At 44.3% G+C, this 72,089-nt stretch overlaps 1 protein-coding gene and 2 long non-coding RNA genes across 4 annotated transcripts in view; all 3 read right to left on the bottom strand.

The window, feature by feature from the left end:
* Positions 1-13,475: 13,475 nt before the first annotated feature.
* Iyd (iodotyrosine deiodinase) lies at positions 13,476-28,082 on the bottom strand. The gene is made up of 5 exons (NM_027391.4): positions 27,895-28,082; positions 22,655-22,846; positions 21,192-21,351; positions 16,326-16,482; positions 13,476-14,326 (listed from the first exon to the last, which is right to left on the bottom strand). The coding sequence occupies exons 1-5, from the start codon at positions 28,058-28,060 to the stop codon at positions 14,144-14,146; spliced, it is 858 nt and encodes a 285-aa protein (NP_081667.1). The 5' UTR covers positions 28,061-28,082; the 3' UTR covers positions 13,476-14,143.
* Positions 28,083-28,728: 646 nt separating this feature from the next.
* On the bottom strand, positions 28,729-58,530 carry Gm30033. 2 transcript variants are annotated; one of them, XR_380041.2, is made up of 3 exons: positions 58,016-58,530; positions 42,185-42,297; positions 28,729-28,892 (listed from the first exon to the last, which is right to left on the bottom strand). It is a non-coding gene; the product is annotated as a predicted gene, 30033 (long non-coding RNA). The 2 variants fall into 2 exon arrangements; XR_871413.2 differs by lacking the exon at positions 58,016-58,530 and adding an exon at positions 53,386-53,634.
* Positions 58,531-70,965: 12,435 nt separating this feature from the next.
* The window catches only part of Gm29987, a 14,737-nt gene continuing 13,613 nt past the window's right edge, over positions 70,966-72,089 (bottom strand). Inside the window, exons 2-3 of the long non-coding RNA XR_380040.2 lie at positions 71,871-71,911; positions 70,966-71,282 (exon numbers count right to left, since the gene is read on the bottom strand). This is a non-coding gene — a long non-coding RNA (predicted gene, 29987). The remainder of the gene's footprint in view (positions 71,283-71,870; positions 71,912-72,089) is intronic.

Below are 72,089 nucleotides of genomic sequence, written 5' to 3'. Positions count from 1 at the left end.
TCTATGGTACCATATAGGGAAGAATTTTCCCTCCATGATTTTTATAGAAGCTTCAATTTTCCCTCAAAACATAAAAATAAATAATACTTTCTTACACCCTTCCTTGTCTTTCAACAGTTCATTCACCTAGAAACATAAAAAACGATTAAATTTGCAAGTTCCTTAGTGAATAAAAACTGTCTCAAATTTGCAAAATTCATTTCTGCAAATGTCTCTGCCTCTTGACCAGCTGCCTTCAATTTTGAGGGTCTTTCTTTTGTTTTTAAATTTTGTTTCTAATTACATGTGTGGGCAGCGCAGGTTGGTCACTTGAGTGCAGTACTCATAGGGGCCAGAAGAGGGCGATGGAGCTGGAGTATCAGACGATTGTGAGCTGCAGGGTGCTGTGGGTACTGTGAATGCTGAGAACCAAACTCTGGTCCTCTGGAAGAGCAGCAAGCTCTCTTATCCTCAGCCGTCCTCCCAGCCCAGGTCGGGCCATTCTTCAAGTTGTTCCTTTGTTTCTTTTTGCACCTTAACCCCTTTTCTTGCCTTCTAAATCCGTATTTCAATTTACTACTTACTATTAGTAGTATTGAAATATAGACAGCTATGCCATTTACAACTGTTTGTGAAATAGACACTCAGCATGTCTGAACACCTTTACTGTGGAGCGCTGATCTTAATGTCTAGAATGGGTTTGCAGTGAGTTATTTAATGCCCCGAGTTAAGAAAAAAAAAAAAAAAAATCACTCATGGGCCAGGGCTTATGAGCTACAAGATCCAGACATCTACCAGTGAGTCAACCGTGCATTTCCTAGGAGTTTTATTCAAAACTCATTTTCACCTCTACAGAACGTCCGTGTGCAAGGCAGACATGACACATGAACCACTGTCATACTCCGTTAGATAAGAAGGCTTTTTTTGGTTTGGTTTTTGCATATGTGCATGTGTGCATATGTGCGTGTGTGTGTGTGTGTGTGTGTGGTTGTTAGTTGGTTGCTTTTGTTTTTTTTTTTTTTTTTATTTGTGTGTTTTCCCCTTTTCTTTTGTTGTTGTTGGTTTGTGTTGTTTTGTTTGACACAGGGTTTTATTATGTAGCCCTGGCTGATCGGGAGCTTTTCATGTCAACGGCCTCTGACATGACTGATTCTGCCTCTGAGATTATATCTGGGTCCCTTTAATTTTTTTACATCTACAAAGTTTGTGTGTGTGTGTGTGTGTGTGTGTGTGTGTGTGTGTGTGTGTTATGTTGAGGCCAGATGTTGACATCTGGAGCCTGTTTTGTTTTGTTTTGTTTTGTTTCGAGACAGGGTTGCTCTGTATACCTGGCTGTCCTGGAATTCACTCTGTAGACCAGGCTGGCCTCGAACTCAGAAATTCACCTGCCTCTGCCTCCCGAGTGCTGGGATTAAAGGCATGCACCACCACGCCCGGCTCATCTGGAGCCTCTTACTCTCATCCCTCCACCTCATCTTTAATGAGGTCTCACTGAACCAGGAGCTTATCAGTCGGCTGCACTGACTGGCCAGAGAAAGGCAGGCCTCCACTCTTCTCCACCTCCTAGTATGAGGGTTACCAACCATGCTCAGCTCATGTGATTGCTGGGGATTCAAACTCAGGTCCCCATGTTTGTACAGCAGACATGTAACCGACTTTGCTATCTTCCTGGTCGATCAATGAGGCAAATTCACTTAATTTGTATCCCATGGCTACGTGAGTGGGATCAAGCCTTATCTGGCTGATAGGCTCTGCTTCAGAGAGTATGCTTAGCATATTATCATTGTAGTTGTTGCAGCTTTAAGTGTATAGTTGCTGCAACTTTTAAGATATCTTTCACACAATTGTGTGCTCTCCCAAGAAGTTATGAATCTAATCTATTGTGTCCTGTGGCTGTAGCTCATTAGAATAAACTGTGTTTCAAAAGTCCCAATTGGTTACTGAATTATTTTGACTTCATCTTGGCACAGCTATTTATTTCCTTGCTCCTTACAATTAGGGGTGAATAGGAACAGACCTGGGGTAACTGTATAGAGTAAGCATTATTGGTAGTATCTCCAGTATTTCTGTCCCCACCATTATGGTCACATCTAAATACAAGTGGTGCTGCAGAGTGATGCATATATGTGTGCATGTGCATGTACATGTGTGTGCTTGTGGAAGCCAGAGATCAACATCAAGTGTCTTCCTTAGTTGTTCCCAGTTTATTTTTTGTGACAGGCTTTCCCCCTGAACCCGGAGCTACTCAGCTAGGCTAGCCAGTGAACTACGGGGACCCACCTGTCCATCCATCTATCACCCAACATCCCAACATTAGGGTGATAGACAAGTACCTCTGTGCCTGGCTTGTATGTGGTCCATGCGGCTTGTATGTGGGTGTTGTGAATCTGAACTGAGGGCACCTTGAATAGTCATCTTCCTGAGACTTTCCTAAGTGAACAGTGAAGGCAAAGCAAAATGTTGTTACCCAAGCCAAGACTAGCTTTCGTCTTCTGAGATGGAAGGGACTGGAAGCTTGGTAAAGAACCAACATGAAAGTGGTGGCCAGCATCTACCCTTGAGATGAGCTGGGTTTCTGTAATGAACAGGATCCTGGCCCATGCTGGCCTAATAATCTCTAACCTGCATTTTCTGTCTAATTTTCAAATGTAATAGAGTCCTCACTTCAGGCCTTCATCAGATAAACTGTTTGAAAGGATATCACACTAGAGAATAACGCCAGCAAGCCTCAGAATCCTCACTTCCCTGTGGGCAAAGATAGATCTGGGAGTTGTCTGGCATGGATCCCGATTGGCTTGTCCATAATGAATTGTAGAAATTCGGTTTAGCAGGGAAAATGGAATTTTAAATTCTGTTCGTATGAAAGGCTTAGAGTTATTTTAGCACTGTGATATAATTTATCATTTTGAAGTGAGCCATTTATCTCAATGGCTATGATCTATAGCCCATTCTGGGACTCGAATGTCATGTGTCATGTTAAGATTGGCTCTGGCTTCAGGCTTATGTCCTGGAGAGTAAACACTGAAGCACTCTTGCGAAAAGCCTCTGCACACTTAGGACTACATTCGAGAGATCTTCTGTTTGGATAGCTCAGTGCAGTGTGACCATTTGTAATTAAGTTCTATGGATTTGTACTGAAGTGTTAAAGGTGTGTACCTCAACACAAGCTGTCTTCCTTAATGGTCTTTTCTGGAGTCTGGTTTTTGATTTTTTTAAAAATTAAGTTTCAGTTGTGTCAACTGCTTTAAACCTTTAAAAAATAGATATTTAAAACAGATATTAAAAATAGATATTAAAAATTGAAGAGAACTGCAGATTTGGGTCAATGGTGAAGACATTCCCAACCATACATGATTAAAGCTGTGCATTCCATCTCTATTGTGAACACACACACACACACACACACACACACACACACACACACTGGGATAACCTATAATCCTAGTTCTAGGGAGGCTGAAGAAAGAGGATTGTCTTAAGTTTGATGCTACATAGTAAATTTCAGGCCAGTTTGAATTGCAGAGTAAAAGTTTGTTCTTTCAGCAAGTATGAAAGAAAAAAGAAAAAAGAATGAGGGAAAGGAAGGGGGAGGGAAGAAGGGAGAAAGGGAGGGAGTCAGAGAGAGAAGGAGGAAGGGAGGGAGAGAGGGAAGGAGGGAGGGCAAGAGAGGGGGAAGGAGGAAGGAAGAAGGAAGTCAATGAGAGATTTCATGTATTTAACAAATACCAGATTACAGCCAGTATGGGCTTGTGGCCATTAGACAAGTCTTTGGCTGTGAAGGAATGAAAGCTATTGTACGTCCGCTTTGACTTTATGCCCTGTATTAGCTTTAATTAGTGGACATCCTAACTCTTTTAAGCTGGATTTTCTCCCCGGCTTCTTTCCCCCTGACAATTTTCCCTTCATAGGTCACCGCCAGAGTTCACACTGGCTCCAGTTTAGTTTCTGCCTCTAAGCTAGGAAACTCTAAGAGCTGCCTTCAATGTGGAAAAAAATCAGACACAGACGAAAATTTGGCAGCAATCAAATCACTTCATTCCCTTGGCCTTAATTAAGGGAATTGCAGAAGTGTTCATTTAATTACATTGAAACACCTCGTGGAAATTGAGAAGTCCATTAGCTTCAGGCACACCACATATCTGTGATATGAGTCCAAAGACCTCGTTTCGAATTTATAAAACAAATGCTTGATCTGTCTGGAGTCTTACATTAAAATCTAGTCCTGGTTTATTTCACTGGGTTCCCTATATAGTATCTGACACCATAAATACTTAAGAACTTTGGTCCATAATTTTATTACTTAACAAATTAGTACTATACTTAGTAAATGCATTATTTATTCAGTTGCCAGCCACAGAGATGAGGTACTTCCATGGTGCATGTATATACATGTCGGAAAACACCAGTATACACAAAACAAATAACTCTTAAAGCAAGCAAACAAAACAGCCTGTTTGGTAGAGGGCTGGCTGTGAGGCTCAGTCAGTAAAGTATGTGCCTCAAAAGCATGGGGAACTGAGTTCAGATCCCCAGCAGCCATGTAAAAAGCCAGATGTGGCACTAGGGATGCTATCTCCCCAGCCTAGGGAAGCACAAAGATAGGCAGGTCCCCAGAGGTCATTGGCTGGTCAACCTATCTGAATCAATGTGCTCCAAGGTCAGTGAGGGGCCCTGTCTCAAAGTAAGGGGGAGGGGTGATGGAAAAAAGCGTCAGATACTGGCCTTTAGCCTCCATATGTGTGCACACTTGTGCACACGCACCCTCACGCACACACACAGGAGTGCACGTAAATGTTCCTAAGTACACACTTTCTGAAAGAAAAGAAAAGGAAGGAAAGGGGCAAGGGACGAAGGATGGACCATTCAGGAGCTAGTCGAGAGCTCATAAACCCATTTTCAGACAGACATGTGCACCTGGGTAACACCCAGGCACCATCCATCGCCAGCGGGGCCTCAGGACTCATCTGGCCCTGTGGTGTGGCATCAGGTACCCACTTCACCAGCTGACTGCAGGCGCTCACTCCATTGGTGAAGCAGGTGAACCCGATTCGTGCTGGGGCAGGAAGGGAGCTTGGCAGTCACTAAAATACCATCTGGATACAAAAGAGCCTTACTTTGTGTTTCTGTCTTTCTGCTTCTTATTTAATGGCATGTGAGCCAGGTGACATTTGGATGTCAAGGCAACACTTGATTTACACTGGTGGAGGTATGTTTGATTAAAGGCCAAAATGTATGGTATTTGAACTCTAAGTCCAAATACTCTCACAGGAAAGGTTTTTGTTTGTTCGTTTGTTTCCTTGCTTTGTTTTTGTTTTTGTTTTAACTAGAAAAGGCTTTATTTGAGGACTGGTGAGTCCCGTGTACCACAGCAGAGTTTTCTCAGGACCCAACTCACATTGTTCAAGTGGTGGGTTCAAGTCTACAACCCTACCTCAACCCTAGGAGGCAGGGACCACTATTAGTCCCTTCCTCCACCAGTTTCCATAAAGAGAATCAGAGATGCTGAAATACTCACCTACAATCACTGTTAGGACTAGGGCTCGGTCCCCAGTAGCGCAGTGGAATATGTCAAATGGAGAACATGCTTTGCAGTTCACATGGATGCGTTGAGAGTTCGTTGAAAACGGGGCAGTTCCCCACAGCTGCTGTGGAGTCTAAAAGCTTTATACGTTTTATTTTCTCAAGTGCAATTTCCTGTGTCTGTATTACTAGTATATATGCTTTCCCTTTCTCCTTAGTTGTTTTTGTCATAAAAATATATGAAGAAGAAAAAGAAGAGGAAGAAAGGGGGGAATAAAGGTGAATAAAGGTTAGTTCAGCCAATCAGTGGTTGGGGAAAGAGCCAAGTCAGTCCCTGAACCCTTCTCTCTGCCTCAAGCTGCTTCCCTAGCTATGGTTGCACTGTCTTGGTGTCAACCCCCTACCTAGAAGACCATCTGTGCATTTGGCCACTTACAGGAAGTCCCAGAGGCTGATGAACCCTTACTGTTCCATTTTGTTTCCAGAAACCCCTACACCTCCACAAACATTTCTAGTTTTAAGGCCCCCTACTGGAAGTAGTTAGAATTGCATCTGCCTACCTGTCTGGCTCTGATCTGTAATCTCTTTGTCAGAGAATAACAATGAGGGTGAATATGAATTAGAAATAAACCTTTGGGTCCATCTTAAGGCCAAAAATCTTACAGAAATAATTTTTTGTCAGCCCCATACTTCAGTTTGTGACTGGAAATTAAAGTCTAGAGCCTGAGTGCCCAGAGTGGAGAGGTTGCACATTATCCCCTCTCCACCACAGCAGTTCCCAAATAACTTACAGCTGTTGGATCTAGCTAAATCTTTGTGTATGTATACATGTAGACATTTTGAGATGTATAAGTGTGCAAGTGTGTATATGTGGAGGTCAGAGCTCAAACTCAGGTGTTTGCCGCAGTGCTGGGACTGTAAGCAGGCACTAGCGTGCCCAGGATTTTAAAACATGGTTTCTGGTGGTTAAACTAGGGTCTTTATGCTCCCAAGATAAGCATTTCACCGACTAAACTATCTCCACAGCTCCTAGCTGCTAATTCTTACATTCAAACATCTTTCCTCACAAGTTTGCCACCAAATATTCAGAAAAGGTTTTGATAAAGTCTTACTGTGATGCCCTTTGAAGTATAGGGTTTATTCGTCCATTAAACCTACTCTTATCAATGGTGGACCATAGGTCAGACCTGTGCTAGGTGCTTAGAGAGCACATAGCTGGTAGACTTGGCTCTTCTCCACCACGAGTGATGGGGAAGTTTCAGAATGACTAGCAGAGCCAAACCTTGGTCTTTCCTTTACTCTTGGTCTTGGTCACTCCAACATGGTTGGAATGTCTTGGATTGTTTTTCAAAAACATGACATAAAATTGGACTTTAAAGGATGGGACCATAAAACTGAGAGGGTATTCTGGGTTTGCACAGGGAGGCAAACAAGACTTCAAGAGTACAGCCAGTTGATGATCTAATTTGACTCACAAGCCCTCCCGAGAAGCTGAATGTTGAAATGATGGCCAAACTTCCCAAAGCTTGATATCTGGTCTTCCTCTCTTTTACATCTTTGTACACAGGCTTAGTTTCCACTCTATCTTTGTCCTTGTCTTTCTCTAGCTGAAAATATATAAATGAGGAAAAAGAGAGAAGAAAGGGAAGAAAAGAGGTTAGTTCAGTCAACCATTAGGCCGGGCTAAGATTGGTTCTTGGGAGATAAGGCAGTACTATTACAGTCCCTGGGAGAGCATGTTCTCAAATTCTTTCTGCCCATCCTCACCATGCCTTTTCCAAGTTGCTCTTCTCTGACCCCTCTTTGGGGGGAGTTTATTTTTCATCTCTTTGGTGGCCTTGCTGTTTGTTTGCTCACTAAGTGATTTATTCCAAGGCTGCTTCCAAGACAATGTGGGATGAAAACCAAATGCAAAGGACTAGAGAGGAGCCAGGATAAACACAAGCTGACAGTCTCCAAAGCCTATGCATACATCTGGGCTGTGCGGGGAGCCCCATCTTAGCTCAAAGCAGTGTCCAGGAGGCCCCCCAAGGACATGTGGTAAACTGGGGGCAAAGCCTCTTGATGCTACCTCCTTTGCCTTTTAAATGAAAAGATCAATGTGAACTCATGTTTTAGAAGGGATTTAGTTCTTGTAGTGGCTCTCTCCCAACTAGGTTACTACTACCTCAGATCCATGGAGTCCACCCCCACCATCCACCCTTACCTCCCAGGTCTGTTCTGGTACATAAGGGTTAAGGTCATTTGCTAAAGAAACTTCTGGAGCTGAAATTCTTCTTGGCACTGGGAGCATGTGTTTGGATTTTGCCAGTTCAGGCATGGTGTGGGAAAGGCCCCTGGTTAGCAGTGTGAGTTCATGTTCAGCTTTCTTCCTTGGGACAGAACATGTGGAAACATAGCTCAGAAGATGGTTTTGACAATAGCTGGTTCCTTGGTCAGGTTTTATATGTGCCGTAGCAGGACAAATCCTGGTGGGTGGGTGACCTTAGAGAAGTCACAACCCTTTCTAGTAACAACCCATCATCCTAAACATTAAAGACGCAGAGATGAATGCTATCAAAGGCTTGCATTTTAAAGTCTTGATCCCCACAGAGATACTAAAGTGCAGCAGAACCTTTAGTTGATGACAGGGAGGTCTTCCAGTCATTGAGGATGTCCCCTTGAAGGGCACAGAGGGACCTCTTTTCTTTTCTTTTACTTCCTACCCATGAGAAAGGAACTTCACTGTGATGTGTTCATCTGCCCAGTACTAGCAGAAACTTGCAAACAATGGTTCTACACATCATGAGCTGAACACCGGAAGTAGGACCCAAACTAATTCTTTGGTGGAGTCAATTACCACAGGTATTCAGTTGAGTGAGAGAAAGCTGACTTAACAGGGAAGGACCAAGTTGTCACCAGAGGCGTCTCAGAAACGAGGTCTCAACTGAGATAAAAACATAGCCAACAGGAAGCAGCCAGCTACAACAAAATCTAGACCAGCAGCAGTTGGGTTAAGAGAGTGTAGAGTTCTGTCATAGGTCTGAGAGTTACACACACACACACACACACACACACACACACACACACACGTTTACAAGGGAGCCTCCCTTGATACTGGACAATGTGAATGCTAGAAATAGAGGCACGATTCCTGTATCACCAGAGCAAAGTTTTTATTTATTCACAGCCCCGTGTGACCTGAACCCTTCATTCATGTTACTTCCTCATGCCTCTTTTGCCATGGACAATATTTGGAGATATAATCAGTAATGTTTACTAATGGGTTTGGATGTTGGGGGTGAGAGAATGACTGGCATTTAAAATGCTTTCTGAACTGGTACTCCATAAATTGAGTGTGAATTGATATTTCAGGTAAGGCCTGATGACTTAAAAGTCCTACTTTGAACAGGGAAAGTTGATGACTGAAAGAGATCTATGGGAAGGGGCCTGGAAAGCAGTCAGGTGTGAGAGTCTGGGGCTTAGGAGCCAGGTCCAAAGCTGGAGGTACACCTGGTATGGTGGCTTGAATATGCTTGGTCCAGGGAGTGGCAATATTAGAAGGTGTGGCCCTACTGGAGTAGGTGTATCCTTGTTGGAGTAGGTGTGTCACTGTGGGTGTGGGCTTTAAGACTTTCATCCTAGCTGCCTGGAAGCCAGTATTCTGCTAGCATCCTTCAGATAAAATTAGAACTCTCAGCTCCGGCATCATGCCTGCCTGAATGCTGCTATGTTCCCACCTTGATGATAATGGACTGAACCTCAGCACCTGTAAGCCAGCCCCAATTAAATGCTGTTATTATAAGAGTTGCCTTGGCCATGGTGTCTATTCATAGCAGTAAAACCCTAACTAAGACACCTGGTAGCCATTCCCTTGTCAATCGCAAGGTCTCGACTATCCTAAGACTGATGTGTCTGCTAGAGATTGCTGTCTAGGCTTCCCTCCTCACCTGGACAGCAGAATCCCTTTGCAGTTACTGTTAAATACAGGTTCCTTGCTTCTTTCATATGAAGTGATCCAATAGATAGGTAGATGGATGATAACATAGTTGGATAATATACTATATTTCTTTATACATCCAATATGCACACCTTATCTTTAAAAACTTACTATGCTTCCAGAACTGAGTTTGGATGTGATGGTTGATACCATGGCAATCTCTGTGGTTGAGATAATGGCAAGAGAACCACTGAGGCTGGTCCTGACTTCTCTGAGCTGAATTCCATGATGTCTGTAGCCATATTATAACACACAAAAAGACTTCCAGTAAACATTCCCTTTCTTGTGGAACTTTGATATAAAGAAACCTCCCTTTATAAATGACCCCATCTTTGATATTTTGTTATAGCAGCATGATATAAATTAAAAGTTAGTAGATACACATATTATTAATACATGCATTTTAAATAAAATAAAATTAATCTCCTTGTAGGGAAGAGCAACTTAGATAAACATCTTCTTAACTCAAGCTGAATGTCTTAGTTAGGGTTTCTATTGCTATGACGAGACACCATGACCAAGACAACTCTTATAAAGGCAAACATTTAACTGGGATTGGCTTATGGTTTCAGAGGTTCAGTTCATTATCATCATGGTGGGCAACATAGCAGCATGCAGGTAGACTTGGTACTGGAGGAGACAAGAGTTCTACATCTCAATCCAAAGGCATCCAGGAGTAGACTGTCTTCTGCAGGCAGCCAGGAGTAGATTCTCTTCCACACAGGGTGGAGCTTGAGCATAGAGACCTCAAAGCCCACCCCCCACAGTGACACACTTCCTCCAACAAGGCCACTCCTACTAACAGTGCCATTCTCTGTGGGCCAAGCATCCAAACACATGAGTGAGTCTATTGGGGGCCAGACTTATTCAAATCACCACACTGACCAAGACAAATTCCATTACATCTCAAATCTCTTAAAAATGTACAACTGCCAGGGGTCGGGGGGAGTGGTAGAGACATTCTCAACAATTAAAAGTGCTTGTTGCTTTTCTAGAGAACCCAAGTTCCCAGCATGCATGTCAGTTGGCTCACAACCACCTGTAACTCCAACTCCTGGGGCCCGACACCCTGTACTGGACCCTGAAGGCACCTGCACTTACACATGCGCAGACCTCTATGCAGACAGGCACAATACACAAAATAAATTAAGATCTTTTTAAAAATCTTCAAACTCTTTGTGTAAATATGTTATATTTGCATTTTTAGCATTTCAAATAATTAGCATATCACACCAATTATGGCATTCTTGTGTACTTTTTAAATTTATTTTTTAGATGGTGAGCCTCACTGTTGCCTAGATTGGCCTCAATCCTGAGGGTTCTCTGGTATCAGCCTCTTGAGTAGCTGGGATTACAGGTGTGTACCACCATGCCTTGGCATCCATATCTATCTAAACATCTCTGCTAATTCTGGTAAAGTTATACTGAGTCTGTTCTGATATTGTTAATGAGCTATTTCAGGTTTTCTTATACATCTCTGTCAAAATCACAACCGAAACACCAATTTTGCATTTTACCTCCAGATCCTGCAAACTTTAAACACTAAGTTCACTTAAACAAGGAAAACATAACACAACAAGATGCCTCCTAAAGTTAGTCTGAAAGTATCAATAACACAGGTAGTTTTCATCAGCTCTGTGTTTGTTTCTACATGACCCAGGACTTGGTAAGTTACTCACTTGACAAGGGGAATAGACTTCATACCCCATGGGATTCAGAGCTGCAAGTTTGCAGCTCATGAGCACAGCATGGCTGATGTCTCCTATCAGCTGAGGAGGGTGCGCAGGGTCGAGGTTCATTCTGCAGAGATGAGGAATTCTAAGCTTTATTTGGGGTAATTATGACATGGATGAGGGGCTTCCATTCTGTGGGCATCAGAAGGTTGCCATTTTGGAACCCATGCCCCAAATGTATCCATCTTGCCTTAAAGATACTCTGACGCTGTCACATTTAACCCCCAGCTGTGGTTCTTGGGTCATAACACATGCCAGTGTCCTTTGTGCGACGCTTTAGAAACTCCCCAAAATAGGATTATAGCATTTTGCATTCCATCTGCACTGCTCTGTCTAACTTGGCTGCACTGCTGCTGCTTGGACACTGTCCCCTCACAAATCTCCCCCAGCACGTTCTCCACATTAGCTGAAGCCACCCAGAAGGGTGTTGGCTGCACTCTCCACTCTGCCTTGTCTCAGTGGAGGAGGTGGAGACATTATGGAGATGGAGCTGCTGCAACCTTTGTTCTAACCTCTACCCATGTGAACTTCTGTGTAGACTGCCAGTATTATATTTCATCATTCTATTTCACTCAAATCAGAAGGGGATACTCTGTAGTTAGCTGGAAAATTGTCATTATATTTCTTATCCTATTCAGGCAAAATATTGATAGTTGTTATTTCTTCTGGTTATAAATATTTCAACCAAAACAATGTATGTTCTACCTATCATCGGAGGACACTAGTGGGCCTTTGCTCTCTCCCACAAGTATAAGTACTATGAGTTCCTGTGTTTTTCCAGTAAATTGTATATGTGGTACTTTGTCCCTATGTACTTTGTCATGAGTCACACATGGACTGTTTATCAACACCAAACCCACAGAGCTTCCTAGTTAGTAACCACTACCACCACCACCACCACCACCACTATTCATCATTGTCACCAGCACTAGCATCACCATCACATCATCACACTACCTACTACATCACCACAATCACAACTGTCACTATGTCCCAAATTCCCCAAAGATATCTGCTACAAACCTTCCCAGAGCTATACATGTGTGCTTTGTTTTTTCAACATGAATGAAAAACCAGGGTCATGTATCTTTAGGGACAATGGCAGGAAGATGATGAGCTAGCTCTGTGATGCTGTTTGCTCCATTCATATGAAATCCCTGATGATCCTTATCCTCTCTAGTGGCTGTATACTTGAACAGTCACACTGGGAACCCTCTTGCCTCTCCATCTCATCCACTGCTCCCCTGCTTGGAGGCTAGTGGGGACCCTATGAAGAAGACGATGCCTCTTGTGTGCCTCAGTTTTACTCAATAGAACAGATGACAACACATCAAAGAACTTTATGAGCTCCGTTTCCAGACCTTAGAAAAAGGCAGTAAGGCTGTGTGTGTGTGAGAGAGAGAGAGAGAGAGAGAGAGAGAGACAGAGACAGAGAGACAGAGACAGAGAGAGAGAGAGAGAGAGAGAGAGAGAGAGAGAGAGTATTTATTTATTCTGTGACAAGAAAGTATGTTTATTATTCTGATATCTGGAACCCAGAGAAACTTTGCCCACTATAACAATAAAAAGTACAGCAATAGGTTCCCATTCCCTACCAAAGCCACAATAGCATTAAAAGAAACCCCGTTTCAGTAAAGCCCCAGGGACCATACTTATCACAGGTGGAGGGAAGGAAAGCAAACTCAGAGAAAACTGAAGATATCTGTAGATTTTGAGAACTTATAAATATGTCAAAGGACCTCGAGGCTGACGGTGCTGCTTCCCGTAAATTCTCATTCTATTTCAGAGCAAAGAAATGCCTTTCTTCTCCCAGACATGAGGTGGCGCCAGCTTTCTCTTATTAATGGTCCAGATGAGGTGCAAAGATGAGAAGAGAGAGCAGGGAGAAAAGGATAAGAAGGAGGAGGAAGGTGAGGAGGAGGAGGAAGAAGGTGAGGAGGAAGAGGAGGAGGTCATGGTAGTGATCTGAAGAGGTGGGTAGATGAATTGCATGGAGAACAGCCCAAACAACAACCATAACCACCACCAGCACCACCACCATCACCACCACCACCACAACAACAAAGGTATGCACATCATGTCCTTGGGAACACATCGGTGGGGATGGGTGGGGATGGGTGGGGATGGGGATGGGACACATGCAGCCATGGCAGTCCCAAATAGCTTTGCTGTTGCTGTGTGTGGTAAACAGTATCTCTGTGGGACTGAGACTGCCTTATGGTGGTGCCTGACTCCTTCAGTGTAAACACCTTCATCACAAACAATTTCAAAGTACAAATGGTTTAATAATTTGTTGTATAATTTCAGAATATTTAACCACCATCTTCCATGTGCTAGCACAAGCCAGCTCCGGCACACTCCATGCAACTCATGTTCAGATAATTGCCAGCTACATCCATGGCAGGTTAGACATGCCTCTCTGGTTCTGTGAGTGTCATATTTTGCTTATGTTAAAGGTCACTCATTCAAGATTGGCAGAATCCCTATGAGGCTTAGTGACAGAATAGATCTCAGTAGTAAATTCTTAGACTCAATGCCACCAGAAAGCAGAGAGCAGAAGGACCACTTGATTAGTCAATATTTAAATTAAAAAGTATTACATAGGTAGCTTTAGGAACTATAGCAAATCTTCTAATGTGACTTCTTTATGACTTTTATATGTAAATAAAAAATCATTTATAATTTTGTAGAGAAATTAAGTTATGCCTGCTTTTTGGCCTCTTGCCCCATATATTCACTAAAACAGTCCATTAAAAATAACTTACTGGACTGAAAGTTCTAGAAAGTATGAAAAAAATCACTACAAGGAAAGTGGCCTTCCCTGTACACTGGTTTCAGAAGACCTGACTCAGAGAGTAAGAGGTGCCAGCAGCCCCGGGAGGAAAGAAGTGGGGGTCATCCCAGCATTCCAGCATCTCCTTAGGTTGGCTGGCTATACTGTCACCATGATCTGGTCCAGAGCTTTCCGCTTGAGGTCAGGCACTGTGGCATCTCTGCTGGGGTACCCCACAGGAAGTAGCACCAACAGCTTCTCATGTGAGGGGCGGCCCAGGAGCACCCTCAGACGAGGACCACAGTTGAGGGGAGTGGTAGTGACCGTCACTAGCCCTGCATTCTGAAACAAGAGAGAACAAATGAGCATTTGAAAATCAGGCGAAGCCACAGCTCTTCTCCCAGCCTGGGGCCATTTCATTTTCCCCTGAAGTCAGGCAGCAAAGAAGCTTCCAGCCCAGGTGATGTGTTGTAAACCTTGCCTGTTCCCCTCAACCTGTTGCCTTCATTTAGACAAACAACTGGAAACATCTGGAAGAATAACTCATCTTACTTTCCAATGATGCTTGAACAATGGAAATGGCTGCTTTAGAGAAACAAGGTTGAGGAGTGAAACCATTATTAAAGAATGACGAAGATAAGTGTTTAGCTTTAGTGGCCAGTCTGTACCTTTTATCTGACACAACAGCCCCAGCAGTCCATCAGTATGAAGTCCACTAGAATTTTCCTGACATGTTTTTTTCCAGAATGCCAGTTACCTGTCTGGCTATATTTAGTTATTAATAGCCATAATAGCAACATTTGAACTCATATAATTATAGGGATCTGGAGTGGGTTACTGCAGGCTCTCCTGAGGACTTACACACATCATCATCCATAAAAATCATACAATACCTAGGGAGATCATGCCATCAGTAAGGTACATGCCTGGTAAGCATAAGGATGAGCCCAACCTCCCAGAACTCATATTAAAGCAATACAAATCGAGGCATGGCGACACTTGTGGGGGAAGCAGACAAGATGCATCTATACAGACAGAGAGTGCCCTCTAGGTCCCTAGCTGTTTCCCCTCCAACCCATGTTTCCCCAGTCACCTGCCCACCTTGGAGCCTGAGCCAGGAGGAAGGCCAGGAGCTTTGGGCATGGCCAGCCCAGCCCAATGAGTCACTATGCTGGTGATCAGGCTCCAGGAAGAGTTTTTCTCACACCTCAGTCATAACCTACCTTGGAATTCTGAGAAAGCAGAGGCAGCAAGCTCAACAGAAAAGCTAGCCTGGCCAGCCCTTTTCAAAGGCCAAGAGCATTGTGGGAAGGTTGCTGGCTTCTTCTGCTTCCCCTAAACTCTATCTCATCTGCAGTGCCATCTGGTCTGACTCTGGCTGTCTCTGGTCACTAGTTCGCCTTCATTTATCTGCCTACATTGTGAGGAGGGAAAGCAAAAGCCAGCTTCCTCAGGATGGTTTGAGAAGCAGCAGTAGCGATATGAATGCCGCTAGATACAAGCCTCATCTTTCTTTGAGACAGCGAGGAATCTCATCACACATGCTCATACACACACACACACACACACACACACACACAGAGAGAGAGAGAGAGAGAGAGAGAGAGAGAGAGAGAGAGAGAGAGAGAGAGAGAGAGAGAGAGAGAGAATTGACCCTTTCTTCAAGCAGGGCCATTCTCTCTTACAATATTGTTTGTTGCGTTAATTTGTACATTTAGCATCACTCCCTCACTCCTGACCTGAATCCCAAGTGTCCATCAGATAAACTGTTTATAAGTTAACTAACCCCAGTGTGTCCCAGACATGGCACAGGGTTTGTGAGGCAGAACTCAGCCCTGCTCCATCTCACATTTACGTTTCTCAAGCATCTCAATAGGAAAGTTTGTAAGCACACAGTCATCTGAGACAACACAGTCTTGTAAGCATCTCAGGAAGGCCGATAAGAGCCTGGTAGCTGTTTAATCATCCCACCAGTCTGGAAAGGAGTGGAGTACACATGAGGGGAGTGCATCTTTCAGGCTTTGGTTTTCTTCTCAGATGGCTGCTCAAACCCTCAAGCTACATGCTATTATGGAAGAAAGCAATCACAGCAGTTCTTGTCACCCTGAGCTATTACAAGTGACTTTCCAGGGAGAATTTCAGCTTGCAGAAATATGTTACCCACCAATCCAGGTTTCCAGGGGTTGTTGTCACATCGGACTTATCTTTCTGAGGAACTCAGCTCTAGGCAAACAATTCCCCAATGACCCCCAGTTGGAAACTTGGCTGAAACTTTCCACTACAGTCATTCTTGGTCCCCTGTCTCCCTTGTCCCCCTTGAGCCTCTGGGTGTGCAGCGCACCTGCAGTGCAGCCAGCAGGAGGCCACAGGCGATGGACACACTGATCTCGTTGTAGTAGTGGACCTTCTTCTTTCCATTCGCAGCAAAACCATGGACTTGTTTGAAAATGAGGATCAGAACTGGGGCGGTGTCCAAGTACTCCTTAATCCAGTTGGTTCTTTGGGGACAGAGTAGAAAGAACATTCAGGAGAATATTTACTCTGAATTTTTAGGTTTTTTTTTTCCCTTTCCCTTTTAAAAACTTCCTTAGCTAATCTATGATTTTTAAATACACATTTTGTTGTCCTTTTCTATTGAAGTTGACAAAGACTAGATTTTTTATTTTTTGTCAAATTTATCTTTTTATATAAGGTTAATGAAATTGATAAATCTACATTAGTGCTTGCCCATCATGGAAAAGCAGGCAAAATGCTGAAGGAGACAGAAAGATGTAAGAGTATCTTTTATTCTCCTGTATTAATTGTCTCCAGTTACTTACTGCTTCTATCTGCTGACCGGGCCTAGTCATGGAAGGTTCTAGCCTCTGTACAATCTTATCTAGGCCTAGAATATTTTCAGCCTCTGAGACTTACTGCTGAATAAGCTCACCCTTTCTTGTTCTTTCTGGTCTCTGACTGGCTGGTTCACCTCAGCTGCTCTGGCCCAAATTCTTCTCCATACTGGTTCTACTTGGCTTCTCCTGAATTGCTCTGCTTGACCTCAGACTAACTTAGGCAATCTGTTGTAATCTTCTGGCTCCTTCTGCTTCTATGGCTCATGATGTCTTCGCCTGTGTCTGGCTTGTTCTCTCTGCAACCTGTCTCTGTACAACTGTTCCAGTAAAACTGCCTTCTCCCCTCTTTCTCTGACTCTCTTAAGTCACCTCTCTTCCCTCGTTGTTCTCTGGAGAGCTGGAAATATCCTATTCTGTCAAGTCTTTCTCTGATTTGCTGCTTTGCCTGCCACTCGATTAAACATCACTTTCAGACATAGGTGTATCTTTCTATAAACTAACTTTACCTTCATTGTTTGGGATTACAGGTGTGTACTAAGGGCATGTCTGTATTCCAGCCAGAGGGATTAAAGGTGTGTGCTAAGGCTGGGCCACACCACAACTAGAAACAGATTTCCCCCCAGTAAATAGGACAATCTCAGGGTTCACAGTGTGATCAAATGTCCTGCAACAGAAAGACCCAATAGCCTTAGATCACCAAGCTGGTGTTCGCCAAAATGAAGCTGAATGCTCCTAATGCATTAGATAACAAATACCACGCTGAAAGCAAAGTGTTGGTTTTGAAAAAGAACGTTGAAAAAATACCATTGGAAACCAGAAAATGGCCTCCAGTTGGGCAACGAAGATGAGGGAGGGGAGTTAGGGAGTGGCGCCCTGGAAGAAAGAATGGGTGAGTGTAGCCAATCAGAAAAGTTGATGTATGGCAGATCAGGATGGAGGGCATGCCGGTACATGGGTGGGCTGGAAGGTACACACAGATTTTGCAGGGTCCTGGCCCTAATACGGTAAGTGATGGAGGGTTTACCTTGGGCTGAGCAGCAGCATCATGTGATCAGGTCCATTTCAGAAGCATGGGCTGTGCTGATGAGAATGTCATCACCAAGAGTGGCTGTGAGGTACCAACTACACAGTCATCATAGTGGGAGGGAACCTAGACACTGGACTATGGCTGTGTCCCAGGCAGGAGGGTGGTCAAAGGAGGGCCAGGCCAGGGAGAACTGAGGGAAGAGGTAAAGACTACAGACATTTGCTAGAACAAGGGAAGAAGCAAGTGAAGGGGACAGCAATGGTGGCAATGAGAAAGAGCAGATGAAGAAATCCTAGCTGTGGAAAGAGGCAGGGCGCGTCTGAGGGGAGCCAGTGGCCATTCATGTGGATAGTAATGATGACTTGAAATTTCTGTTTTCCATCTCTAAACGTATCCTCCTTCACTCCACTACCCTGCCTCCTACATCTGTGCTGAAACTATTCTGTGCTGAGAAGAGAGACACGGGCCTGTATAAACATCCATTCCAAACGGCTGCCTTTCCCCCATGGGATATTACATATAATTATCAAGAAATGGTGACTATTCATTTTACAGTTTAGCCTGGTTACCAGTCACCATTTTAAAACACAACAGAAATGTATATCCTGCTGATGTCAAGCTTTTGGGGATCTGCCCTCTCACCTTAACCAGCTTAGTCCCGCTGGTGAGTAGGTTTTCCCCCTCACAGAGAGGGAACATTAATGATTGAGGTCAGCTCTGAAGCCAGAGTAGCTGGTTCCTGGGCATGGCCCTCCTGAGGGTGGAGTAAGTTAAGGTATGGAAAGTGGTATTTACTGATGCATACATCACACTTTGAGATCACAGAAATGACAGATAAAAAGATCCCTTTTGATCGCCTCCTGGACTCACTAGATTTCTAGCATGGAACGGTTGCCAGTAACACATGCTGCCTTCAGGCCACAAGCAGGCCCAGCAGCTGGTTTCCATCATTCATTGAGGAAGCTTAATGCTGCCAAAAGGCTCTGCCCAGGCCCCAAGGCTACATTTCACTATTTAAATTGTATTATATTTTGGACATTTTCATAATTTAAGATTCTGATCATATCCCTAATGGTTAAAATTAACTTTTAAAATACCTATTTTTAAAAGTCTTATGTGTATGAGTGTCTTGTATGTATATATGTATGTGTACCATGCGCATACCTGGTGTCCAGGGAAGCCAAAAGAAGACACTGGATCCCCTAGGGCCAGAATTACAGACCACTGTGAGCTGTAGGGTAGCTGCTGGGAACTGAACCCAGGTCCTCTGCAAGAGCAGCAAGTGCTCTTAACCACCTAGTCTTTTCTCTGGCTTTAACTAGATTTTAAACGTGTATAAAATATGTATAGAGAAGAAGTTAGCAATGCAAATTTCTTAAAATATTTGAGGAAGATTAAGCAGTCTGCCTGGCTTCTAAGGCAAGTTGATCATTCATAAATATTTTTGTGCTTACCTTTTCTAAGCATACTTTATCAACTGATCTTTTTTTGTTTAGTCTCAGTTAATTCAGTTTTATACTAATTCATTAAGACCTCATATTAGAGCAAATAAAAAGACTGCAGGACTACTGAGGATTACTGAGGGCAGAGTCGGCATTTTCACATCTAGACAGATAGCTATGCAAGCCTGAAACAGTATAGATTAAACATTACATTATATATTAAAAATATGGGCTTCAAAGACATCTGGAAAAGGTGACTGGGCATAGTGTCCATTTGCTATTCAATGTGTGTGTGTGTGTGTGTGCATGTGAATATGTCTTATGCTTGTCTGTGTGAGTGTGTGTATGTGTGTTTCTATGCACACACTGTTGGTTAAACAACTTGATTTGTATTATAGATTTCTAAACAAAAACGTCTATGAAATGAGAAAAAAAGCAAACTAATAATTAAAGTGCTGAGTGTGGTAGCTATTTTAGATATATGAAGGGCATACATAAGGACAATGGGCACATAGATGAGAGAACGATTCTCAGTGACTGGAAGAGAGGGGCTGATGGTTTCTGAAGGTACTGTGTCCAGCTGGAATCCTGTGTTTCACTAAATTCAGAGCCCACCTTGACTTTGACATTTCCATTTTCTTTGTGAATATACAGTAAGCTTTAGAGTTTCATTGCTGATATCCCACACTTATCTGAGAGCATAGTGTGGTATAACACACTCCATGATACATTAGTTCCAATATAGTATAAACATCTTAAGGGAAAATTATCCTCTCACAATAATAGCAGGGCCAAGAGACCCATCACTCCTTATTCTCATGACCAAGCCTAGGCTAGAAGTCCCACGGTATCACAAAGCTTGTGATCACAACAATCTTTCTCAGGCCCCTGTCACTGTGGGGTGACAGATGGCAGGTGAAAGAGCTGGCCACAGAAGGCCACCGTTGGAGACAGAAGTAGCAGGCCTCTCTGCACTATCTGGAGCTGAGAACTTGGGCTCGCCTCCTTTAAGGCTTTCTGAGAGGTGAGAGCCAATGCCCCCCCCACACCTTGTCCCCCGCCCCTTCCCCAGGCCACTCTGATTTCCACTCTGTTTTCTTTGGAAGGGAGGAGCCCACAGCACTAATGACTATTTGATAGTACAGACCTACTAAGGGTGCCCTTAGTTAAAGCTTAAGTGGTAACATGGTTTGGAATGATCCTGTCACTGTAGCAAACCAGGATTCGCTTCATTCACGATCCTGGAAATCATGTCACAATCTTATGTTCCAGACGGTGGAAAGTGAAGTAATTCTTCAGTTTTAACTAACAGCAGTTTCTGGGCTGGAGAGATGGCTGAGCAGTTAAGAGCACTTTGTGCTATTCGATGGGACTCAAGTTCAGTTTCCAGCAACTACATAAGGCAGCTACAAAGTGCCTGTAAGTCCAGCTCCAGGAGATCTGCTACCTCTGCCTCCTAAAAGAACCTGCACGTGAATACCTCCACCTCTCTCTGATTCCTCTCTCTCTCTCTCTCTCTCTCTCTCTCTCTCTCTCTCTCTCTCTCTCTCTCTGTTACACATATATTTTAATAAGTTAAATAATAATGTACAACTTATAATAAAGTATAATAAATTAAAATAAATATTAAAAAAAATAAAAATAATAAAAAACCCCAATTATTTGGGTCAGAGCCTTTGCGAAGGGTTAAAAATAAGATGAAGAAACAAAAGAGAAACAAGGTAAAATCTGATTCTGTATCCATGCACTGAAATACGACACTGAGCCATATTAATATGAACACTTAATACATCATCAAGATAAGATAATAACAATCATTTTAAACCCCACAAACCCAGGACCTGCAGTGGTAATTTCTTACAGTAACAGCAAGCCAGGCACCCCTAATTGCATCAGCTCTGTACCTCAGTTTCTTCAGGTCTGTGACCCATCGCTTTCCCATCCTTTTCATGTAATTTATTTCTTCCTCCTCTTCGATAATCTCTCTGATCTTATGCTTCATGTCTGGGTCCTTCACCACCACAAAGGTCCAGGGCTCTGTATGGGCCCCACTTGGAGCTGTTCCTATTGTCCATTAAATGAAAAGTAAGTGTAAGACGGCAGAGGGATGCAAAACTGTTCATTAAGAAGAGATACAGTAGCAGGTATTGTGCTGATGTATGTCTGCAAGCCCATTCAGCAGTTGGGAGGCTGAGGCAAGAGGATCATTATTTGAAGTAAGACCTTGTGTCAAAAAGCAATAAAAGGAAGAAGAAGGGCAGACAGAGAAAGAGACGGAAGAGGAGGAGAAAGAGGAGGAGAAATTTAAGCTCACACTCTCACAGGGTCGGGATTATTGACTGTTGCCATTTAGGTAAAGGATACAACTATCCAAGGTGTTTGTATTCTTGACTGAAATAAAGTACTCTTGATGCCTGTTTTGGATTAAAGATGACTCTCAATGGGTATGCAACAAGCATGAACATGAACGTAAATGTGTCTTAGAGAGGTGTAAGACAACAGAAAAGACAATCCTAGAGGAGAGTGTAGCATCATTGTTTTTATTTTCCCCTGGGTGGAGATATTAGGTTACATTTAAAGCAAATCTATCTTGCTTTAGTTTAACTTACAAACCCACATAAGGAAATTTTCCTATTTTGCTCATTCAGCCAATTACTGTACTAGAGTGTCATGGAGTCTGTTTCTTGGAAGACAAACATAAATCTGAACTGAATGTGGAGGAAGGAGCCTGCTTTGAGGAGGGACAAGATGTTTCTCCTGCAATGTATACCAACACATTCAGAATTTTTAGCTTTAAACAAAATTCATAAAATGTATTGACTTCAAAAGTTTTTAATGGCCATCACATCTGTTTTCCAAGAAATGGGGAATCAAAATGTAGGAAAGAGGGATCCGTGTTTCTGGCAGTCATTAACAATGGGAAAGCCTTTGTGGTGGTTTGAATATGCTTGGCCCAGGAAGTGGCACTATTAAGAGGTGTGGCCTTGTTGGAGGAGGTGTGTCACCGTGGGCATGGACTTTGAGACCATCCTCCTAGCTGCCTGAGGACAGTCTCCTGTTTTCTTTAGGAACAAGATGTAGAACTCTCAGCTCCTCCAGTGCCATGCCTGTCTTGAAGCTGCCATGCTCCCATCTTGGTAATAGGGGACTAAACCTCTGAACCTGTAAATCAGTCCTAACTAAATCTCCTTACAAGAATTGCCTTGATCGTGATATCTCTTCACAGCAGTAAAGCCAAAACTACAACGCCTTCATAGATAAACATACCACTCTGGCATTGTCTATATGTTTGGACTTCAGTGCTGTCCTAACACTGTCTCTGTCACAGCATCTGATATTCGGCAAGGCTCAGCATCCAGTTACCAACCTGCTGCTTTGATGACATTTTCAATGACTTCCATTGGGACGTGCTCGCTGCTGATAAACCTGACGGAGCGTCTCTTATTGAGGAGCTCATAGAATTCCTGGGACCTCATCCTCATTTCCTGTTCTGGGTATCGGGTGTGAGAGAACGGGATGTGCTCCACACTCTCCTCTGCCTCTTGCCACTCCTCAGCATCTGCAAACAAGAGCCAGGAGCACAGCAAATTCAGCCATCTCCCTTGTTATAAGGTCAGTTGGGGTCAGGAGAATAAAGTTCCAGAAAAGTCTATTTGGTGATGTAAAGCCAAATTAATCTACCAAATTTTTTACAAAAAGAAAAATTAAAATGTAGATCTGTATAATCCTGACCACTGATCTTGGTCATTCTTCAGATTCTAGACTTATTACAAATCAAAACAAAAGAGATTACAAAAAAAAAATAACAAACAGAAATTCTGTTAAATGGTAGAGTGGGTTATTTGACACAGTCTCCATTCAGGTCACCAAATAAGGTGGTTTGGTCTTTGTCAAAGCACTGGGCTACCAAAACCCAGAGGCTCACATTTCTTGCTTACATCTGCCAGCTCCTACAGGTCCATCTCCACATTAATCCTTGAGCATCAAGGGCGAGCCAAACCATAGCCCACAAGGCACACTCAATAGGAAGCTGCATCAGCCCAGACCTTCAAGTTACATCCTTTGGGAAAGTATGGACTGTAAAGATGGCATCCTTCACGAGCCTAGGATATTTTTGGTGTGTTACTCTTCTAACTCGGTGTTTCTTCTTGGAAGCACCCAAGTTGTCAAGCAGCAGCAAATGACAATATCTAAACAATTTTAGAAACAATTTCCAGTAATCCACCAATGCAATCCTGCACCCGAGAGAACAGAATATCTTGATTAAAGTTAGTAAATCAATGCTTAGAAATAAAATCATGTGTGCCAGCCCTCTAAAAATTTATAGAAGAGCAAGCAACTATGACACTGTGCTTAGAGAAGAAAAAAGATATACTTATAAAAATCTCTAGAGATTATTTTAATCTAACTAGAATTATTTAGATTAAATTGTTGGCAAGTCAGAAAAATAAAAATCTAAAATAAAGTAAAGAGCAAAAGACAGAGAATACAGATGACAGATAAAGAAAAAACAGAGCCAGTTTATTTAGGACCATGAAGAAAAGCAAAGAAAGAAATAAGCCACAGAGTTATAGTGGCATCCGTAAGGTGGGGAGGAGGGCATGAAGGACATGGAGTTTGCAGAGGATACCAAAAGGCAGGCCTACAAAGTGTATCTGAAAAGGTCTTTAGAAGGGGGAGGGGTGTACTCTGAATGTTAGCCTGCTGTATGAGTGATGGGGACCTGGGGATGACATGGAATATTAAATGTAAATGTTCTGCATAAGTAAGTTAGATCACAGAAGAAAGCAGGAGCCCATGGGGCTGAACTTCAGAGTGCATAGGTCCGTGAACTTAGTTCTCTCAAAGTTCTCAAGAATCATTAAGAGGCATCAGTCTCCTGAAAGCATGCGAAGCTGACTCTCTCTCTCTCCCTCTTGCTCTCTCCCCACCTCACTCCACCCCGTGTGTGTGTGTGTGTGTGTGTGTGTGTGTGTGTGTAAAACAGAGAACAACTTTGGATGCCCTTCATCTTTTTTGGAAATAGGTTTTCTTTACTGGCATGGTGTGATGGTTTGTATGTTTGGCTCAGGGGTGGCACTATTAGGAGGTGTGGCCCTGCTGGAATAGGTGTGCCACTGTGGGCGTGGCCATTAATACCCTACTCCTATCTCCCTGGAAGTCAATATTCTGCTAGCAGTCATCAGGTGAATTTGTCGAACTCTCAGCTCTTACTGTACCATGCCTGCCTGGATGCTGTTATGCTCCTGTCTTGATGATAATAGACTGAAGCTCTGAACCTGTAAGCCAGCTCCAATTAAATGTTGTCTTTTATAAGAGCTGCCATGGTCATGGTGTCTGTTCACAGCAGTAAAACCCTAACTAAGACACGTGGACACCATGTTGACTAGGGTGGCTTTAGTGAGCTTCAGGAATTTATCTGACCCTGCTTTGTTCATACCACAGTACCTAAGATTCAGACTGTTTTTAAAACTTTGCTGTTGTTGCTTTGTGTTTGTTTGGTCAGAAGTTGGTTGGTTGCTTGGTTGTGGGTTCTGTTGTCTGACTGTTTTGTTTTCCAGTACGGCAAGCTTGGCTTGTTTATACAATATGCTACACATACACTGGCTATAAGAAGCAAAGTGTGAAAAAGCAAGTCCTATCCTGACAATGATTGTCTTAGACAGTGAGTGGATGTACAATTTTCTCCTCCAGGCTTGTGCTCGGGAGATGCCTGTAACCATGGCTTTATCATGGTTGGGGAAGATGATATTCTGGGCTGAGAGAAGATCATTTTGTGGGTATGATTGACTTGGGAATTTTTTCCAATGTCTTAGTTACGTAGTTGCAAAACATGAAATATCATGCATGTATAATACAAGTTATATTAATCAATACTCCCATACCCTGGAATATTAAAATAGGCAATTTGCTCAACAAGATCTTATCAAGAATTTATAAATAAATAAGCATGATTTCTATATCCTTAGAGCTTATATATGCAAACAAACCAATAAGTATGTTTAAGGATAGAATAATAAAATGTAACCATCCCAATGGAGTATATATATACATTTTTTAATGAAGTTATAGAGATTTGGAGGAATGACCCAGGCAAGGAAAACAAGGGACAGGAGTCGGGGTTCTGAGGCTGTGAAGGAATCTGAGCTGTCAGCATCTGAGGCAGATAAACAGCAAGATGGCTCAGTTGGTAAAGGTGACTGCCACCAAGCCTGACAGGCTGAGCTTAATCCCAAGGACTCTCATGGTGAGAGGAGAGTGCCGACTCCTCAATTTGTCTTCTGACTTACATACATGCATGACATGGCATATACATGCCTGCATACACAAACACACCAAAAATATCACAGAACAAGTAAAAAGAAATGAAGGTTGTTCGGTGTCTAATGATGTTTTCAGTGAATAAAAACATTGAATTTTATAATACATGTTTTTAATAGTCTGTTGGGAAGAGTGACAGTGGAAAGGATGTGTTTCAGGCCAGTGTGAGCAGCTGAAAGGTATCATGGCTGAGTCTCACTGGACAAGGGAAGGGAGGCCTTTCACAGAACGTGGAGTAGCCCAAAAGGCAGGGTGTGTGGGCCCATGGAATGTGCTTCTTGTGCACATGTGGACTAAGGTTTGGTGTCACAGAAGGCCACCCACGGGAAGTAAGCAGAGGACTCTAACATGCTTATGGAGAGGCATCTTAGACAGAGACAAGAACCAAGAACGCTCAAGAAAAGCCACACAGAAGCTGTGCCCATATCTTACACAGGGAGGATGCTAACTTGGCCCATCAGGGAAGCCGAAGGAACAACAGATTCCCAACCCATCATGGTGACAAAACTCAGGGGACTTGCTTCCTGGCAGAGAAGGAAAAGGGTCCTCTCTGTTTCTGGTTTCAGGAGCTGGGTAGTGGGTAGACCATTTCCTGAGAAAAGGCAGACAGCAGAGACAGCAGTGGAGAGCTAGCAGGAACCTCCTAAAAACAAGCAGGGCCACTTCTCACTGCTCTTGAACTCCTGACTGCTCCCAGGAATGTGGCCTTGAGAGGGAAGAAATCTACCTCTGAATTTCTCTTTTTAAGCCTCCTCTGTTCTAGGCTTTTCTGTGAGAAAGGCTACCCAGCCAAAAGCTCTATGCTTGGACCCTGGAAATAGACTGCCAGAGTCCTACCTGCCTGGGTAGGCAGTACCCTACTACAGCCTCAGTCTCCTGCAATAGTGATAGTAGTGATAGTAGTGATAATGCCTACCTCATTGTATTACCATGAAGACGAAGGGCTTACTCTATATGATGTGTCACCAGCTGGGTCCACTGCATGCTATGTGAGTGTGTTGTGGTCCTCAAGACTCTTCAACCATGTCATCTTCTTTCTGTAGCATATCTCTCTACCATGTCCCTCTTCTCTTCAGGTGTCTCCCAAGTTCTGTCCTCAGTCTTCTCTCTCACAGTACCCACTTGGTGATTATTTCTCTAATCTCTGAGTACCTCCTCAAGTTGATGTGTTCTGACCATTGTTTTATTTAACATCATGAATATGATAAATGCAGCACACCCTTACAGTGTCCCCTAAATTGGATCTTTCTGCCCTTGTCCATGGATGACAGTGACTCAGCCACTCCCTCCATCTTCCCCAATATCTAAAATCTGATGCTCTTCACTGTGACTTGGGCATCCACTACCCTCCCACCAAAGCATTGCTCATCAAACCTTAGAACAGATGTCGGGGTTAAGGACAGTGCTTCTCTGTGGTAAGGGAAGTACTTCCCAAGTGGGACCAGATACCCTGCATATCAGATATTTACATTACAATTCATAACGCTAACAAGATTACACTTATAAACATATCAGCGAAAGTAATTTTACAGTCGCAAATCACTCTAATGTGAGGAACCGTATTAAAGAGTTGCAGCATTGGGAAGGCTGACAAGCACTGGTCTCATGCCAGCCACAGCCAGCCCTCTCTGCCTCACTTCTCCGTCTGCACATCTTTCACCTTCCAGGAATCGCTCCTAGGCATTAGAACATGGGTGCTGGCTTTGTGCGCCTCCTGACACAGCTTGCCCCTGCTGCTCACACCTCTACCCTCGGGTCAGCTTTGCTCTTTCCCAATGCCCCAGCAGACCCCCAAGCCTTTCCTAAACACCTTATACTAGTTCCACAGGGCTTGTCCGTTTCCTTATTTTACCTCATTCCCTAAACCGGACCCTTTTCTTGCTGGGCATGGGCCACTCCTGTCTCTAAGGCACAGGGCCTGGCATAAGAGAAAGTACCCAATCCCTAGACGGGTCACGTTCTCAGTTTCAGCATTCCTAATCAAAACCTGGCCATGCTCGCTGTCACTCTGTACAGAGACTCTGCCTCCACCCCCACCCCTGAGACAGAAGGTGTTGACCTGCAGAGGATCTGGGCTGGGAGAGATCTTAGCTTCCATGACTTCGGACTGGGTAGAGGCTGGTACCGGCAAGTGCCCTGAGATGACCATCCTTGCTATACACTGTTCTGTTTTCACAACAGAAGCGAAGGTTTGCCAGCATGGCTTGCTCTCTGAATCCTGGGCATCAGTTCGCACCATCGCAAACACATGCAGGGCAAAGCCCTGGGCACCGCAGGGGTTGTTACCTTCTTCCACTTGAAGGTCTTCTGTGCTGTCTTTCAAGTCTTCATCCACCCAGGGCTGAACTTGAGCCTCCTCCTTCTTTTTCTCTAGGTTCCTGTCGGCATTTTTAAAGACCCATACAACCAAGATACAGACAACTGCTACCAAGACTGGGGTGAGGAGAAACATGGTCTGAAGTCCGACCTGGAATGTGTGCGCTTTCCCACACTGGCATTTATACAAACAGATGGAAGCAGGGAATGCTGGGAGTAGATGTAGAAACGGGGAGGAGTGCCAGGGAGGGAGCAAAGTACAAACTCAGACTCCGTGAGGACTTTGCAAAGGAGCAAAGCTCACAGTTGGGTGCGTGTGGGATTGGTCCTGCTCTGACGCATGCAATTTTAAAACTGTGCACTTGATCAGTATATTTTCAGACATCAATGACCATGGGGTGCATTAAGCACTGTAATGTGCTACATTGCTGGTGGTGGTTTTAAAGAAAAAAAGCATTTGACCTTTCTCCTATTTAACTATTCTCTCAAAGCATCTTCAACTGCCTGAAGCTAGGAATTGCCCAGAGAGCTAATTTTTTAAAAGGGCAGATTTATAAATGTAGGTTCTGATATCCTGAAAGATAATTTCCAGAAAGAGGCTGTCAACGTGCATTTTTAACAACATATGTAAGAGGCACTGCCCTGAGGCTGTAAAAAAAAAAATTAACAGCCATGCCAACATATGCAACAGAGAAGAAAGGCTATGTTTTACATTAAAGAAAGATTTTAATCTGGAAAAAGTGATGCAAACAGTTTGAAATGACTATATCTAAGCTTGAGGCTTTTTGTTTTTTGTCTTAGTTTTTATCTTTGCCTATGCCTCTGTTGTTCAGGCTGTCAGAACACAAATGTCATTGGTTGAGTGACATAAATAACAGAAACACGTGTCTCACAGTTCCAGAGGTTGAGATGTCCAAGCCCCGGGGACCAGCAGGTTTTGTTCCTCCTCGCTTGTATTGTTCTCACAGCTGGGGATGAGGGAGGAAGGAAGGATGGGAGAGAGAACCATTACTCACAGAAAGCTTCCCTTGTGGCTCCTCCATATTCCACGTACTAAATCACAGGTGCTCCCCAAAACCTCATGTCATAGATCCCGCTACTGCTCCCATTTTCACTCATATGAATGAGGCATGAATAGGTCAAATGACATGCCAAAGCCATTAGAAGATAAATGGGACATAAGCAGCCTGAGTCCATGCTGGGTACGTCTGCAGTGTGGACTAGAATTCTTAGCTAAGATCCTGCGGTGTTGAGCCTGCCTGGGTAACAGGGGAAAGCTGGGACAAGGATTTTATGTGCTAGTACAAGAGACATTGCTGCCTGGCTGCCAAGGTTCACACTCAGCTCTGGGAGCTCACCGAAAAGAGATTTTTAAAAAAGCACAGTGCAGGGGCAAGAAGTCTGGCAGCTGTAACAGCAGCAGGATGGGCAGAGCAGTGTGGAGATCAGACAAGGCTTCCAGAGGGAAGAAACTTTGACTCTAGAATTTGAAACCCACCCAAGTTCCCGACCTGGTGCATCTGCAGGTCTCAGAGTACAGGGGAGGGGGAGGGTGGGCCCTGTGAATTCCGCCAATTTTCACCTGCGCTGGACCCAGTGAGCTTCCTCTAACCCTAACACCTCCTCAGTGACCAGGCCTCCAGCTTCTGATAGTGTCGGTACAGAACAATGCTTCAGCTGCCAATGTAATGTACACTTGTACAGGAACAATGTGGCTTCCCTTGAGGAACAGGATCTGTGCCATAGGGTCACAGAACACCGTGTAGCTGATCTGAGGATGGGCCCTCTCTTCTCTTAGTACCTCTACAGCAGAGCTTCTTCACCTTCCTAATGCAGTGACCTTTTAATACACTTCCTCGATCCCCCCAACCATACAGTTATTTTCTTTGCTACTTCATAGCTGTATTTTGGTTACTGTTAGGAATCATAATGTAAATATCTATGTTTTCCGATGGTCTTTCGTTTGATCCCCAAAGGGTCATGACCCACAGTTGAGAACCACTGCTGTGAAGGCTCCTGGGCTACTTAGCTTCTGTACTTTGTCTTTATCCAGTGAGAAAAAGGAGAAGAGTGCCAAGGGAAGCTACAGGAGGAGATACTAGGCGATTCCCCACCGTCCTCCGTTGTTCCTCGTCTCTACAGACCGATCACCAGTTCTAATTCATCTTTTGAGGCTCCCGCTGCCACCTTGCAGACCACATCAGGAATGGTATTATTTATTCTAGAAGACACACCTCCCCAAACAAATATGCTGATGTTAATCCTATGAAGTCAGTCTGTGTTCCTGCTTCTCAAAGTCCCCAATGTTTGTTTGCAGAAGGCAAAGGGGGACAAAGGGGGGCTCTGTAGGAAAGAGGCTGCCCAGGGCATCGAGTGAGCCAGCAGAGCTCACAGGAGCAAACCAAGCTGTCTTGGTTGAGATCAAGTGCTCAGCAGCAACTGTGATGGCAACAATTTAAGGAAAAGCTGGAAGCAAGGCTGGGCTGAACTCTGTCCGTGATCTGATCTCAGATCAAATATGAAGTCAGGGAGACACAGGAACTTACAAGTCCATTTAAATAAAAAAGTCAGCTTCATCTATACACAAACCCCCTTCACTAATTCTACCCCACTCAAGAATATGTCTGTCTGACACTCGCTGAGTGGAATCATGCCTGCACTCATGATGTCTGTGTGCCAATGATAGTTAAGTCCTCCTCTGTTTGCATTATTCCATTGCGTCCACAGGATGAAACATTTTAAATTAAACTCCACTCTCTGAAAAACCAATCAACCAAGCAACCAACCAAACAAACAAGCAAACAGAGACTGAAGGGCTGGCTATGTGTCACTGGCTATTTAGAGGAGCAAGTTAGACCACAGTAAGACCTTAGTCCTAATAGGAACATCCCTTGGGGGCTTGTTAGAGATGCTAACGCCAGGCCAAATCCTAGGCCTAGTGGCTCAAACACCCTGAGGGCAGAGCTCAGCAGTCTAGTTTCCACAAGCCTTCAGGGTGACTCTGGTGCTGGCCAAAGTTTGAGAAAGACTAGACCAGAAGAAAGACACTCAACCATGACTTTACCCCAAATTCAGATTTTCCAGATTGCAGCCCCAACACCACTGAGATAAGCAGAACTTCCTGCCATTACGTGTTAACGGAGACGTTTTCCTACTGCATCTTTCAACCACACATAGTGTCTTACAGATGACAAACCACTGATAAACATCGATTAAGAGTGTTAAGGATGAAAATGGGTTTTCATGGTTTGTACTAAGATGACTCTCTGGTCACCTTAAATCAGGGACCAACAAAGGCTGTGACTGAGAAAGCAAACAGTAGCTTCTCCTGTAGCTTTTCTATGAATGCTTCGAATTCAGAAAGCAGACAATAGGAATCTCAACTCTGTGGGATCTCGCCAGTGCCAGATGTGACATCGTCAGACACTGGAGATTACACAGTGCAATCAAAGGTTACACTTCCCTCTCCAAGCAAACCACACATTCAAATCCATACTGAGTCCGCTCCTTATGTTCCCCATAGGAGAAAGGTGAGATCTCACAGGCTTGATCTGCTTTTTTTTTTTTTTTTTTTTTTTTTTAACCCTTTGGACATCTAAAGTATGCCAGTTCTGGGAGTTCCCAAATACAGACTCTTAGCTATAAGCAGTTCTCAGGAAAGAAGCATGGGAGAAGTCATGGGTCCATTATGACTGTCTTTGCTCCTAGGGAAAGCATTCTGAGACTGGAGGAGTCCCTAGGAATTTCCCTCAGCTGAGCAGTAACCAAGCAGCGCCTCTCAGGTCACAAGCTGGGCCCATGAGAAAAACCATGGCAATTCTCCTTTTGAAACAGATGCTTTTCTATGAAAGAGCTTAGCCTCAGGCAAGATGGCAAAGGAGACAACAGCTGTGCTTGCTGAGTTGTAGCAACAGTTACTGATACTACCAGGTGGCAGATGCTTGTCCTGTGCATTTTCCCTGGTGAGCCTGGCTTCATGGTGGAAAATTACATAACATGCCTATCTTTCTTCCACCCCTACCACTGGCTTCTGAGCCTCATCTCCCACCCATGCATGCTCACAGCATATCACAGCATAGCAAAGGAGGGTTCCTGTATGGTCTCCAGGCTTGGCAGCATCCATGTGCTGTTTGTTTGCTCAAGTGGTAAGGAAGCCCATCAGAGCAGAAGGGGGTGGGGAGTGCCTGGAGCAGTGGTGACAGGAGCAGGAGGAGACCTTGATGTAACAAAAACAGAGGAGCCACATGTCTAAGTGCTTTCTAGAATTGACTTTCATCAATAATAAAACCAATGTTTTGGTTTCAACTCTGTAACTTCTGAGTTGGGTCTGAGTTCCAAGAGAAAGGGACATGGAGTGCCCTGAGGTAGACACACTTACTGTCCTCATGGTGGAGAAGAAATCAAACCTTGAGAGATGAGCAGCATCCTTGAGTGCCTTCATCACAGAACAGCATGCTTACACTGGACAGGATGGTTCAGATAGCATCATCCTGAAGTTCCCAGAGTAGAAACTCCAGACCTCATACTCCAGTGTCTCTTGGAGGGATGTCTTAGGGAAGGACTTTCTGTATTTTGGACAAAATGCTCAGCTTTACAAAATAATCAAACAGGGTTCCCAAATGTTGATTGCTCTTCAATCCTATTAGTATTGTATAATCTCAAGGAAGAACTCATTTTCACGTTTATTAAAGAGGACAAAGAAAACTTCATTCAAAACACAGCTCCAAGCAATGTAGATAAAAAAGATTGGCTTCAGCATCAAATAGAGCAAAGACAGGTAGGGATTAGATACCAAGGGGGGGATGCTGGGGGTCAGTGGATGGAAGGTAACTATGGAAACGGCAAGGGGGGTGGTTCTCCTTTGTCCTGCATAACAGGCTGTCAGTAGAAAATGGGCCAGGGTGATAAGGCATTAAGAACAGGGTATGAGCAATCTGATTAGGTATTGAGACTGGAGAATTTTTTTTTATCAAAACTGACTCAACAGTATTCTTGTCCAAACTGGGCTAAACCAGCTGATGACAGAGCTTGGCCAAGAAGCCTGTATCAAGTTTTTCCAAGGAGAGTTCCATCTAGTTTCTGCTAGTGGATATGTCCGTCAACAAGTGACTTTATTGCCATGGAGACAGTTACTGAGCAGCCCATGCTTGCCTGCATAAGTGAGTTCCCTTGGGTCAAGGGGAACCCTTGAGTGGTAGTTGGGCTGGAACGCTCTTGTTAACACCCTGACCAGCAGGCTGCATTGTGAACCCCAGAAGTAACAGACAATGATGTCATCCATGCAAACGGGTCCTGAAGGAGCAGGGAGAAGTGGGGTCAGAACACCTGGAAAAGACACTCTTAAAAAAATATCAAAGTAGCAGAATAAGTCAGAAGAGGAATATTTCATAAAAATGGTGCTGTTCTAGAAATTCAAAAAACTAAAACATATCATTCAAATATACCATTTATATTATATAATTATAGTATAAAAACATAAAAAAATAAAAGAAACCCTTCCCACCCCTGTGTCAGTTCTCATTGTGTAGAACAACAACAATAACAAAAGTTTGTCCCAATTGCAAGGCACACTTCTCCCAAGCGAGGCTCATTTTTAATACCCTTTCCCCACTGCACCTCTTGAAACAACCCAGGTCCACATTAGTGGTGAGCCAGGACTGATACTGTCTGCCTATAAAGCAAGAGGCTGAGCATGTCCTGTCGTTCCTACTGGAGCAATCATAGTCAGAGATGGCCTGACTGCCCAGCGCAGGCCGCCTGTGAAAATAAATGCATCGGAAGCATTGACATAATCACGGTTTCATTCAAAACAATCACTATTTAATATTAAATAAAGAACTCCACATAAACCTCAGCTTTTTACTGGAGAAATACTGCCATCTACTGGCCACATGTGGAACTACTTGAGTTCTTGGGTGCCAGTTCGCGTTGTTAGAATGGCTTTTACCTGGCTAAAATCTGTCAAGGAGGTGGCATAGGATTAGAACAAGGTGATATTGAATATGGGGATTTAATGAAGACCTTAAATTTAGAAAGAGGATGTGGCAAATCTTACGGGGTCGGGTAGTAACAAGGGCAGTACTACCACAACTCAGCCTGCTGGGTTTTAGTAGAAGGCCAAATGGGGAAGGGGTGACATGGTGGGACCATACTACTCAACTCTCCTGAGGCAGCCCACTGAATTACCAAACAACCTTAGGCTCAGATCTAGACAGTCTTGAGGGGCATCCAATCCTCAGCCATCCCTTAAGGGTGGGCTGAATGAACTGTTGGAACGGCATTCCCCTGCCCAGTCTTGCTTCTGTCTCTCCTGACACCAACAGCTGGCCCTGACCAAGACCTGTGTTCTAACCCTTACCTCAGGGGCTAGAACAGCCCTCTTCCTGTGGAGCTAACACCCACAGGGTAACCACAAAAAGGGGAGCAAAGCAATGCATGCTTTTCAGGGTCTGCAAGTGCAGTCGACCCTCCCCTGCCAAGCCTTCTGCATCTCCACCTTCAACCAACCAGATCTAAGATATCTGGGGAAAATATCACCCATTGTGAATTTGTACAGGCTTTCCCTTGTATAACACAATTATCAGGGTAATTGTTTATATAGGATTTGCATTGAATTGGGGATTCTAAGCAATCTAGAGGTTTTAAAGCATACACAGAGGTGTGTGGGCTGTGTGTAAAAAGAGTGTACCACTTGCATAAGGGGCTTGAGCAATCTTAACTCTTAGTAGCCAAGAGGGAATTTCCTGGAACGTCCCTCACCCCCAGGACCCTGAAGGACAATTGTTCTAGGTGCAGCTTAGGGGAGACCAAGAAGCATTGGTGGGACTTGGCTAGGGTGCTCGGGAACACCACTCTAAGGACAAGATGGTGAGACCGAGAACTAAATGAGAGGAGTATCAAAGAAAGCTACAACCCACACTAGTGGCCTTTGCAAAGCAGCCAGAGTGAGTCTAAGTGCAAGCCCTATTGGAGCTGGGGCCTTCCCTAAAGAAGCTTGCAAGCCCTGTAAAGGAGATGGATTTTATTCTAACTGGGCTGGAGGACTTTAAATCCTACGACACTTAGTCTAATTTAGCTTTTAAAGAAATTGCTCATGATCAGGCATGGTGGTGTAAGACTTTAGTACTGGTACTTGGGAGGCTGAGACAGGTGGATCTCTGAGAGTTCCAGTCCAGCCTTGTCTACACAGTGAGACACTGTTTTTTTTTTTGGGGGGGGGGCAGAGGTAGAAGAAGGACAGGGGAGAGGAATAGGACACACACAAACACACACACACAGACACACACACACACATACACAAGGGAGAGGGCAGAGCATTACTCTTCTTGCTATTGGGAATTAAGAGGGAAGTAAAAGTTCAACTCAGGGCTGGGGCAGTGGCTCAGTAAAGTGTCCGCTGCGGAAGCATGGATTCCCAGGACCCATACAACAAAGCTTGGGACAATAGCACTGATCTGTAACGCTAGAACCATCAAGAGATTACTAATACCTGGTGGCAAGAGGCTGAGTAAGGAACCAGATGCCAATCTCAGGTTTTCTCACACACACACATTCACAGTTACGTGCACACACACTCTTTCATACACATATACTCACAACCCAGACACACAGATTTGCATACACACACACACAAAAAAAGATTTATATTATATACACATAACACACTCTTTCATATACATACACACAGGTTTGTGTATATGCACACACACTCTCATACACTCACACAAACAGACACATACACACTCTTCCATATACATATGCACACACAGACACAGATTTATGTGTATATATGTATCTATATACACACACTCTCATACACACACACACAATAACACATACACACACCCAGACACAGATTTATGTGTATATACATACTCTCTCATACACACACACACAGAGACACACACATATTTATATCTACATACACACTGTCTCTCTCTCTCTCTCACACACACACACACACACACACGCATGCATGCACACAATCTCATACACACGCACACACACTCTCTCTCTCATACACACACTCATACTCTCTCTCTCTCTCACACACACAGACACTCATACACACACTCATACTCTCTCTCTCTCTCCCTCTCTCTCTCTCTCTCTCTCTCACACACACACACACACACACACACACACACACACACACACACGCACGCACGCACGCATGTATGCACACAATCTCATACACACACAGAGATTTATGTGTACACACAGAGAAAGTTCTGTGTTAATTTGGACACCGGCTCCGGTGAAAATAGCACTTGTAAAACCAATCAAAGGTTGTGAATCATTTTTAATGACATCCAAATTCCCCCCACCCCCAAGCTAGAACAGAAGAATGAATGCACAGCATCCTAGAACAATAAGGACTATTTCACGGCACTTAGGAGAGTCAAAATATCTTTGCTTGTGTGTGTAAGATCAGAACTGAAAGCTAATTTCTCCCTGGAGATCTTACTCACAAACATATGAAAGCCACTGGTCTTATTGGTTAGAAAAGATTGACATTTATAGACTGAGTTAAGTAGCCATGGCTAGGGGGAAAAAAAAGCATTAGAGAGCAGAAAAATGAACTGTGGAGTCAATAAGACCAAGGACACACTGAGAACATCTAGGGACAGAGTGGGCTAGTCGCAGGAAAGTGAGCTTAAAGTTGTAGTGTGACTTGGTGGCTAGGAGGGTACTTAGGAGAGTCAAAATGGGAGACTTATTAGAGTCAGTACCTATATGGTTTGGGCTTTGAAACAGCATCAGGCAAAACAGACGAAAAGTCAACCAAAACCTAGATTGTGCCACAAGATGGCAGGAGAGGGCCATGCTTGAACGGGACAGGCAGGCTGGCAGCCTCAATGCCTGGCTGGCACTACCGTGGGTGGCAACGTCTATGGTTCTCTAGGAACTTAAACTGGAAGGACAAGGATGGTATCAGAGCCCTAAGGGCATAGAAACAGGATGGATGGTAGACAAAGCTGAATGAAGCACAGAAGGTTCATGCCAAGGCCTTGTTAACACCAGACTTTCAGAGCCATAGAAAATAGACCTGTGTTGTTTTAAGCCACTCTGGCTGTGTTTATTGTGAAAACAACCTGGGAAATAGATACCCTTCCAGAGAATAAGCTTCCCTGAGGCATCCTGCAGGTCAGAAGGTCTATAGTTTGAGGCGCACAGACCTAGGACAGTATAGAAGAAATTATCCTAAGAAAAACTGTGTTGGATTCTCTTCCTATGTTGCCTACATCATTGTACTTGCAGACATCTAGGCAGGAAGAAAGAAGCCACGCCCCTGGTCCGTATCTAGCAGGACTATCATTGTTGTAATAAATAGCCAGCAAAAGTGGCTTAAGAAAAACAAGATCTGTTTTGACTCAGCCCTTTAGGGAATCTTCCATCACAGCAGGGAAGCAGTCACCTGCATCCACACTCAGGAAGCAGAAAAAGCCAGGACCCCAACATATTGAATGCTGCTCTGAACAACTAAGGTCTTCACCCCTGAATTAATCCGATCTAGACAACCCCTTACAGGCTCATACAGAGGCTAATGTACTCCAGATAATCCTTTGTTGTCGCTGTGCCAGGGACTGTGTCTCCTAGGTGAGTCTAGATCCACTCCAGTTGCTGATCCGTGTTCACTATCACTGCTGCGGAATGGCCTTCTGTAGTGATTCAAGTTCTAGGTGCTAGTCACAATTTCTTCCCTCCCTCCTTGTCATCTGTCAGTGAGGCCACTGGCCTAATTTATTTATCAGCAATTTGAAATCCTAAGCCCCCCTCAACAAAGGCCATTCATGTCTTCATTCCGAGGCTCAAAGTCTGTCATTCCTTAGATGCCATCAGAACAAAATTAAATTGTTAAGAGAGAAAGCTCAACACATTGGGTAGAACTGAACTGCCTTAGTCAAGGCGTTTCTGGCATAGCCTTATCTGTTTAATAGAGCATTAACATCAATTACCAGTGCTTTGCAGTAAACAAGGAGTAACAGAGCAACGCTAAAGGGCAGCCATTCCCAGGAGAGCAGGCAGGTGCTGGGCTGACCTGGAGGACTGGGAATTGACGTTGCGTTGCCAGCTGCCTTGCTTTACAAGTCTTTTTCTTCATGTGGATTTGGTGAAAGAGCTCATGTGATATGAACTTATCTTTTTATTTTCCTTTTTGTGGATTATCATAGAAATCAAGGCTCTATTGGGAAAGCCGAATCTCATTACCACCGATGGGGAAAAGGTCAGCTTGAAGGGTCAAATCTAGTAGCAGACAGGTTAAGGAAGGATGTGGGGAAGTGGCTTTGGGGTGTGGCCTAAAAGTCCTAAGGATCCACAACTCCAGGAGTTTAGTCTGCAACGCTGGCTCACTGAATGAAAGAATTACAGGTAAAGCTGTTGCCACACATGAACGACCGGCGGAGACTCCTGCAGTACTGTAATTAGGCAGCTTGCCAGCAGCCTAGAACAAAGCCAGAGCTTAATGTTGGATTTCTGCAGCACAAATTACTTAAGAAGGTTTGAGAATACTGAGGGATTTGCTAATTCCCTAATGATTTTTTTTTTTTCAGCTATCCTACCTTACAGGCAAGAAGGCCATAGCCACAGAACCTTAGTGAAACTAATATTTTTACTTGTATATGTTGGCTTCTACTGTATAGAAAAACATATATTTAAAAGATGAAATCGAGTTTGTTCAGAGAATATTATTTTGCTTGCACACTTGTGCAAATGATAGTGACCCCTTGGGCCGACGCCATTCAAAATTCTGGAGGTTCTCTGCTCAGAGCTTACACTGACCCCTCTCATACCTTTCGGGTATGTAAGACTCAAGTCCCAACTGGTTCCTGAAGAAGAAGTGTCAAGTGTAACCATGAGAGAAATGCTACACTGTGAGAAGAGTCCTTCATGTTTCTAATTAATATAGACAGTGTTTTAGTCAGGGTTACCACTGTTGTTAAGACATGCTATGATCAAAAGCAGGCTGGGAAGGAATGGGTTTACTAGGCCTGATCTTCACTGTTCATCACTGAAGGAAGTCAGGACAGGAACTCCAACAGGGCAGGAGCCTGGAGGCCTTCATGCAGAGGCCAGGGAGGGGTGTTGCTTACTGATTTGCTCCTCATGACTTGCTTATCCTGCTTTCTCATAGAACCCAGGACCACCAGGCCAGGGATGGCCCACACAATGGGCTGAGCCCTCCTCTCTGGTCACTAAGAAATGCTTTACAGTTGGATCTTATGGAGGCATTTTCTCAATTGAGGTTCTCTCCTTTTAGATAACTCCAGCTTGTGTCAAGTTGATACAAGACTAACCATGACAGACAGAAGCCACGGAACGTGTGTGGTGATGGAAATAACCACCGTTGACAAGAGCCCACAGAGCAGATTCCCTGTCTAAGGCTGGAAGTTAGAATCCAACAGCATTAACTGCTTGGCTGGCTGGATGAGGACTCAGAAAAGGCGCACAGTAAGAGTGCCTTTCTCTTCTTGCCTCAGAGGAGGGGATTTGCGTGCTCAGAGAGCCAGGATAGTGTGATGCTTTGAAATTTATATTTGGTCTTCCTCCTCTTTCCTAGCACCCAACTCTCAAGTCCTTGGAATCTCCCATAATGCCTTCCCATGCTAAGGGGTGGAGTGATGGCTAGCAACTGCTGGGTAAGATGGGGAGGAAAAAACTCTCTAATCCAAGCCTGCAGATGGTATCTGACACATAGAGGGATGATGGGCCAAGAGAGATGAGGTGCTTAACAAAAAGAAGAAAACTGCTACCCTTGAAGGAGGAGCCTCTAGAACCAGGCTCTGCAGAGTTTCCCTCCACAATTTCCTTTAACTCATTTAAAGTCATTATCCCCAGTCAGATTTGAGACTGGGGCCAGGCAATCAGAAACCAATGGCTTTTTCTTTTTTTATCCTAATGTGTATCTATGTGTATGCATGTGTTTACATGTTCCCGGGGTGGGGGTGCATATGTGTGTACAGGGGTGTGGCAGTCAGTAGGTAACCTCGGGTGTCATCCTCAGGAAGGGCATCCACCTCCTTTGAGATAGTCTGTCACTGGTCTTGGGCTCAGCTGATTAGGGCCAGCAGGCTGACTAGCCGTCCTGACCCTGCTTCAGTGCTGAGATTATAAGCAGCCAGCACTTGATATTTTGTGTGGGTTCTGGATATCAAATCGGGTCCTCCTGATTGCAAGAGCTTTATCAGTCCAGCTGTGCCCTGTCTCCTGTACCACCATACTATGGCCATTCTCAGGATCCACCCCAAACTGCAGACTTTTCCAAGCAAGGCAGGAATGAGGTCACCTTATACGGGACCACACTAAACTCCCTTACTTTCCTTACATCGCTTTTTCTGACATCCTAACTATTCCGAAAATATTCTCTCCACCCTTGTCTGCCTTCCCTCTACTTCTCTCTCTTCTCCTTTTCTCTCCTTCCCCTCTCCCTGTCCCCTTCCTCTTAGGGGTCAGGCTAGAGGCAGATCAAGCCACACCCAACTGCACCAGCCATTCCCAGAGCTGCTGTGGAAAAAAACCCTACAAGCCCCCTACTGAAAACCCATCTTCTCACAGAGCCCCCAGGTATCTGGATTCCAGGGAAATAGTTGGCTTCCTAAGTCCCATTTCCCAGGCTACCAGGTCCAAGGAAGACCTCAGAAGGCTACCAATGGCACCTTTGTAGTGGGTACACTTCAACTGACTGTGGCCCTCCTCCCCACTGCAGCCCTAGTCACGTGGGAACAGAGAACAGGAAGTCTGGGGATGATCCAATGGACACGGAGGCAATAGAGTGCCCACAACCAGGCAGTGGCAAAAGAGGCTCTAGCGTTGGAGAGCAGAAGCAGGGCTCTCAAGCATCCCAGAGAGGGGCTGCCTGTGGTTCTTTGGTATAGACCGAACCATGAGAGGCTTGCGTGTGGTCCACTCGGTTCACATCCAAGTAAGTTGCAAAATCATGCTTTTTATGGTATTTCAGAAAAGACTTCCTGTGGCAGGAGGTTCTGCTGTCCCTAAATCCATCCCTGATTCGCACTCTGTAATTGCACTAAATTTGTAAATGAAGAAACTCAAGACTGACAGCACCCACAGCCCAGGCTCAGTTACCTGCACCTCCTTTCTCCTTCAGCCTAGAAGCCCACTCCTCCCTCTGGTGAGCTCGAAGGGAGGTACTAGGAGCCCTATGTCCTGAGCAGCCTGAAGCAGGTTGCAATATGGGCTGATCTGGGAAGCAGACATTTGCTCCCAGCAAGAATTTGCAGGGGTACCTGTTGTGGATTTGGTGTAACACTCGTATTATGTTAATTGGGTTCCCAAAATTGCACGGGAATCCTGCATGTGAGATGCTGAGGGTCCCTGCCCCCAACTGATTGGTAAATAAAGTTGTTAGCGGCTAATGACTGGGCAGGGAGACAAAAGTGGGACTTTAGGATTCCTGGGCAAGGGGGACGGAGAGAGGAAGGAGGACTTGGAATCTCTGTGCCAGGAAAGGAGTAAAGTACAGGCTTCAGGAGTAAAGTACAGGAAAGAGCGGTCCCAACCCTGTCTCCCATGGATTGGGTCTAGGGCAGCAACAGTGGAATATAATAATAATATTATTATTAAAATAAGAACTCAGGAGTATCACAGGGGAGGTATTACACTTGGATATTTGGAAGTGGCCCAACTATTTTGCTGATTGAGGCATATTAAATATAAGGCCATGTGTGTGTGTGTGTGTGTGTGTGTGTGTGTGTGTGTAACTTTAATTAGGGAATCAAGAACATTGGTGTGGGTAGCGTGGAACTCGTACCGCTGGGGCAATTTAAAGTAGCATTAATCACCTACAGCAATAGGTGCCACATCCATGAGGACAGAGCAGAAACCACGCCTGGAAGAATCTTAGCCTTCAGACTTCCCTCGTAGGAGAAGGGGAGAAGCAAGGGTTGAACATCTTGCTAATTAAAGTTCTAAGAAAACTTCTTAGTGGAAGAAAAACTCAGCGCAGTGTGACGTGTGTTTTAATAAACTTGGAGGTTACGCACTTTGGAAGGAGGCTTTGTCATCAGGTGGGACTCAGTCACATTTTTAGAAAGTGGTAAACTGTGGGGCCTTAGTCCTAAGTGGGTTTCTGTAGCCACAAAAGCCAGTGTTGGGGTCACACTCCCACCTGAGGACGTCCTGGCCATCACCACACCTAGGCTTTAATGGAGGGAAGGCAGGGTAAAGAGAGAAACTTCCCCACAGCCTGGTCCAGGAGCTTTGGGAGAGGAGGGGCACCATCATCTCTCTTACAAACCTGCTGGCCCTGCTGCCTGGTGAGGCCAGAGCTTTTTCTCAGAAAGTATCAGTCCTCAGCTTTGATATCTTTTGTAGGAAGCTGTCTCTCTGGGATGGCATGACTCTTCTCACCTGGGTATCAAAGGCATAAATAAGTGTCAGGACCTTGTTTCCTAATATATCAGCCTTCTGTACATGTACACACACACACACACACACACACACACACATACACTCATACACACACTCACACACACACACATATTCACACACACACACACACTGTTCCTAGGGCCAAAACTTCCATTTATATCCTTTATCTGTGTGTCTTTAGCCTGGCTCTCTGCCTGACCCACAGTAGTGCCAACTAAAGGGTGTTGAATGGAATGGTGGATAAGCAATGAAGTCTGGACGGCCTCTGCAAGCAGGGAGCAAATGTGAGCTTCTGTGAGACCAAAAGTGGGAGATGGGGAGAAAGAGAGAGAGAGAGAGAGAGAGAGAGAGAGAGAGAGAGAGAGAGAGAGAGAGAGACTACTTCCACTCCTCCCTCAGCTGTGCCTGAATGTCTTGACAGCCTGTCACACAGAACTGCCTGAGTTTCCAGTGGCCAGAGTCCCTCCCACCAAATCCTCCAATTTCACGTGTGGAATAAAAAGCTCCCTTTGCTCTTGGGTGTGGTTCAGACAGGATCCAGTGCAGCTTCCAAAGAAAGAGAAGAGTTTTTCCAGTGTTTGTTCTGTTTTTGTCATTTTTAGAAGGGCCAATTTTTGGACAATTTTCACTTAGTGCTGTAAATAAAAAGGGCACAATACAGTGAAAGATTAAAATCGTGTCCTCACAGTCACACCGACCGCAAGATTAGAGTTCTAAAGTACTGATACTTATTTTCAAAGTTCCCATTAACTGCAAAACATGTTTCAACTTATGGACCTCATGGGTTATTAAATGCAAGTAGACTTCCTAAAGTATCCGGATATGCCAGATTTTTTAGACACAGATCATATATTCAGTAGGGGGTGGGGTGGGCAGGAAGCACAACTTTCAACAAGTATTCAAACAGTGTTGTATGTGATGAGGTATAACAGCCACATTTGACTTCTTTTACCTAAATACCCTTAAAGTTTCAGCACATCCTACAGTAAAGCTAATTTGAAGCACTTTCCCCAAACAGCAACATGATACAGAATACCAAGTATAACTTCCTTTTCAGTGCCTCCAAAAACTACTGGATATTGACCTGTAAATAACATACAGAGCTTTAGACCTTTACAGTCATAAAGCATTGCTCCTACTGGGCACAGAGTTGTTCTTTTAAAGTGGGAGGTTTTCTCTGAGAGCCTCACTACACAGTTCTTTCTCCATCAGTTCAAAGTTGCCTTGCTGGTTCAGTGTCAAGATGCAGGGTGTGTGTACTGACCCTCCTCACTGCACAGCCTCACTAGGTTACAGTGTGAGGCTCGTCCTGGAGTACTAACACTGATAAGTCAGGCAAGGTGCCTGCATACCATGCAGATTCTGCAGAGAGGGGAAATAAAGAAGGCTGCTCCCCAGGTCAGAGTCAGAGAAGGGAGCAAGAGAACTGGGGCCTGAGGTTCCGAACGAGCCAGCTAAGAGAAGAGTCACAACCCACACTACCCAGACAATTAGAGCAGGGTCAGAAGCCAGCAGTGTGGCCCAGTCACTGAACAGAGAGGAGTGTGTTGGAAAAGAAGCTGAGATGTCTCTTAGGCCAGAGCTTGAGTGTGCTGGCACTAAGAGGCATGAGAGGTCACCGAAAGATTTAAGCAAGTAGGTCATGTAGACTTATATTTTTAAAAACTAACTTTAGTAAAAATACCTAAATACTTTAACCTTCCTTCTAGCCTACCACCTGCCAGAAGTATTTAAAAAAATAAAGGTTAATGGGGGCAAAAGAAGATATGGACTTGTTTAGAAATAGTTCTTTGAGGTGAATCCAAACTGCATAGTCAGGATACCCCAGGAAAGAGAGGAGAGACTAGGAGAAGGAGGAGGAATGAGAGGAGTGGAAGATGCCACCACGAGGGAAGATGGACGATGAGCATTTGGCCAGGAGAATATCTGGGGTACACCACTGGGGAGGTAGCCAGGGCAGCAGTTAGAAGAGTAGATTAGGAGTTACCTCCCAACCCCAGCAATTGTCAAAGCCAAATAAAATAATCATAGTGTGAGTCTCCCTTATTCCTAGTTGGGGATAAAGCATAAATCGGTTATACTACAAGGTTAAGTGATTTGCAGTTTTGAAAGATTCTCCTTTTGATGGCCGGGATGGGTTCACAATTGAATAATCTGTTTTCCATTGCTGTAACAAAGTCACCAAGGCAAGGCAGCTGCATCCTACTTGGCTTCCAGCAAGGCTATTGAGTTCATGGCGGAGGAGGTGAAATATAACATTGAATCTACCGCAACTGTCACCATGCTTGGCAGGGAAGTAGGCCCAGGATCAGCCTCAGAGTGCTAGAATGTAATGAAATACACATTTCTCCTACAATGTGTATTTTTGTTTTAAAAAGTTGTATGACTGAGGGAACTGCAATATATTTGACAAAGGGGAGGAAGTTGACTGTGGGATCGGCTTTTGCGCTGAATATAAATCATTCTATTTCAGACACATCATATCTGAGGTGATGACAAGACAGGGCTCTGGAACTCTGTCACAGAGTGCTGAAGATATGGAATAGGGCTGGGGAGATAGACAAGGGACTGGAACAGGAGATAAAGTGTTAGGGCTCATCTACAAATAACTGGCTCACTACAAATGAAGGTCAAAGTGGCAAGGGTTGAGACTTGGGCCAGGGCAGAGATAGAGGCCAGAAGTAGGAAGTAAAATATTATCTCTGACCTCCAAGAACTTGACATTTTGCTGGAAATACTAACCATGCACAATGTAAAAGACTGAGAGATGACAGGAAACTCCAAAAATGATGCCCAGGGATAAACTCACCATGAGTCATTTCAGAGTGGCCCCAGATGCTTCCAAGAACAACATAGGCGGTTACAGTAGCGCCTAATGGAACTATGTAGCAAGACCTGATTGCTGGAGGCACAAATACCTAAGTTGTCGGACACAGAGAAATTAAGCTGGAACTAGCCTGAAAATTTCCTCCCTACTGGCTAGTTTTTGTGGTTCTGTAAGGTGCTATTTAAGCTGTTGGGGGAAGAAAAAAAATCATCAATGGCGTTTCCCAATGGTGAGCTCTGCACGTTTAAATACTGTCCTGTCAGGCAAAGAGGTATAGCCACTGGCAAAATAGTAGTACAAATGTTATGATGGTAACCAGCCACTTTGGGATTGAATTTGAGGCCTACCTCATAGGAGAGAATGCAGGTCTGGTTGTATAAACTTGTCAAAAGCCCATGGATGGAGACGTTGTGGGCTCTAGGGATCCAAGTACTGCTGTTGTCTTGCTAAATGGATATGTTGCCAAAACTGCCCTCTAAATATATGTTTGTACTCATAAATTAGTTCTGCCTTCCCCCTTAGCCAGCAAGCTTCTCTCTACAGTGATCAGCAGTAATGTAAAGACCAATATTTGACCAAAGCAAATAAGTCCTATTGAGCGAAGACATTGATATCAAGGCCCCTCCCCCACCATCGAGGCTCAAGGAACATCTCAAAGAGGGGATAGAAAGAATATAAGAAAGAGTGCAAGATTTCTGGAGGTGGGGGTAGGGCACTGGGAAATCCTGATGTTTAGATGTAGCATGGCTGTTGATCTCATAAACTCACAGCAGCTGTGTTTATCTATATAAGATCAAGCCAACAAGACCAGTCAATATTCTAACAGGCAGCACTAACTGGACCCAGAGGGTTACAACCAACCAACCAACCAGCCAACCAAAACCAAAAATAAAACAAAACACCATAAAAACTAAAGGGAGGAGATGATTGGGGAGTTTTGGGCATGTCTGAGAAGTGGGAGGGTGGAATGGGAGTGGGACAGCCATTTGGTCCGAGGCCTCTGAGGCAACCTCTAGCACTTTGGTGAAGAGATGGGTGTATAGACTCTTGTGTTAGGGAGACTCGTCAGCCATAGGAGAGAACTACCCCAGCCAGCTGGAGGCGTTTCCAAAGCCCTGCCACCCCCCCCCCAACCCTTTATTTCTCCATTCCTTTCTGCAAACATTGCCTCTGGAGCCTTTCCAGTTTACTTCCTTCTGCCCAGCCCAGCCTCCCATTGCCTGCCTACTGTTTTCTGAAGTCAGGACCACCCTGGGTGGTTTCATCTTCTAAGCATCAGGGTCAGTATCTCAGCTTTCATTGCCTTGTATTTGAAAGGTCAGATACATATTGCTTATTGATTCATACACTGAGCTGAGACCCCAGTCAGACTGTAAACTCCCTGATGTGAGAGGATGCTTGTGGATAGACCAGGTGTGGTGGTAGGTCACACCTTTAATTCTAGAACTCAGGAAGTAGAGGCAGGTGGATCTCTGTGAGTTTTAGCCCAACTTCATCTCCACAGTGAGCTTCAGACAAGCCAAGAATGCATCTTGAGACCCTGTCTTAAAGGTAAACAAAACAAAGGCAACCAAATAAACAAACAAAAAAAACCCAGTTGCTTGGGGATTAGGAACAAAGTTGGCTCAGCTTCGAACTAGCCTAGCACATATGTATGAATAACGCTGGCTGTTCACTGCCAACCGGATTTGTGATGTCTTTTGAGATTGGTGATCATGGAAAATGCCCCCTCTGGCCCCAAGTTCATATCCTATGATATCAACTCCTTCACATCCTGGGTTTCCTTTGCAGTTCTCAGTGCCTGGACCAACAATTCTGCTCAACAGCAGGGACTCTAGGGCTCATTTCTGAGAGGGTTTAAGAAGATATTTGCCCCCATTTAGGCTTTTCCCCCAGAAATGGCTGAAGAAAAAGCAGGTTTCTTCTCTTTCCTTCAGAATAGAAAGATCACTTTTGTTAAATATGTCATTTCAACATGCTTCAAAAGGACATTAATGCTGGAAACACGTGATCTCAGCAAACTGCAGGCAAATGAGAATTAGTGGCTCAGAAGAGAATGCATTTGAAGAGTTAAATCCCTGACTGCCAGGCCACTTGATCCATTCCTGGAGTGGGTGATGTCTTTAGTCTCTTTGGTTCTTGGTTCTATTTCTTGTCATTTGTTTGTTTGTTTTTTCCTGTTATACTTTAGAACGCCTGCCCTGATAAGGGAAAGGGGGAGAAAGAGGAGGGAGAGAAGTGAGAGGCAAGGAAAAGGAGGAGGAAGGAGGAGGAAACATAGAAGATAAGGAGGCAAAAGGAGTAGGGGAGAAGGAAGAAGAGGAAGGAAAGAAGAGGGAAGGGGAGGGAAGAGGAAAGAGGAGAGTAGGGAGACAAGAAATAAGAGAAAGGAAGATAAAGAGGAAGAGGAAGATGATAAAGAGGGAGAAGAGAAGGAAAAGGAAGAGGAGGGGAAGAGGAGAGAGAAGAGAAGGAGGAGGAGGAGAAGGAGGAGGAGGAGAAGGAGGAGCAGGAGCAGGAGGAGGAGGAGGAGGGGCAGGAGGAGGAGGAGGAGGAGGAAGAGAATGAAGAGGAGGAGGAGGAGGGCGAGGAGGAGGAGGAGAAGGAAGAGGAGGAGGACAAACACTGTTTTCTCCTCTGAGTGCAATGTACATACCCAGCCTGGATTATATCTGTGGATTATATTACTATGTGACTTCTGCCAGAAGCAGGGAACAGGAGGCAGAGAAGGATCTGTGCCTCCCAACCCCAGCATGTTCCAGTCATCTTCCATTGACTTATGTCATGATCTGGCTTCTGGTTGCTTTTGCTGTGAGATGACAAATAGATGGTCAACTCTTGAGGAGGGAAGACTTTACTATCGGTGGCTCCCAAAACCTTTCTAGTGTTGAGATCCTTTCATACAGTTCTTCATGCTGTGGTGACCCCAACCACAAAATTGCTTTGTTGCTATCTCATAACTGTAATGTTGCTACTGTTATGAGTCATAATGTAAATATCTGATATGCAAGACATCTGATATGTGACCCCTGTGACATTGTGGGTCATTGAGCCCCAAAGGGGTGGCAACTCACAGGTTGGAAACTTGTTTTAGAGGGTCCAGTCCCTGGTTTCCTGTGGCAACATAGTAGTTCATGGTGGGGGTATAAGATAAACAGGTCTACTTACATTGTAATGGCTAGAAAAACGAAGAGACCCATTCCTATAACCTTCCAAGAGCAAGCCTCCAATATGGGACTCCCTTCTATTAAGGCTCCACCTCCTAAAGATCATACCATTTCCCAGTAGAGCCATTAGTTGACAACTGACACTTCCCTCCTTAGTGGGACAGTGAAGATTCGGGCTACAAGGGTTGGAGGCATGGTTCAGTGGTAGAGTAATTGTCTGCCATGCATGAGGCCCTGGGTTTGATATCCAGCCCCCATGGCCTTTCCCTCAAGTCTGCACCTTAGTTCTTAAAACTCCATATCCTGGAGTCAGAGCTTGGAGGCTGGACCTTCTCACTTCCATAGGCCTCAGAGCTCTGTGATGCAGTGACCATCCCACCTGTGATGCAGTGACCATCCCCCCTGTGATGCAGTGACCATCCCCCCTGTGATGCAGTGACCATCCCACCTGTGATGCAGTGACCATTCCACCTGTGAAGTAGTGACCATTCCCCCTGTGATGCAGTGACCATCCCCCCCGTGATGCAGTGACCATCCCCCCTGTGATGCAGTGACCATCCCCCCTGTGATGCAGTGACCATCCCATCTGTGATGCAGTGACCATCCCACCTGTGATGCAGTGGCCATCCTACTTGTGATGTTGTCACCATTCCACCTGTGATGCAGTAACCATCCCACCTATGAAGCAGTGACCATCCAACCTGTGATGCAGTGACCATCCTACCTGTGATGCAGTGACCAATCCACCTGTGATGCAGTGACCATCCCCTCTGTGATGCAGTGACCATCCAACCTGTGATGCAGTGACCATCCTACCTGTGATGCAGTGACCATTCCACCTGTGATGAGTGACCATCCCCTCTGTGATGCAGTGACCATTCAACCTGTGATGCAGTGACCATCCCACCTGTGATGCAGTGACCATCCCACCTGTGATGCAGTGACCATCTCACCTGTGATGCAGTGACCATCCCACCTGTGATGCAGTGACCATCCCACCTGTGATGCAGTGACCATCTCACCTGTGATGCAGTGACCATCCCACCTGTGATGCAGTGACCATCCCCCCTGTGATGCAGTGACCATCCCACCTGAGATGCAGTGACCATCCCACCTGTGATGCAGTGACCATCCCACCTGTGATGCAGTGACCATCCCACCTGAGATGCAGTGACCATCCCACCTGTGATGCAGTGACCATCCCACCTGTGATGCAGTGACCAATCCACCTGTGATGCAGTGACCATCCCCCCTGTGACGCAGTGACCATCCCACCTGAGATGCAGTGACCATCCCACCTGTGATGCAGTGACCATCTTGTGGCCGGGCATGCCAGTACTGGAGCTGCATGTCTGCTCAAGCTGCCTCCTTGCTGTGGATAAGTTGCTTTAATTCCATATGCCTCAGTTTCCTTCTGGATATAACAAGTTGCTATGAGAAGCCGGTCTCCAAAGTGAGGATTTCAGAAGAACACTTGCCTTGCCACACACAAAGCAACTATTTAATATGGAGAGCATTAAAAAACCCCACTAGATCTAAATGAGTAGCAAATCTCCTGTACAGCTGCTAGAAGTGTAAAGAGTTGAATTTAATTCTCTCAAATTCATTTCTAGTCCCTAGAAGTGAGGGCTATATCTTCCAAATGCACTGGCTTTGATTTTTGAACATTAATTTTATCCTCACACTGCTTCCCTCCAAATAAGATGAATTGTGGTCTAAAAAGTGACTTTGTACCTGAGCCAGGGACTCCCAAGACCGAGTTTCTAGGTGTTTCAATCCAGGACAAGTGACCTTACCAACACTCTGTAAAGAGACAGCTGCTCTCTTTTTTGTTGTTTTGTTTTGTTTTTTGTTGTATGCCGGCCCACGGCCTACTTGAACTGGGTACACCTGGGAGGCAGGCTGGGGCTGAAAAAGACTTAGAGAGAGATAATGGAGCCAAGATGTGATTCTGTTCAAGGCCCAAGATAAGGGGGAAGCCCCCCTCCCCTCCCCCGCCAGTCCACTCTTGGTACCTGGAGCCATTCTGTCGGCACGCGGTCACCAGGCTGGCTGCTTATTCAGGAATCTCTCAGGAAGACAGGTTCAGCCTTTCAGCAGGTGGCAGAATCTCAGGGCAGTTGTCACTTAAAAGAAGCTAGCCAAGTCGGAAAGCTGCACCGCTGGTGACCCCACCTCAGTGGTGACAGGGTTTGTACTAGCCCAGCTTCAGGCTGGGGGAGGCTACAGTTTTTGACCTAACACATGACAGTCACACAGTAGATCCTTACAGAAGGTCTTCAGAGAAACATGGGCAATGGAGTGGGCCTGTGTGGTATTTGTGTGAAACCTCTGGCTCCTTAAGGCTTCTCAGTGTGGATGGAAGGTTCTTGCTTCTGTCCTGCTGCAGGCCACCCCTTCCCGATATTGTGCTTTGCTTACATTTCAAAATACAGGTGAACTCAGACAGGCAGAGCCTACAGTGTGATACATGCCATGTGGCAGTCAAAGTCAAGGGACATAACCTTGCCCGTATTTATGATAAAAAGTGGGAAATGGGGTCTGATTACAGCAAGCAAGGGTAGACTATGTCTCTTACGTCTACTAGATGGTCCTTTGTTCATCCATCAGCTGATCAGAGCCCAGATCGCATTTCAGCCCAGTCAGCAGTGACTTCCCTATGTCCTCTCAGTTAATCCTAGAGTGGAATATGTGGCACTTGTGTGGTTTACACGTGAAGAGTGCTTCAGCAGCCATGGCATATTTCCTTACAGCACATCCAGTGATTGATCCAGGCAAAAGTGCTGAATTTCAAGGATTAAGAGCCATGCAGGGGCTCATTGGAATGCAGAGTTGGCATAGATACCCAACTAAAAGCATCTTATGTTCTGAAGGTCGATACTCATAGAAAACCCTCAGTGATGAGTTTCTTTCATGAACAAAGTCGGTAAAGACTCACAAAAGTCCACATTTTCAACACTAGTATCCCATATTTAACAGAACGTCAGAGCTCTTCTCTTTTGCCCAATTTTTATTTATTTATACTTTTCTGTGGTTGAGAAAAGGAAAAAATGCAGTTAACTGCCCTGGGTATTGTGGAGTGGGGCCCTCAAAGACTCATATGACAATGGCTTTGCTACCAGCCTCAGGTGCTATCTGATGTAGTGCAGTTTTTAGATGGTGAGGTCTGGTGAACAGAAATTAGGTCTTTGGGAGTATGCCCTGGAAGGAAGGGGCTGTCCTGACTTGTGATTTAAATGTGAAATGTCCCCTCAAGTTCATGTTTCTCAATACTTGGCCCGGGGAGAGCATACCTCTTGGGGAAATTGAAACACTGCTAAGAAGTTAAACTTTGCTGGAAGAACTAGGTCACAGAAGAAGAACTAGGTCACAGAAGAAGAACTAGGTCACAGAAGAAGAAAAATGTTGCATTTCCTGCTCACTCTCCACTTCCTAGCTGTGAATACAAGACTTCCTGTGGGCATTCCACGCACTTCCGGTCCTGATGGAATGAACTATTGAACTGTGTGTGAGCCAGGAGAAGCCTTTATTCAGATGCTTTTGTCAGGGTACTGCATCACAGACCGAGGAAAGGAAACTAACGCACGGCCCCTGCCCCTTCCTCTCTTACTGTTTGCTAAGGAACCTTCCTTCCTTCTGAGCTGTTTGTCTCGGGTAATTTGTAATCATCGGTTTTTTTCTGTTGTGACAAATATCTGAGAAGGACAAGTTAAAGGAAGCTTTATCTGGACGCACAGCTTCACAGACCTTCGTCCCTCATGACAGAGATGCTCACATCATGGTGGCCAGGAAGCTGAAGGAGAAGGCCTGCAGCACAGACCTTCTTTTCTTTTCGATTCCCCCAGCTTAAGTGATGACATTACAGACACTTAGGTGGGTCCTTTTGTCACAGACTCCCCCAGAGATTTGCTTTACACATCTCCAAGCTGTTTCTCAATGCAGTCAAGGTGACATTGAAGATTATCCATCACTGTCACAGTCACAGAGAGCTAAAGGCAGGCAAAAGAATCGACCCAATATACTTGCCACTCAAAACTCTTCCAACATCTAAAAATGAACATGTTTTATGGCGTGAACATCAGAACATTTGTGCTATTTTAGGTTCTGTTTATGGATTAGTTTGCATTAGCACCCACATCAACCAACACTTTCACACATTTTACTACTTCATATTCTACTATGTCTGAGTACCATCGTATGTTTGCTGAAATGACAAAATACCCTCTAACATATATTTTCCTCAGGCTTCACGCACTGCCCTGACACAACTCCACCAGGGAAGAAGCCCTGACATTTCATTTCCTTGTCGAAGTCGCTGCTGCCACAAATCTCTTTACAGTAGCTGCCTCCAGCTAAATGTCAGCTTACTTCTCAGGAAAGATGAGGAAAGCTAATTCTCACTCCTGCCTTTCACCTGTCTCTCTCTGTTAGGTGCTCAGCCCAGGCAATTTTATTACTGGTTTAGAAAGAAAGAAAGAAAGAAAGAGAGAGAGAGAGAGAGAGAGAGAGAGAGAGAGAGAGAGAGAGAGAGAGAGAGAGAGAGAGGGGGGGGCAGGAAGGAAGGAAGGAAGGAAGGAAGGAAGGAAGGAAGGAAGGAAGGAAGGAAAAAAAAGGAAGAAAAGAAGAAGTCAAGAAGTCAGCCTGTTTCTTTTTTTTTTCCCCCACTCAGCTGTGTTCTATCACTCCTCATGGTAAATGTCACAGCTGAAGCCAAACTCAGGGTCATTTCCTTCATTAACTCCCATGATTCCCAGAACCCACCAGGAGGTAGAAGGGGAGAACTGACCATATATGTGTCCTCTGACCTCCACTGAGCACTGCGATGTATATGCCCAAACTTCACAAGCACACACACACACACACACACACACACACACACACACACACACACACACACTCACTCATACACACACACACTCATACACACACACTCATATATATATACACACACTCATACACACTCATACACACTCATACACACTCATACACACACACACACACACACACACACACACACACACACACGCTCATGCACATGCCTACACACACCAAAAGTAAAACAAAATGCTTTACCTGAACAAGCAAAGAGTAGAGAGCTCTTGGAAGAAAGGGGACACAAAGGATACTTAACTGGCTTACAGACAATTCCACTAGACTCCTCCCAGGAACCTAGCAACAGCAACCTAGCAATAGCTTACATCACCCCCTGCTGCCAGTTGCTAGCCAGGTGGGTGTGGCAGCTTGTAAGAGGACTGCTCACTACCCAGCCCTCTCTCCCTTTTCACTCCCTCTCTCTTTTCTCTCTCTTCTCTCTACCCCCACTTTTCTCTCTCACACTCTCTTTCTCTGCTCCCATGTGTTCTTGGCTGGCTGGCCTTTCTTTCTCTCTTCCTCTCTTTCTGTCCTTCTCTCCTATCTTCTCTTCCCTCATAGCTCTGTTCCCTGTTTCTTCAGGTCCTGCTCCCCTCTCCCACACAATAAGCCTTCCTCATACTAGTTTTGCCACACGGTGTGATTTCTCAGGGGGACACCTTAGCACCTAGGTACCTTCTTATTCCACTGCATCATACCACATTATATTTCATAATACTTGTGTGTGGTAAAACAAGAAGCCATGAAAAACCAGCCATGCCAGCAACTCAACTAACAGCTCCCAAACTTCTGTGATCTTGGAACTAAAAGAATGAACCTCAAAACATTCACGATCCATTCAGAGGTTGCTGGACACCTTGAATGGTGTCTTAGGAGGAGTCTCCAGTGGCTTACAAAGTATCCTAAAAATAAAATCAAGCTGTATCTTTATTCATGATTTCCGCACGGAAATAGCCAAGACTTTAGGAGGAAGGTTTCATTTTCGAGCTGTGTCACTTTGCATTTTAAAAAGATGTGAACAGTATCACTTGACATATATGAAAATACAGAAAGCTGAAGTAGCTGTCTTTGTCCTCCACAGTTGCCAGCTTTGCTGGGGCCAAGGCTACTGCTTCAAGAATCTTTACATTTAGTTCCAAATCGTAGTCATTGCCTTCTGTGCTGAGGATGAGACTCAGCTCAAACGCTTCTTTTGTTGTTGTTTGTTTTTAGATAGGATCTCACCATGTAGCTCTGGCTGGGCTGGAACTCACGAGGAAGATCAGGCAGGCCCTGATCTCATAGAAACCCACTGGCCTCTGCTTCTGGAATGTTGGGATTAGAGATATGCACCGACATACCCAGCCCCAGGTGCCTTTTGATGCTAACTGGTTATTGAAGTTTTTTTTTTTTTTTGTTTTTTTTTTTTTTCCCCAGTGATTTGCAGCATTTGCGGGGGTTGGGTGTGTGTCTCAAACGTCTAGTAGATTCTAAATAAGGAAATAAGCCCATCAGTGCTAAACTGTATAAACAAGCAAATGGGAGAGAATTGCAATTTCTTACAACAATTTTAAAAATCAATGTTTTTTCTCTTGGAATGCAAAGCAAGTTAATCTTAGAGATGGCAAGATAGTGTTCAGTTGGATTCAAAAGACAAAAAACAGGGTGGTAGAGGTGGCTCAGTGGTTAAGAGCACTTGCTGCTCTTACAGAAGACCAGAGTCCAGTTCCCTGGCACCAGCAAGCTAATAACAACCATCTATGACTCAATCTTCAGGGATCTGGCCCTATGTTTTGACCTCCACGGGCACTGGTACCCATGTCCGCATGTACACACAGACACATACATAATTTCAAATCAAAATTTAAAAGACAGAAACATATTTTCATCCTCAGAGTTCCAAAGGCAAAGGAATGATTAAAATTGTAGCATAGATATGATAGAACGCAGGTGTGTGATTACTACTCTGCCGGCCTCAGATAAACAGTTACTCCACATGACACTGCCTAGGGAGTCCACCATCCCACTTTGCAGAACATTCACCCAGAGATCCCTGGAAGGAAGCGTTATTAGCAACTCAGAAGGACGCCCCCTGGTGGGAGAGAATGGTGGTTAATTTTGATTGTGAACTGTGTTGGATAGAGAGCTACCCGAGAGATCAATAAAGCACACTTCTGGGTGTGAGGGATTTCCAGAGTGGACTGAGGGAAAATGCAGTAGTTGATGAAGAAAACTCAAGAGTGTGAGTGGTACCTGTGAACAGTCTGCAGCCCCTGCAGGGAAGATGACCCTCACTTCATAATAAGCAGGCTGAAGTACTGAAAGCCAGGCAGTTTATTTTATGGCCTTGTGAAGCCAGCTGTCAGCCTAGAATCACATGGAGTGCAGACAATGGTTATAAAACCTGAACACGTGACCTGTCCTCTGTTTTTAACAATCAGGAGACTACAATCTGACTCGATACTTAGGTCATGTGACCTGTTTTTTTTTTTTTTTTTTTTTAAAGGGGTTTCTCTGGCTGTCCTGGAACTCACTTTGTACACCAGGCTGGCCTCGAACTCAGAAATCTGCCTGCCTCTGCCTCCCCAGTGCTGGGATTAAAGGTGTGGGCCACCACCACCCGGTCCTCTGTTTTTAACAATCAATCAGGAGAGTACAATCTGACTCGATACTTAGGTATTATCTTTCCCTCTATAACTTAAGTTTGTCTTAAAATAATAAAAGTAGTGGATTTGCATCTATATTTTACACTGTTTATTTAAAACCTTATCAGATGTATGACCTTGAAGATAAGCCAGTTGTTAGTCATTTTCTACTCTCAACTTCTATCTAGTTTGGAGCAGCAGTAGCTTAGCAGACTTTTGGTGGGGGATGAAGAAAACTAGACTATTTGGCATCGTCATAGGTGTAGTGTTTTCTGTTTGTCGCTGAATCTAAGCTGGCTCAAGGGACCTTTGGACAAACAGTGATATTTTATTTCTTACAACTGTTGATTTGGTTCCTCTGGGGGTACAAGGAAAGCAGAACATCAGAAGTGACTGTGCTCTTCATCATTTGACAGGTGTGAACTAATTACCAATTATTGGGAAAGAAATGCAGTGTGTCTGGAATGACAAATGACAGCAGCTTTTGTTTTTCTTAGCTGTTTTGCAGCAGTGTTTCCCATTTTTGTATTACAAAGTATCAATTTCATTATTTCCTTCCCTATGATTTATTAATTATTAATGTTTATTATTTGTAATTATTTTAGTAATTATTCATAATTATGCTAATTGACTTATTATTTATTAACCAGCAGTGTGTTGATTTATTAATTATTAATTATTTGTACCATCGATAGAATGGTACAATATTCCAAGTGACACAGCATTGGCCCAGCATGACTGACAAACCAGGGCTGGAGAGTAACCAGAGACCTTAAGCACAAAGCAAAGAATCTTGAGTTTAGTTTGGGGATGCAAACTTCCATGCTAGCTGACTGAAAATGTTTAATGAAACCTTCTGGGGTGTGGACCCCAAAGGTCAAAGACAGGAAGAACATATGTGACACTGTTGATGGTGGGGAGACTACAGGAAGTGGTGGGAACTGAGCCAAGACAGCACAGCATAGACCCCACAGTTTGTACACAGGAAAGTGGGTCACGATGGCTGGGTTGTCAAAATTTCCAAGAAATTATGTGACATGTCTTGGTCGCATACAGTCCTGATATTAGAAAAAAAGAATGAAATTTTACTGCTGGAAGAACACACACCCACGGGCTGGGTTTGCCTCAGGGCCACCAGTTTGATGTCTCTGTTGCTGTCACTCTCTGAAGCCATATTGTGTTCCTGTAACACTAGGGTTTGGAGCTACTGACATATGGCTCTGGGATGTTGCTCTAGATCAAGGTCAGAAGGTTTTCTTCAAAGGCCATATGGTAAGTGTTTTGGGCCTTGGGGGCAATTCCATCTCTTAGTCACCATTTTTATCACAGCTTGATGTAGCCACAGGTAGTCCTTAAATGAATGAAGCTGTTTGTTCTGGTTGAAGCTTATTTCCAGTCCACTAGCAATTCACACTGCCTTTTACCTGCCCCCTCACCAGGGGTCTTGTTCTAGTAATCTTTCGCAAGTGTTTAATTTGTTTAGCTTATCCGTTTTTAGTGATAACCATATTCTTAACCATTCATGCTGAAATGTATCATAATGCAAGTATCTCAGAAGCAGCCCAGCTCCCTGAGAGCCTGTGCTTGTTAATGATGCTGAGTGCTACTTGGGACAAATGAGCTTCATGTCTCCAGTTGATTTCCAGGCCCAGCACCGAGACCATCCTGCCAGGTACAGTGTTTATTAGCATCCTGCAACCTTATGATACCACTGGTCAACACCAATAAAGCAACCTGCTATATTTAGTACACCCCTACCTGTGCAATAGTATAGAGCTGACACCCCATAATTGCAATCCGCAAACACCTCCTGAGTGTTTGCTTCCTGCTACTGCTTCTCTTGAGTCAGGGTGAGGCTCAAACTCTCACTTGAAATAAACCTGTGGCAGCTGGCTTTTGATCTCTGTCCCCAGAGACTTGATGTCACTGGTTAGCGCCGATTAATCCCCTCCCTACCCTAGAGCAGACTCTGGTGTTTCTAAGGCCACAGCCACTCACAGGAAGAACCTGTTGGCCCAAAGAAGCTGAAAGAACATCACATTTACTGAAAGGTTTTTTTTTCAGTAATTATCGGGCAAGGGATGTCAGCTTGAGGGTGAGGAGAAATGATTATAAACAAAATCCTGAGATGCACACCAACACTTAAAGCTATTTCTACCCATGGGAACACCCAGAGGGCCCATTGGCCTAGAAATGTATATACCAACCTGTCAACACAGCCAGGCCCCAAGTATTGGAAGCAAAGAGGAAGGCATGTACTGCATTGAATAACTCTCGTTGTAAGTGCTTGGGTCTCTGTTGCCTCTGGTCTCCCAGCTCAGCTCCTATTTAACGAGACACAAATTCGTATTAGTCCCTGTCAAAACTGGGACTAATCACTGGAACACATCACTTTATTCTGGGCAGCTGACACTAATGTGCTGGTGAGTCTTATCAGCTGACTCTCAGCCTAGAGTCCCCAGCTGCACCCCATGTAGGTAAGTCTCAAAGGTTCCAGTGGGGCACAAAATTAACATCATCTAAGCAGCAGTAATGTTGTTCTGTGCAGCTTGAGATTGCTTGCGGGAAGAAAAATGCAGGAGATCACATGAAAGAGCTTCCAAGAATCTAGGACAGCTGCACACAGCCACTCGACAAACCTGAGCCAAAGGCTGTTTATGCAAATCATTATTCCTTTAGAGGAGTTTGGCACTGTGAACAGGCTTCTATGTCCTCTTGGGAGGTGTGGCTAGATGCATACAGCATCTGTGTAAGGAAGACCCTTAGTGACCAAGGAATCTTGCTATCCGGTCAGCTGATGAGGGAGGCTTCCAGCTATACTGCAGTGCTAAGTGGCTGGCGGTGAACTTTGACTGGTAAAACCAATTAATATGTGTGGTGGCAAAATGAAAGTGTCTCCAGGAGATGACAGAAGTTAGGGGCTCCTTTGTCACGAACTAACCAGTACCCGCAGAGCTCCCTGGGACTAAACCACCATGGTGGGACTCGTGGCTCTAGCTGCATATGTAGCAGAGGATGGCCTAGTCGGGCATCAATGGGAGGAGAGGCCCTTGGTTCTGTGAAGGTTCTATGCCCCAGTACAGAGGGATGCCAGGCCCAGGAAGCAGGAGTGGGTGGGTTGAGGAGCAGGAGGAGGGTGAGGGGATAGGGGATTTTTGGAGGGGAAACTAGGAAAGGGGATAACACTTGAAACATAAATAATGAAAATATCTATTAAAATAATAAAATAAAATAAAATAAAAAAGAAGTTAGGAGTCCTAGGGATAAATCTGTCTCCTATCACTCCAGGGGAGCTTCAGTTAACAGGCCAGACTTTGGGTGTGTTAGGTTTTTACACAGTAACTATATGTAACATAAAACCCATAACACATAATAACATGTAATATATGATATATAATATATGACATACTACATACAACATGCAGCATATAATATACAGCATACAATAGACAATATAATACATAACATGTAATAAATAATACATAGTAATCTCTCTCTTTCTAATCCATGCCAACTGGATCCATCACTTCTGGCTGGGATGAGACAATGCTCATGGAATAAGGGAGGGAGGGGGAGGAGGAGGAGAGGAAGGAGGAAGACGAGGAGAGGAGAGGAGGAGGAGGCATCAGGAAGACAGGAAAGAGTCAGAAACAAGATACCCCCTGTAAAAGCAGCCTCCAGATACTGCTTCCCTGAAGCAGGCCCCCACTGCCTCCTGACAAGCATTCGGTAGGAGTTAACCCATAAATGAAGTTAGTGCCTTCCCTCAACATCCAGTCAGTTTTAAGTGGCCACCTTTAGCTGTGGACCAAGCCTTGAACCTGTGAGTTTTCGGCACCATTTTACATTTTATATTAAACCATATTTTTGGCTTATCATTTAGATGTTGGGAAAAGCTCCTCAATTTATTAGTATCTATCATCGTGTGTGTGTGTGTGTGTTTGTGTGTGTGTATGTGTGCACATGTTCTCTTAGAGTTTAGAATTGGACATTGAATGTCTTCCTCTACTGCTCTGTCTTATTTTTTGGAGACAGGGACTTTTATGCAACCTGGAACTTCCTGACTCAGCTAGACTGACTAGCCAGCAAGCTCTCAGGACCCCCCTGTGTCTAGAGTTACACCCTGTGCTGCTGTGGTTGCTTTTATCACATGGGTTCTGTGGTGTAGGGGCGAAAGTGAGGTCCTTATGTCCAGATGGTAAGAACTGTGCTAACAGCCATCTTCCCAGTCTTGTCGGCTTATACCCCTGACTGGGGCTTGGGTATTTGTTCTGCTCCAGGGTAAAGCTGAGATGGACAGAGAGCAGCCACAGTTGTTCAGGTTGAATCTGTGTGAATGGTTCTGGTTGTGCTGTGTATGACAGCGAGCAGTGAGAGAAGCAGCTCAGAGTTAAGTTCTATCTCTGGGCCTGAGGTCTCTCATCACACACTCAGCCACCCCATTAAAGTGCAAGGCCTCTCGGCCAGCTGCGTGTTCATTTTTCAAAAGGAGAAATTGGGAGTGGTGTTTCCATCATTGGGCCTGTCTAACTTAAATCCATTTCATCTTCCCTGCTGGAGGCTGTTTGCCCTCTCTACTGGGCAGTGTGCCAGCTGGCATTCTGCCCAACTCGGCTCTACTCTGGTGCTTGATCAGAACCACAGACGTACAGTTTGGTTTGAAGGTTTTCCTCCAATATAAAGCTCTGCAGTGTTTTAATAAGAACGGCCCCCAGAGGCTCATATATTTGAAGGCCTAGTCACCAGGGAGTGAAACTGTTTGAAAGCATCAGAAGGATTAGGAGGTATGGACTTATTGGAGTAGGTATGGCCTTATTGGAAGAAGTGTGTGTGTATGTGTGTGTGTGTAGTTTGAGTATGCTTGGCCCATGGGAAGTGACACTACTAGGAGGTGTGGCGGAAGTGTAGCCTTGATAGAGGCTCCTATGCTCAGGCTCTGTCCAGTGTGGAATCAGAGTCTCCTCCTGGCTTCAGATCGACTCTCAGCTCTTCTAGCACCATGTCTGCCTGCCTGGATGCTGCCATGTCTCCCATCAAGATGATAATGGACTGAACCTCTGAAACTGTAAGCCAGCCCCAATTAACTATTTTACTTTAGAGGAGTTGCCACAGTCATGGTGTCTCTTCACAGCAATGAAACCTAACTGAGACAGTGGGTCACTGGGGGTGGACTTTGAGGTTTCAAAAACCTGCAACAAGCCCAGTGTCTCTCTTTTGGCATATGAATCAGAATATAGCTCTCACCTACTGCTCCTGTACCACACATGCCCTGACCTAATGATAATAGACTCAACCTATAAAACTGTAAACAAGCCCCCAATTATATGCTTTATTTTATGTTACCTTGACTGTTGTATCTATTCACAGCAAGAGAACACCAAGACAAGCCCCCATCATTACCTTTGGGCTCCTCATTTCTGCAGCTGCTCAGACAGATGTTTCTGAAGAACCCTGTGGTTCTTTAGTATAAATCCTAATCTCCAGTTTTTGCAAGTTGAGGGACATATTTCTTCTTCCTTTGCCCCATGGTTGTATTCTACTTTCAGGAAAGACTAGACAGCCATGTTAGAAATCTCCATGTCTGGAGCCCAATATGAACCAATGACCAAGGAAATCAGTCTACTCTAAGGGAGTCAGAAAGGGGGATAGCCCTGGAACTTCTAAGGTTCTCTTGGGAATCCTAGAGTTGGAGTTCAGGGCACCCTGTAGAGCTTGGTGATAAACCAGCCCAGGAGAAAGCCAGCTCACTGAAAAAGACCTTCCTAAGAAGTAGGCCATGGCTAAGCGCCATGTTCCAGGTTTTGGTACGGAGAAGGTGTGAGACTAAGACAGAAGACAGGTTAGCTGGAGAAACCACAGGCTGTTGAGGAGACTGTAGCAGAAGACCAGGAGCCCAAACCAAGCCTGATCATTGAGATGTAATGTCAGAGATAGCTCCTAAGTGCAATTAGATGCTCCTTCAAGCCTTCTGTTCCTGAGGCGAACGATCTTTCTCTAACCACCATCCTTATGACAGTTTGAACAAATCATGCTGGGTTTCCAATACATTTCAGACAAAAATTAAGAAATGGGGGAGGGGTAGAAGAAGAGGAAGGAGGAGGAAGAGGAGGAGGAGAAGGAGAAGGAGGAGAAGGAGGAGGAGAAGTAGAAAAAGAAGAAGAAGAAGAAGAAGAAGAAGAAGAAGAAGAAGAAGAAGAAGAAGAAGAAGAAGAAGAAGAAGAAGAAGAAGAAGAAGAAGAAGAAAGGAGAGAGGAAACACCTTACTACGTCTTGGATGCTGGGGGTGGGGAGAGGAGATAAGGAGACCTGTTGCCAGGCAACACACTCTCCAGCTCCTGGTTGGGACCTTGACTATGGAAATTACTTCCTTTTTCCTTCCATGTGCCTCCCAAGCTGCTAAGATTCCTCTGGCATTTCAGATCACCCTATGTGTGACCCCTCGGTCTCTGTGCTGATTTGTGTTGTCCCCAAAATGCCCCATTTCTGAGCTTCTTTCATTCCCAAGATGCCTGAGCCCTCTGTCCATGTCATAGACATTATACAGTCTATATGCAAACAGCGTGTATGAACAAATTTCACATGCAGATTGAGACTTTCTTGGAGATCAGCTCTATCCCTGTCAGCTGAGAGATTTGGCAGTCCAGCTGACATCCAGCCATGACATTTTATTTCACTTCTGTACAAAACTAGACTTTGGCTCCTCTCTTACAATTACAGAACACAAAGGCTGGGAAGAGATGGCGGCGGCGGGGGGTGGGGGGGTCCCTTGCTTCTCCCTTGACAACCCTGGTCCTTTCCTAGAGTTTAAAATAAGCATTTATCCCCAGCTATTGTAAACCTGTCATTTTCATGATAGAGTACTAGCAGTGTTATTCTTTGGGGGACATTGGAATGAGCCTGAAGGACAGCCAGAGGGTATGGAGGATGGCAGTCTTAGCATCCTTGGGGAGTATCCATCAGGACCCCAGACTTTTATGGAAGGAATGTGTGTAGGATAGCATAGGCTAATATTGCATACAGCCTTCCTGATATAACCCATGCATTTGCTCTTCAGGTGTCAGTAGGCAATTTTATTCACATCAACCTTTGCTTTAAAATCTAAGAGATATAATTGAGCCTGTTGTACATTCTGAAGTCCAGTATCCCATGCCTCCTAGGATCCCTCTGTTCCTCCTTGCTTTTCAACTGAGCCTACCATCCTCATAATCTAGCCCTTTAACCTATGCTTTTCTTCCTCCATCCCTAAAGGGTCAAGAGAGACTAGTGAGGATTGAAGGCACTTTAATGGAAGTTACAAGAACAGAGAAAGGATTGTGAGATAACTGAGGCAGCTCAAGAGATAGCTCTGAGAGTAAAGAGCTTGCTGTGCAAGCACCAGGACCTGGGCTTGGGTCCTCTGTGTCCGGATAAAAAGCCAGATCTGTAATCCCAAAACTAAGCAGGCTGAGACAGGAGGCTCCTCTGGACTTGTTTGCTAGCCAGTCTAGCCCAATCAGTAAGCTCCAGTTTTGGTGAGAGACTCTTTAAAAAAAAAAAAAGGTGTATGTCCAGCAAGATAGCTCAGTAGATAAACGTGGTTGGCACCACCAAGCCTGATAACCTGAGTTCTGTCCCTGAGACCTCCCCCCGCCCACACACACAGAGGCAGAACAGACAGACTTCAGAGGGTTTTTTTTCTGACTTCCTACAAGCTTGAACATGAACCTGAAAACAAACAAACAGATACACAAGTATTTTTACATATAAAATGGAGAATGATAGAGAAATACACCTGCATTGACTTCTGGCCTCCATACACACATGCACACATGTGCACATGCACACATACACATACATTTTCCTCTCCCTCTACAAGCACAAATATATAAACACTTAGGCAAATATACATCTCCCCAAAGAATTACAAAACAATTTGAGAAATAACAAAAATGAAGCATATTAATGCTGGGGCAACCTAAACTCTAACAATATACCCTGGACAGGCAACACAGGATCCTTCATTGACTAGATGTGAGGGGGATTGTGCTCACAGCAGTCAGTTCTCCAACAGCAATTGGATGTCCTATAACTCAGATCAATCTGGACCCTAGTTCTGAACAAAAGCCTACAATCTGAGGGCTCAATGCCATGAGATAGTCTCCTTGCATGTTGAATGCCCATGGAAAAAATAAGCCCTTGGGTACTTATGATGGTCTGGCTATAAATTGGAGTGTTCTCACTCTCACCCTTGAGTTCATTCATCTTTAAGAACATTGGAAACTCAGGAATAGACACATATAAAAGATTCATAGGGCTGGGTTTGGAGGAAGGGGTGTGGAAGATAGGGTATCATCCATATTGTTAGAAACTTGAAGCTCTCTGAACCCTGAACTGTGAGTTTTTCTAGACCTTAATTATGTAGGCATAGTTGATTGCATCATTAGTCATGGGTCTATTCAACCATAAGTCTCTCCTAAGAGGTCAAGATGTGAAGGGAATGTGGAAATAACATTTTCTTTCAACTTTTTCACCATAAATCTGTTCTTCTGTCAATCAGCTCCAAGCCTAAACTCTCCAGGAGACCCCAGTCTACCATGTTAGTATACAAAGGACATGGGACTCTTTGGAGATCCCTTAGTTTTGAGAGCTGTATGCCAGGAAGTAAAGACCTAATAGGTTTTAAGTCACCATATTACAACCCAAGTCATCATAGTTTAATTCTATAGCCACTTCACATGGAGACAACCCTTCCTGTCAGAGGTACTGTCTGTGGTGTCCACAGGGGTCCCATGATCTTTAACTTGACCCTCAAGTTCCCACCAGTGACCCCCCTTTCTCAAGCTATGATCCACAACCCAGGAATCCTGCAATTTATAATGTCATTCATTCTTTACATAAGCCTCCTGCACCTCACCAAGTGAAATATTTCAGTTTGAATTAAGAATAAGTTAGCCATTTTTCTTACCAATCTAAAATTGAGATGCATTTTTCATTTCTACTTCTGTCCATCACTAGAAAGTTCTCATTAAGAAAACTATTACCATGCAATATTTCAAAATAATTGAAAATTTTCAATTTCAGAAAAAAAAGAAGACATCAAAGACCTCCAACTCAGAAATGGCGCTTGTTTATGAAATTGGAAATGCTATTTTCCTCCATTTGGTTACTGCATATTGTAGGCAAGTACCAAGTTATCATATGAATTTGTATTCATAAATGTATATAATTGCTAAGGAACAAATATAAGTGGATAAGAAAAATGAATAAATATTTCTCAAAACTAGAATCAGACTTCAGTACTGAATTTCATTCTAGACCTAACATAACTGTTATCTGTAAGACTTCTTTATCTCATGTGACAATGAGAAAAAATAATATTGTTCAATATTGGGAGACCCTTCAAATAAAACAGCACTGGCCAAGTGTTCCAGTTTGGTTTCTGTTGTGACAGACATTGAGACTAAAAGCGATGTGGAAAGGAAAGGGTTTATTTCAGCTTACATGTTATAGTTTATCATTGAGGGAAGTCAGGGAGGCAGTTCAAAGCAGGAATCTGAAGGCAGAACCTGAAGAAGAGCCCATTGAGGAACACACCATCTAAAAGCCTGCCTCTTCTGGCTTTCTTAATACACCCCAGGCCGCCTGCCTAGGAATGGCACTGCCCACAGTAGATCCTCCTACATCAATTAGTAATTTGAAAAGATTCCTTCACAGATACTGATGTGGAACTATCTGATCTGGGCAGTTCAGCTGAGGTTCCTTCTCAGATGACACATACATTTGTGTCAAGTTGACAGTTGAAGCCAACTATGACACCAAGGTTGTGTCTTCAGTGTAGGATGGATTTACTAAGTCTACTCCACAGAGCTAAGTAGCAGAGAACTTGAAAGTTTCAGCAGCATTTGGTGAGAGAGGAAATTATCCCTAGGGAAATTGGAACTAAAAACAGTAGGACCACCAATTGAGGTAACTTTAGACAGGACCACCTGCAAATGCTCTTGAAAATTTGGTTTCCAGCCAAATGAATAACAGTTTCGGAACAGAGTGCATCTGCAGAAGATATGAAAATGTGGGCAACCAAGGAAACAACCATATCAGTGAAGTCTCCAGAAAGCTCCTTAGGGCAAGGCTGTGAAAATGGACTCTTATTTATGAAAAGGGACAGAAATGTGGTCCATCTGTTGTGTTCCCTGGGCCAATGCTGTGTCCTTTTCACGTCCATTTCTTGGACTCAGATCATTGCAGGCCAGAAAGACATAAAAAGAAGGAAGTTTCTGAAGGCTGTGAATGTAACTCACTAGAAATAGAATGCATTCTGGGTTAGGCAAGAGCCACTTAGGTCCACTTGGATAGCTGTGTTACATTAAGCAAATTGCTTTACATCTCTGGGCATCTGCTCATATGACCTTCAAGCAAGGTCAAGGTATCATCTATCTTGTAGAGCTGTGAGAATTGAAGTCCGCATATATAAAACACTGAGCCTGATGTATCTGACATTTGTTCAGCAATGATGACTAGCATTGACACTGGCAGATACTGAGGTTCAGTGAGTACTCCTTGAGGGTTTATAGGCTCTTGTGTCTCAGAGGAGCTAGAGAGACACACATACAGAGGCATTAGCAGTTTTCTAAAGGGGTAAATGTTGGGGGTTGGTCTGGTGCTGCTTGTATTCATATGCTAAGTTCTGTACCACTAGACCTGGTTTTCCCTGTTGAGGAGATCCTCATGCACACCAAGCGATGTTGTGTAAACCTTGTTCCCCAAGTTAATTGGTTAATAAGCGGCTAAAGCCTGTGATTGGAGAGTAGCGAGAGAAAGGCGGGACTTAAAAATCTAGTGAGGGGTTCAGCTAGGAAGAGGAAGCCACCATGAGAGGAGCTGGACCATGAGCACATGGTCAGGAGAAACAGCAAGTGACAAGGGACATATGGCTGGGCTGTAAGTTAGAATAGTTGCAAAACCTGCACAATCTAGGCTTACAGACTATAAATAAAACACCAGGATTGTGTGTCTGTTATATGGGTAGAGAGAATATATAATTCCTACTGCAATAGACAATACAAGGAGTGGGAAAGCAGGCTAGGGCAGGGGAAAGGTTTAGTAGCTCAAACAGCAATGATGAACTAAACACAGGAGGTTTTGTCACAGAGTATAGACTTTGGGAGTCCTTTACATAGCATGGGTTTTGGGGGAGGTGTCCTGTCCAGCAGGACTCAGTTATTCGTGGGTGCGAGGGGGACTGCAAACCTGGGAGAAAATGGGAGGGAGAACAAGAAGGAGCGGAGAACAAGTAGAGAGTTCCTATCAAGGTTTCCGTTTCTTAGGCTGAAACGCCAGGTTTTAAAGCATACATTGAGGGGAATAGGGAGGGGTTGAGGGAGAATTAACAAAGAACAAAGAAGTGGACATCTGGGGACATGAAGGCCGAAGTCAGGCTCCAGGCAGCGGGCACTCTGCATCTTATCTCTGGAATTTGGATCCTCCTTAACAGCCTTGGGTGTCAGGCCGGGCTCAGCATGTAACTCATGTCCTTGGATAACATGGGAGTCAGGAAGAGATAAGGAAGAGGGGACCATAATTCAGCTTTTACAGCCTCAGGTGCTAGGAAGGGAACAGGGAGAAGGGAGTGACGACCCGCTCCTTAGCACAAGGCCATTTGGCTTGTCAGGGTGGGAGACTGTGAAAGGCTTGCTTTCTCACAGTATGGTCTCCAACACAGAGGGGCATCTACACTGTCATAGACTGACTTCCTGGCTCCTGCTCCTTCTGCCATTCATTTTACATTCAACTTCATGCATCGTATAGCTCACTAGCATCTTAAATCTCCACCCAAGGGATACATTTTAGTATCATAATGAGTTGACAGGTCACCTTTAGATGATGAAGTGCCTGTGTAATTGCACCAGGGGCTCCAACCAGTTCTAGTGTGTCTCATCCAGGAGTTTCCAGTCTTTGGCTCTGTCAACTGATTTTTCTCATATGCTAACTAGGTAGCTTTCTGCAAGTATTTCTGACCTTTATTCTCAACTTTACTCCCCCACCTCTGTTATAACCACTATCTATAACTTCCCAAGATTCCACTCTTTTTTTTTTTATTTTTTTTATTTTTTTTATTTTATTTTTTTTTTTTTAAAGATTTATTTATTTATTATATGTAAGTACACTGTAGCTGTCTTCAGACACTCCAGAAGAGGGAGTCAGATCTCGTTACGGATGGTTGTGAGCCACCATGTGGTTGCTGGGATTTGAACTCCTGACCTTCGGAAGAGCAGTCGGGTGCTCTTACCCGCTGAGCCATCTCACCAGCCCCCGATTCCACTCTTTTTTAAAGACTTTTCTTTTTTAAGACTCAACTCATGAAAAGCACAATACCCACAGAAGACTCCATTTCTCTGGCTGCCCATTCAATAATAGATATTGAATAATATGAACAAATACATACAATAAAACAAACTATTGGAGCTAAAGAGATGGTGCAAATGTTGAGAATGGTTGCTATGAGATATGTACATGGAATCAACAAGGGCACAAATGTTATGGAGGTGACCAAATAATGCCTGATTGGTTTTAAGGTCTACTCCACTAGAGAAAATGCATGACGTGTATGCCTGGTACTATAGATCTGATCAGTACTCCATTAATGGGCAGCTCACATGCTCCAGGGATGAACCTATTATTATTATTATTTCAGTAGTCAGACATAATATCAAACTGCCGTCTAAATCTTTACCCTCTACCCACCAATTAGCACAGCCTTCAGACTGCATCAGAGACGATTCTTTCTACAGAATGTAGAATCTCACAACTGGTCAAAGTTCAAAGTATGAGTATCAGCAAAGGGCCTGGCCACAAATGGGTCTTCTATATTACATCTTCTCCCCAAGACTCAGGGGCCATTATAGAAGAGGAGACAGAAATAGTGTAAGAGCCAGAGGTCTGGGAGGACTGAAGATAAAGTGTCTTCTGGACAGGGCAGGACAGCTACACTAAGGACTTCACAACAGCTGTGATTGCCTGCGCAAGACCCGCACAAGATGACCTCAGTTGGAACTGTAGCACAAGGCAAGTGGAGATGGGGAGTGTTCACAAGCTCCACTCTTGACTGAGGAGCTATTGACAATTGCTGGCCACTGGGGAAGCTAGAGTCTGGTTTTCCTCCACTTAACTTTCTCCTTTCCACCATGAGCTGAAGCAGCACAAATCTCTTATCAGAAACCAAGTAGATGTCATCAGCATGATAGACTTTAGTGCATATGGAACCATAAGCCATATAATCCTCTTTTCTTTATAAGCCACTAAGTCTTGGGTAATCTGTTATGGCAATAGAAATGGATGAAGACACACTAATAGAAAGAATGGTATTTGTAGGAGAGGGGTACCGATATGCCCTCAAATTCATGTCTAACCACAGACCGCAGTGTGGCTACTTGAGAACTGCAGGGCAGACTCTAGACCCTAGATCAGTGCTCAGGACAGCAAGGAGAAGCTATATGCCAGGACGAAAAAATGTTTAATTGAGTGATGACACTCAACCATGAACCATTAGCGACACAATTGTGTCACTGAGGTAACCTCTGCAGAGGATAAGAAAAAGGTTCAAAGGTCTGGTTATAGTGTTCCTAGAGAGATTCCTTGAAGCACCAGACAGTGATGGGTTTGCCATTTTCCTCCTAGGTGATCTTGGAAGGCTACTTAACTTCCCTAAGCCTTATGGTTTTTTGGCCTGTAAAATGCAATAAATAATAAAATTCACCTAAATAGACTAAGAAAAAATTCTATTTGATGTTACATGTAAAATGTCCATAATGGTCTTTGTTGCCCAATAATGCTCTGTGGGTTTAAGCTGTTACTATTGTGTACATTGGAACATGAAGTCAGGAAAAAGAGATGAATGTAAAAGAAGTCTCAAGAGTCCAGAAGCAACCACTACAGGATCAGAGATACAGAAGGAACCTGGGGATCCTCAGTGACTCCCACATCAATCAACTGTCACTGCAGCAAAGACTCATTGGCAAGATCAGACTAGATCAGAAAGACAGGCTCGGACACAAAAGCCACAGGATGCCAGGGTGCTCAGCCCTTAGAGGAAGAGGTGACAAGGTGAGAAGACAATAGGAGGGACTTTCTGGGAATGACCAGTGTCCTAGTTTTCTATGTTAGACACTATGACCAAAAGCATCTTGGGGAGAAAGGGGGTTATTTTATCTTACAGGTTACAGTTCATTGTAAGTTTAGGGGAATCGAAGGGAGAACTCAACCATGGTTTCTGTTGCTTACTAGTCTTCTCTGTCTGGCTGTGCTCAGTCAGCTTCCTTATACAAACCAGGAGCAGGTGACAAGAGGTGGCACTGCTCACAGTAAGCTGAACTTTCCCATGTCAATCAACAATGAAGAAATCCAACCCACAGACACGCCCAAAGAACAATCTGTACAATTCAAGATCTGCAGCTCTTCAATTGAGGTTTTCTCTTCCTAAGTGACCCTAGATTCTGCCAAGCTGGAAAAGGAAACAAACAAGCACAAACAGCCAGGAAACAGTGCAAGTGTTGTAGATCCAGAGGTCAAACTCAAAGCAATCACTTAGACACTGACAGGCAAGAGAAAAATTTCTGTGAACAAAAGTGAATTTCTAAAAACTGACTGGAATTCTAGAAAATAAGGTACCTGAAACCCACTGCCTGATGGTACCAGCGACATGGTTGGGTTACTTCCCTCTTCCCTTCTCAATGGCCAGACTCCCTCTCTGGAGTACACATGGACTAAAACCTCAGAGTAATAGAATCAGAGAGATGGAATGATTCTGCCATCTGTAATCTTGTCAGCAAGATCCTTAGCACTCACTGAGCCAGGGGACTGAACCCCAAACTTTTACCTTCTCATGTCTATAGTCTGAAGTCTTTGGAGTAGCTGGCAACAAAAAATAAAACATCTTAGTACCTGTTCAGGGCTGGAACTGAAGCTGCCTCACAATGAATTATTGTGTGCAGCACTGAGATGACAGGATCCAGTAGGCTTCTGGCATCTCCTGTGACTTTATGGAGAAAAGCTGCTATAGATGGCAGGCGAGTGAATGCATGTGATTCGTATCTCAAGAGAATTTTATTTATGGACACTGAAAGTATAATTTCATATACTTTTTACATGTCACGAAGTATCATTCTTCTCTTCCATTTTCCCCTCCCAGCCATTTTAAAAAAGGAAAATGCTATTCTTAGCTTGAGGACCCTATAAAAACATGGAGTGGGCTGCATTCAGCCTGTTTGTGGTGGTTTTCCCTGCCTTGGATTTCATGCTAGTTTCTCCATGTCCTTAGCAAATCACATACCCTATGTATCAATTTGTCATATTCAAAGGTGAAAGAACAGTGTTCTCTTTGCATGGAGCAGCAAGGTCCCAGGGTTGCTGAGTGGGGTCTTCTGTCCCATCCATTTCCCCAGACATTGTTTCCCATTCCTCTGCATTGGCAGGTGTCTCAGATGGCAGTAGATTGAAACTCTGAAAAATGTGAATGATTTCAAAGAGTCAGTTCTGGCCTCCTGCCACCATTAAAAGAAAGCTTCTTTTAGCCAAATGACTGTTGCCAAGACCGTGAGCACAGCTCAGTTGCTAGCATTCACACTGACAGCTAAAGGAATCTGCCTGCACAACCAGGGACTTAGAATGGGCTTGAAGAGAGCAACCAGGGAGCAACCAGGGATTGGACACCATGGTGGCAAGGTCGCCATTAAAATAACCTCTAATTTTATAATTGAATTAGTTTGTCATTTGGAACAGGTGTGTGTGTGTGTGTGTGTGTGTCTGTCTGTCTGTCTGTCTGTCTATCCCAGATGACACTCATGTGTCATGTCCACCTGCTTTGAGACAGGGTCTCTCATTGGCCTGGACCTCATCAGTCAGTTTAAGTTGGCTGGCTGGTGACTCCCCAAGATCTCCTGTTTCTGTCTCCTCAATACTGGGGTTATAAGTATATGCTGTTGTACCCTGAATTTGCTTATGGATTCTGGGGATTAGACTCAGGTCTTCTAACTGAGCCATTCTCCTGTACTCCAGAAAAGAAAAATCGAAACTAGGAATAATACTCACAGATGCTGCCATTCATGTTCATGCAGAATAATGGGCAGGCACTAGAAGAAGGGAACACAATGAAAAGGTGAAAGAGAGCCAGCTTTGGTGTCACATGACTCCAGTGTACAAGGCACCTTAGAGACTGCTCTATAGACACACTTCACCCAGCCTGTTCTGAGCCCTCCTCTCTACTGTGTTTTTACTCCTGCCTGTGGTTGCTTCAAGCAGGTTGGTTCT

This window comes from Mus musculus, chromosome 10 (assembly GCF_000001635.26).
Source record: "Mus musculus strain C57BL/6J chromosome 10, GRCm38.p6 C57BL/6J".
NCBI classification, from domain to species: Eukaryota; Metazoa; Chordata; class Mammalia; order Rodentia; family Muridae; genus Mus; species Mus musculus.
Note: the sequence above shows the minus strand (reverse complement) of the source record. Positions and strands in the feature narration are given on the sequence as shown.

Bases quoted from the DNA above. Each gene is read 5' to 3' on its own strand.
- Iyd (NM_027391.4), bottom strand. From the start codon at position 28,060: ATGTTTCTCCTCACCCCAGTCTTGGTAGCAGTTGTCTGTATCTTGGTT. The intron at 22,847-27,894 runs GTAACAACCCCT...TCTTGTTTGCAG, and splicing joins AGACCTTCAAGTGGAAGAAG to ATGCTGAGGAGTGGCAAGAG. The intron at 14,327-16,325 runs GTGCGCTGCACA...CTCTTGTTTCAG, and splicing joins TCCTGCTGGCTGCACTGCAG to AATGCAGGGCTAGTGACGGT.